At 40.2% G+C, this 72,089-nt stretch overlaps 2 long non-coding RNA genes across 2 annotated transcripts; both read left to right on the forward strand.

Moving 5' to 3' along the window:
- The first annotated feature begins 7,172 nt into the window (after positions 1-7,172).
- LOC134357556 (uncharacterized) lies at positions 7,173-10,847 on the forward strand. The gene is made up of 3 exons (XR_010020648.1): positions 7,173-7,255; positions 9,236-9,314; positions 10,376-10,847. It is a non-coding gene; the product is annotated as an uncharacterized LOC134357556 (long non-coding RNA).
- A 5,579-nt stretch (positions 10,848-16,426) lies between these two features.
- LOC134357557 (uncharacterized) lies at positions 16,427-34,576 on the forward strand. The gene is made up of 4 exons (XR_010020649.1): positions 16,427-16,566; positions 28,553-28,640; positions 32,117-32,292; positions 34,494-34,576. It is a non-coding gene; the product is annotated as an uncharacterized LOC134357557 (long non-coding RNA).
- Positions 34,577-72,089: the final 37,513 nt, after the last annotated feature.

The following is a 72,089-nucleotide window of genomic DNA, read 5'->3' on the forward strand; positions in this document are numbered from 1 at the left end:
CTGGTGGCAGAGGGTATATGTAGTCCAGAATTTTGTCTTCATCCCTAGTCAGGGTGAGTTAACGTTTGGAGAGTGCACTGAAAGCAGATATACTATCCCACAGAACAATAGACTTGGGCTCTGTGGAAAGGTGAGACTTTGTGGGAAATGCATCATTTGAAGCCCAAACAGTTCAGGAAAGTTTGGAATTCTAAACATTTTTTTTTGTCATTGAGGTTCCAATTCCATTATTACTGCCTCAGATTCTGGCATCTCTCCCATGGCAAAAATCCGCTGAAATGTTTTGCTTAATAATGCACCTAAAACATTCTTTTAAAAAAATTGTTGCTTGGGGGAATAAACATGAACTTCGCAGATTCCAGATGGTATAAATGTGAATGGTTTTCTCCATTCAATTGTATCAATGTTTATTAATGATTTGTCAATGCCAGTGAAAAATAGTATCTACTTATTCATTCAACATACATTAAAGTTGCTGGTGAACGCAGCAGGCCAAGCAGCATCTATAGGAAGAGGCGCAGTCGACGTTTCAGGCCGAGACCCTTCGTCAGGACTAACTGAAGGAAGAGTGAGTAAGGGATTTGAAAGCTGGAGGGGGAGGGGGAGATGCAAAATGATAGGAGAAGACAGGAGGGGGAGGGATGGAGCCGAGAGCTGGGCAGGTGATAGGCAAAAGGGGATACGAGAGGATCATGGGACAGGAGGCCTAGGGAGAAAGATGGGGGGGGGTGACCCAGAGGATGGGCAAGAGGTATATTCAGAGGGACAGAGGGAGAAAAAGGAGAGTGAGAGAAAGAATGTGTGCATAAAAAGGAGTAACAGCTGGGGTACGAGGGGAAGGTGGGGCCTAGCGGAAGTTAGAGAAGTCAATGTTCATGCCATCAGGTTGGAGGCTACCCAGACGGAATATAAGGTGTTGTTCCTCCAACCTGAGTGTGGCTTCATCTTTACAGTAGAGGAGGCCGTGGATAGACATGTCAGAATGGGAATGGGATGTGGAATTAAAATGTGTGGCCACTGGGAGATCCTGCTTTCTCTGGCGGACAGAGCGTAGATGTTCAGCAAAGTGGTCTCCCAGTCTGCGTCGAGTCTCACCAATATATAAAAGGCCACATCGGGAGCACCGGACGCAGTATATCACCCCAGTCGACTCACAGGTGAAGTGATGCCTCACCTGGAAGGACTGTTTGGGGCCCTGAATGGTGGTAAGGGAGGAAGTGTAAGGGCATGTGTAGCACTTGTTCCGCTTACACGGATAAGTGCCAGGAGGGAGATCAGTGGGGAGGGATGGGGGGGACGAATGGACAAGGGAGTTGTGCAGGGAGCGATCCCTGCGGACTTATTCATTCATTTATTTGTTAATAATCAGCCAACAGGAGTCCTTTATCAATATTGCTTAATGACCATCAATAAATAATACCAGACTAATGTTAATCCTGGCCCTCAACTTTATAAAAAGAAACTAGACTGTCTTCATGTGACCACAGCTTATTGATCAGAGAGTGCTGGCACGCCACAAGTCTCTATGGCAGTTACATTAAAGGCGTCAGAAATATTGGTGGTTTAAAGTTTATTGGTTGGATAAATATTTAAAACCTATGCACAAATTAGTACACAATACGAGTTTACCATAAAGAGCAAGGACATCCAGTAAGTTTGAAGCTGAGGAGTCAGATTTAAAATACGCATGTGATTATTCACAGTATCTCCTTGTGTTGTTTTTACAAAGCACTGCAATTCCTATGTCCTCCACTTTCTTGCTTATCATCCATTTTCTCTCCTTTCAGATCCTTTAAAGGAATAATGGCAATGTACACAGCATGTGTGTTAACTGACCTACTGTCTAATTATTATGATGATAGATGATCACAAGAGAAAATAAGCATTTCAGGCCATGCTGATTTATGGGGTCTTGCCATTCTCTTTCATATTTTCATTCTTTATAATCATGCTCATATCACTACTGCATGGAATTCTTTTCCTTTGAAATAACCTATTGTGCGTGAGAATGTCATTATAGTGAAGAAAATAAAAGTGCGAATGTAAGGATTGTGTAGTTTAGTGGAACTGAGCACAATCCTTTCTACGTGCGACCAAATAGTAAATTTACTGGATTGAAAACCGTACACGGAGTGAAGTGTCTGGTGATCTCTATTCATGCATCAAAGGGTTGGGCCACTGAACTAACTGCAAGCCAGAACGGCCTAACTAATTTATAGGCGTGTCTATTTTTGAACAAATGGGGCCTCATTGTCTAATTACGGTCGGCCGCATTACACGCTCCTGTAATAAAAGCAGCAAATGCTGGAGGTACATCACATGTAAGATTGCATTCATGCAGAGAGAAATAGAGTTAACATTACCTTTATTCTTTTTTTCCTTTTCTATCATTATGTATTGTGTTCTACTGCAGCTGCAAAGTTATCATGTTTCACATCGTATGCTGGTGATATTAAACCTGATTCCCTACCCACAGCAACCGCCTGACCTGCTGAATATCTCCAGCATTTTCTGTTTCTACTTTCAAATTACCAGCATTTAAATTTATTTGATTTTTAAAGACTACAAACTGTTGTCCTGAATCTGTGTATAATAAAGATTGGACGATCCACTGAGACAGCTTTCATCAACTGGCTGTCAAGCTTCAACATAGTGACGCAGTCATAGAGTGGCACATTGGCACAGCTTGTAGGTCAGGACTGGACCCAGGTCATTGGCTCACTGCTCCAGTGACCTGCGTTCAGTCCCGACCTTGTCTGCTGTCTGTATAGAATTTGCACTTTCTCCCTGTGAGCACCTGGGCTGTCCACTGGTGCTCCTGTTTCCTCACACATCACAAAGATATGCAGGATGCTAGATACATACACTGTATTGCTCCGAAAGCGTAAGAAACCAGCATGAATTAATGGGAGTGAAATTTGTAAAAGTCTTTGGTGACCTACTACACCTTCTAAAACCTCTAATGAAGTAGAGGCACTGGCATGCCTTCTTCATAATTGCATCGATGTGTTGGGCCCTGGATAGATCTGCTGACGTGTTGATGCCTAGGAACCGCTGACTCTTTCCACTGCTGACTATTGATGAGAACTGCTGTGTGCTCTCCTGACTTCCCCATCCTGAAGTCCACAATTAATTCCATGGACTTGCTAATGCTGAGAGTGAGGTTGTTGGTGTGACATCGCTCATCAAGTCGATCTACCTCTCTCCTGTTGTCCTCCTCATTGCCAACTGAGATTCTACCAACACCGATGGTCTCATCATTGAGTATTAGTTTTATTTTGTTTTAGTGGTACAGCGCAGAGTAGACCCAGCTGCCCCTTCGAGCAACATTGCCCCAGAAACCACCAACAAACTTGATTAACCCTAAGATTAATCACAGGACAATTTACATTGACCACTTGAATTACCCGGTACGTCTTTGGACTGTGGGGGGAAACTGGAGCACTGGGGAAAAGCCATACACTGCACGGGGAGAACATACAGAGACTCCTTACAGGGCAGAGCCGCGACTGAAATCCGAACTTCGGAACACCCCGAGATTTAATAACATCTAACACTGCACTCTCGTGTTGCCCAATTTAATGTGTATTCACTCAGTATGAACAATGCACAGTAAAGCCAACCTGACACCAGAGAGGGACCCTGTCTCTGCAGCATAATTACTTTGTAGATTAAGTGTAGAGTCAAGTGGATCAGAACTAAACTGTGTTGAAGTGGGTTGAAGTCTCATGGTCAATGCCATGCATGCAGGAAGCTTGTATGATGTGTTTATTCTGAGGCAGCATGATTCAAATTCCATTTTGAGGACCAAGGTTGTTTCCAATTCCTTGGTTCTTCACGCTGGTGTTGGATCCAGGTCTACTAAGTCTACTACTTTGGCGCAATGTACCTCCATTGACTACAACCGTGCTGGTGGATGGCTGTTCAATACTTCCTGGCTGTAATGCCCAGCATTGCTGAAACCTCTCTGATCTGCACCACTGCCTCAAACTGTTTGCCGTTTCCAGAACTACTCGGGAGAGCCCTTTGGTTCTTCGCCTTTCCCTTAAGCTCTGTGCTTCCTTGTCCTGTAAACAGAAAAAGAGAAATACTTTCATTGGGACAAATGAGATGACCTAATAGTTACAATGAGAGTAAGTATGAGAGAATGCAAGAGGATTTATAGAGATGAGTGAATTGAAGTGATGGATGAATATGGGAAACTCTACAGACAGAGAAAGAAGGGTATTAGATTGGTTGGTACCACTTTGTCAATTGCAGCATGTGACTAGTTGCTCTCTGTACATTGCTGCAATATTTTAGTGTAAGACTTTATGACTGGAGGAGCAGATATCCTTTTATATCATCATATTTTAACATGTTTCTATCCACTTGCCTGTAATTGTCCAATCAGGAATAACACACTGACCCCTTTTTGTCAGCTGAATGTGTGGCTCACACATCTCAGTCAGGCAGAGCAGGAACTTGCTCAGCTAGGGAATTTAAATTACCAGCTATCTCCATTATTCTGGAGACTGAATGAGAGAAGGTATGGTGATAACGTGAGGAATGATGTGCTGGAGGAGGCTTGGCAAAGCACAATGTGATAATTGAACAATGTGTGCAGCCCAGTGTAGTGAATGGACTTGCCTTCCCTAATCTATTTGGGGGGATAATGTCCTTTCTCATACTACAGACCTCCTGGAATACCTTCAATCAAATGGCCTCGATCTCCAGTGCAGACTTCTTCATCATATTGCTACTGAACAGTTTCTCTGTGAGTACCCTCACAGTTCCCCAACCACATCTGGGAGCCACTGCCAAAACAAAACACACCTGTTTCTTGCCTTTAGTATTTTCTTCTCTTTTCATCTCAGTTCCCAACCCAATTTCAGACTAAGAGAAGTTGTTTAAAAATTGGAGTCAAGATTGAGTCTACAGCAGGCTCTTGTTGCTAACTGGAAGAGAAAAACAAAATAAAATATAATCGGGAGGCCAAGCTAAAAATAATGCTGGCAGAGTTGCAGTACATTTCCATGTCCGCCATGCAGTATTAGATCACCATCCCACATCCCCTGCATCCAGAACATCACAGAATTAGAGCTATAGATACAGGGTAATTGAGCGATAGCATTCTCTTTAAGTCAGTAAACTAAGAGTAGCAACCATATATTTGGAATAAAAGCCGAGGCATGAACAGCTGAGGAAATTTATTCAAAATGATCTTTTGACATTTTGCAGATTATCTGACTTGCGTTACATATGTGGTTATACTTCATCTGTTATACAAATACAGTTTATTCCTATTCCTTGACCAAAACCTGCACATGTGGATGATTAGGCAGAAGACGCCCAGCTATGCTTCAGTCACAGACTGGAGCCTGGTTACAGTAGTGCTTTGTTTTCTGTGTAGTCAAGGAAGAAGTTCCTTCTGTCCCTCCTCTGATGGTTAATCATCAGAAGGTTACTGGTCATGGTAGGTGGTACTATGATCATTTTTATTTGGAAAGCTCTCATCTTATTGGTGAGTAATATACAGTTAGTATGTCAACCAGAGGTGATAGTGGTGAAGAAAAGTTTCAAATGTTGTAATGAAGCACCAGCCATAATACAATATACATATTTTGAAATGTAGTTAACAACTGAATATAATGCTTTCTTCAACTCAGTGCTCAAGTCGTACGGATGCCAGATAGCTTCATTGCATTGCAAATATTCTTTACATTTTGCAGGGCATCACAAAACAGTTCATAAAGCAGCTAGACTTCTTTAAACTAGATAGGCTTGCATAAACTGAATTGGATTTCACATATTGGTTCCACCAGAGAATGCCACGTGCAAAATTAGCTGTCTCAAATTATGTCTGTATGCTTGTGAGGAATAACAGTTTCAGGCTGTGTAAACCTACCAGGTTTGATTTCACTTAGTTACAATTTACTAAAGGATCAAATGTACAATGAAAGTTCCACAAATTGTTTGGCTTGTAAATGTCTACAGTTAATGTTTATTGTTTTGTTTGGGTTGCTTTGCCCTTCTGGGATGAATTCCAACAAGCCTGTGTCATCTTTCACTAAGGAATGATAATTTGCATATTTATATTGTCAGAGGGTTTTAATAGTGAAATCAAAATATATATAGCTGTTGTAATATGAGAGGCACTGCATGCAATGATGATATCCTGTGCTAAATTTCCACTTCACATGAATAAAAAATATTCTCTTACAATGATCCCATTTTATATTACAGCTTCAAAGTTATTAAGTGTTGAAGTGTTAATAGTGTGTGGAGTTGCCTGCTCCAATGAATCACAGTTCAGAGTATAAACTCTCACCTCTCATTGTTAGATCTGCGCTGCATGAGAAAGCAGGACTTCTCATTAGGCTTGTATAAACACCTCATACTGCGACTCGGCTTTTGCTGAGAGCTGATAATTTCATGCCACCTTCCTGCTCTGGCTGATTGTGAAATTAAACTGGAGTAGGTAGAAACTGCATTTAATGTTCAGAAGAAAGAGAAAAAAATTTGAAAGGAACTTCTTTGAACATTAAAACTGCATTGCAGAATGTGGTTAAACTGTATATCAGATGTATTTAATTATGATCATGTCCAGTTATTTCAAATAACATCTAGCTTAATTCTGAGATGACGATATTCTGACTTGTGGACTGACTGCCACAATTAAATAGCATCCATCAAAAACAGAATGGGACTTCTGTATGAGAATAATCTTTAATTAATATAATATTGTGAATCTGAGCAGAATAGTTTGTGTTTTATTCTGATGATCAGGACTTTACAGTATGTCACTTTGAGAGAAATTTTGTCTCAGATAAAGTCAATGTTCTGCCAAACCTGATGGATTTTCTGCATGATCTCTTATTGGCAGTAACACCGGAAAAAAGAAGTCTGTGGTTCTCAATTGCTTTCTGCTGCTGGAATCTGAAATGAAATTGCTAGGCAGGTAGTTTACTTTATCTCCAATGTCTAATGGGCACTTGAATTGCTTGGTGATCTGATTCCATTGTGTCCAGCTTCCATGGTTTTCTACAGCATCATTTCTCTGGTGGTCTTGTAGAATGGAGATCAATCTGGTCTCCATTTTCTTCGTCTTCAGGAATTGCCTTCTTCTGAAAAAATGAAGTCACCTGACTTTTCTATTGTGCTTCTCTTGATTTGGTGTTTTCTTCTTTTAGGATTTACAAAAGTTAAAAAGACATATGGTGTGTGCCTCTTCTACTCTACTTCAAAGGAAAATTGAAATCAGCTGGGCTAAAAGGTAAACCTTAAATAGTTGGAATATGCATGCCACAAAGGAGATTGTGGTAGATGCATGCAATTAACTACAGGTCTGCCATATCTGTTAAAACACATCCCCATCCGCACCAGCTCCTGAGGTTTAGACACTCTAACTCCCTGGAGTATAGACAGCTAGTGCGTCTCCTTTAAAGATTATGTGAATTATATTCTTCAATTATGTGAAGAAAAAAAGGATGACAGGAGTGAAGGTAGGACCGATTAGAGATAAAGGTGGGAAGATGTGCCTGGAGGCTGTGGAAGTGAGCGAGGTCCTCAATGAATACTTCTCTTTGGTATTCACCAATGAGAGGGAACTTGATGATGGTGAGGACAAAATGAGTGAGGTTGATGTTCTGGAGCATGTTGATATTAAGGGAGAGGAGGTGTTGGAGTTGTTAAAATACGTTAGTCCCCGGGGCCTGACGGAATATTCCCCAGGCTGCTCCACGAGGCGAGGGAAGAGATTGCTGAGCCTCTGGCTAGGATCTTTATGTCCTCATTGTCCACGGGAATGGTACCGGAGGATTGGAGGGAGGCTAATGTTGTTCCCTTGTTCAAAAAAGGTAGTAGGGATAGTCCGTGTAATTATAGACCAGTGAGCCTTACATCTGTGGTGGGAAAGCAGTTGGAAAAGATTCTTAGAGATAGGATCATTAGGCATTTAGAGAATCATGGTCTGATCAGGGACAATCAGCATGGCTTTGTGAAGGGCAGATCGTGTCTCACAAGCCTGATAGAGTTCTTTGAGGAGGTGACCAGGCATATAGATGAGGGTAGTGCAGTGGATGTGATCTATATGGATTTTAGTAAGGCATTTGACAAGGTTCCACACAGTAGGCTTACTCAGAAAGTTAGAAGGCATGGGATCCAGGGAAGTTTGGCCAGGTGGATTCAGAATTGGCTTGCCTGCAGAAGGCAGAGGGTGGTGGTGGAGGGAGTACATTCAGATTGGAGGATTCTGACTAGTGGTGTCCCACAAGGATCTGTTCTGGGACCTCTACTTTTCGTGATTTTTATTAACGACCTGGATGTGGGGGTAGAAGGGTGGGTTGGCAAGTTTGCAGACAACACAAAGGTTGGTGGTGTTGTAGATAGTCTAGAGGATTGTCAAAGATTGCAGAGAGCCATTGATATGATACAGAAGTGGGCTGAGAAGTGGCAGATGGAGTTCAACCTGGAGAAGTGTGAGGTGGTACACTTTGGAAGGACAAACTCCAAGGCAGAGTACAAAGTAAATGGCAGGATACTTGGCAGTGTGGAGGAGCAGAGGGATCGCGGGGTACATGTCCACAGATTCCTGAAAGTTGCCTCACAGGTGGATAGGGTAGTTAAGAAAGCTTATGGGGTGTTAGCTTTCATAAGTTGAGGGATAGAGTTTAAGAATCGCGATGTAATGGTGCAGCTCTATAAAACTCTGGTTAGGCCACACTTGGAGTACTGTGTCCAGTTCTGGTCACCTCACTATAGGAAGGATGTGGAAGCATTGGAAAGGGTACAGAGGAGATTTACCAGGATGCTGCCTGGTTTAGAAAGTATGAATTATGATCAGAGATTAAGGGAGCTAGGGCTTTACTCTTTGGAGAGAAGGAGGATGAGAGGAGACATGATAGAGGTGTACAAGATAATAAGAGGAATAGATGGAGTGGATAGCCAGCACCTCTTCGCCAGGGCACCACTGCTCAATACAAGAGGACATGGCTTTAAGGTAAGGGGTGGGACGTTCAAAGGGGATATTAGAGGAAGGTTTTTTACTCAGAGAGTGGTTGGTGCGTGGAATGCACTGCCTGAGTCAGTGGTGGAGGCAGATACACTAGTGAAGTTTAAGAGACTACGAGACAGGTATATGGAGGAATCTAAGGTGGGGGCTTATATGGGAGGCAGGGTTTGAGGGTGGGCACAACATTGTGGGCCGAAGGGCCTGTACTGTGCTGTACTATTCTATGTTCTATGTTCTATTCAGGATAATCCTGTCAATTGCCAATGATGTTTTGGGTGCCAAGGGTTGAACATTTAAGGAGCACCTGAACTGAGGCTCAAAGGTAAGCCTACGCATGATTTTGTCTAGTGTTTGTTTTGTGCTCAGATTCTCGATCCACTGTGAAGCCGTGTCTCAATCCTTGCCGCTGATACTCCAGCATTTGAGTCCAGGATTCTCATCACAATATCACTGCAGAGGCTCCTGAAGTAATTATCCTTTGTTCAACTACTCCATTAGCTAACCCTAACCTGTATGACTTTGGAATGCATGAGGAAACAGGAACACCTGGAGGAAAGTCATGCAGTCACAAGGAGAATGTACAAACTCCTTACAAACAGAATGGGAATTGGATCCTGTTCACCTATTGCTGGCTCCCCACACAAACTGTTATGTTACTGTGCCACTATCACATCCAGGTTGACAGCTATGCCACCATTGGAGCAAAATTGTGGGAACATGGTCACCTCCAAATTTCCTTTCCGAGACAAACACCACCCAGAATTGAACATATATCACCATGCCTTCAACAGCTCTGGTTTGGAGCCCTGTAATTCTTTACCTGATGTTATGAAGCAGTTTGGTGTGATGGTGGGAGACATAAACAAAGAACTATGGCGCAGGAGGAAAAAAAAACTAATATTAATTTTTCATGGTAACTAAGATTGGACAATAAAAGTTTCTTTGTTACACTTAATTACATTAAGAAAAAATTACTTAAACCTCTTATAGAATAACCTAGGATGGAGACTATTACAGAAAAAGTTACACAGAACAGCATCATTCATTGATCAAACAGCAGAGACATGATATGGATTCCTGACAAGGAAACAGTTTTCAAGTCTCCAAGTAATTAGTGCCCAGTTATTGAGCAGTTTGTCTATCTATGTGTCTGATCAACTACAATGAATTATATTTCTGACAAAGTGAAATGTTTGGTCTATCTGCAGATGCTATGTTTTCCATTTGCCATATTTGTCTTCCATTGGTCTTTAAATGCATAATTTTGTCCAAATTAATGAGATAGCATTGTAATAATGGCTGGGAGGCTACATTACTCTTTGAATATATTTTTCTGTGTAAGAATAAGAGTGTGATGACTTACAGTAATTTGAAATTTATTAGAACCTACAGATGATGGAAATCTGAAGTAAGAACAGATGCAGGGAACATTCCATTGTGCTGTATGGATGGTCTCAGAGTAGATACAATACTGGAAATCCATGAGGTGATGGTAACACTAGCAGAATTTCCTCTGGTAGGTTGAAGAATGTACTAGACCATTACAATCTGTGAGCTCTGAGGCTACGTCTACACTACGCCGGAAAATTTTGAAAACGCCGGTTTCGAGTAAAAATGACAGGGATCCACGCTAAGCGTTTTTCAAAATATCTCCATCCACATTAGACGGATATTTGGGCGAATCTCCTCCTACTGAGCATGCGCAGGACACAGAAAACAAGCGAAGAGGAATTGGTATACTTGGTGCGCGTTTGTCCAGTTACAGAGTAGAAAACTTAAAAGGACTTGCTCTTGGCTCTCGCGCAGGAGGACTTAAAACTAAAAGAAAAACAAATACTGGAGCGTATGGAGGCAACCGACAGGGAGTTCACGGAGAGTATGACCCAGTTGACGACGAACATTGAAAAACTGACTAACTCTGTTGCATTAATAAAGCACCTTGTTAAATGTATAAAACGTTTGCATCAGTGTTATCTTGTATTTCCATACAATGTTACATTAGGCTGTTACACATCTATTGTCAGAGAAGTACTTGCATAAATAGGTGAACCTCCTGCTGCGTTCGTCTGCTCTATCATTATTGTTAAATTAGCCTTTCTGCTTTTGATCACTGAGGAATGCAGAAGAACATGGTTGGGGGGTTGGAGTTGGTGTTGGTGCTAGAGGGTTGCTGCTGGGAGCAGCATCAAGCATACTTGAAAATAAGGCATCAACTTGGTGAAGCTTCACTGCATGACAAAGGCATCTTGCAATACAGTGAAGTACGCACTCAACCTATGGACCAGTGCAGAGCTCCACAATGCTGCCTCATCTAATCATGGGCAGTGGCAGACAAGCAGCTAATGGGAAGATATAAGGCCTCTCTGCATGTGCTTGCTAAGGACGAGAGGGAAGCAGTTCCAACTGTGTTCAGCCAGAAATGCTTAGGGGATGATCATTTTCTGATCCACATTGACTTTAAGAGTCATTCTTTAGCAAATTCAGTTTAATCTACAGATCAAGAAATAATAAGATGAAGCAAATGCCTTAGCAGTCCAACATATTGAAGACTTTTTCTCCTGAATTAGCTGGGTCTCCAGTGTGGCATAATACTGGAATTCGCATGTAGGTTCTGTTTCCAAAAAAGCAGGACAATTCCAATGTAGTTTATTTCTAACGAAACTAACTGATTTAAAAAAATCAGAAAATGGATGAAAGATCTCATTTGCAGTTCTGTGCTGATCACCTGTGCTATCAGGTGAAAGTGACTGCCCTTCATGTCAATGCAGTTTCTGGGAATCCTGGTAAAACTGAAGACAATAGGCATCTAGAATATTTAATGCTGGGGTCATACCTCAAACAAAGGAAGATAGTTGTGGTTGTTGAAGATCAGTCATCCAATCCCTTGGGGTTAGGACATCATCACAGGAGCTATTCAAGGCAGTGCCCTTGGACTAACCAACTTCAATGACCTTTCTTCCATTAGAAAGTTTAAAGTGAGGATTTTTGCTAGTGATCATACAATATTCAATTCATTAGTGAATGATCAGCAAAGCCTCAATGATAATTGGGCATGGACAGATAAGAGATAAGTAAAATTAGATACCGTACTGTGCATGAGTCTTAGGTACATATAACACACAAAATGCTGGAGGAATTCAGCAGGCCAGGCAGCATATATGGAAATAAATAAACAGTTAACATTTCGGGCTGAACCCCTTCATCTAACGTCTGATGCTGCCTGACCAGCTGAATTCCTCCAGCATTTTGTGTGTTTTGCCTTGGATTTCCGGCATCTGCAGACTTTCTCATGTTAAATGCATGTATATAGCTAGGGTGCCTAAGACTTGCACAGTACTGAATTTATCTATGTGGAGCAGGGAGTGAGTATTTAAATCTGGCAAGAGCAAAGAATGTTGAGAGTGCTCAGCCTGTCGTGGTGTGGGAGGGATGTGGGTTAGATGCCAGAGAAGGAGTGCCAGGAATGGAGGGTGACGTGGGTGAAGATGCGCCCAGTCCTGATACACCAGTCAAGGTTATTTGATTCCGAACAATTGGTTTAATGATCATTACAGAATGTTTCTTTGGTGCTTCCTGCTCCCTCCTCTCTCCCCTCTCCTTTTCCCAACTATAATTCCCCTTTCTCTGCCCCCTTCTCACTCTCAGTCCACAATAGAGACACGTATCAGAATCAGGTTGATCAACACTCACATATATCATGAACTTTGCTGTTTTTTTGTGACATAGTACAATGCAATGCATAAGATGACTACAGTACTGTGCAAAAGTCTTAGGCACCCTCGCTATACTGTATGTATGTGCCTAGGTCTTTGCACAGTACTGTAGCATGTGATTAAGCTAGAGAGAGTGCAGAAAAAAAATTCGCATGGATATTGCTGGGAATGGAGGGCTTGAGTTATGACAAGAGGCTTTTGGGCTGCGGTTGTTTTCCCTGGAATGGAAGATGACTTTATCGATGTTGAGGGGCATTGATAAGATGGATGGTCACAGTCTTTTGCCCAGACTGGGGATGTAGTTTGAAGATGAAAGGGGAAAGATTAAAAAGGAATCTGAGGGGTATTTTTTTCACATGGCGTTGATGAGTATGTGGAATGATGTGGAATGGTGTGGTAAGCAGAAGCAGGTACAATTTCAGTGATTAAAAGACATTTGGATAGGTATATAGAAAGGAAACATTTAGAGGGATATGGACCAAACATAAGGATCACGAGCGATTCAGTCATATAAGCAGCTCAGCGGCTGCGGATTAATTGGGTTGAAAGGCCTGTTTCTGTAATGTTTAACTCCCTGACTCAGCACATCAGGCAGAACCTGAAGAAAGAGAAATAGAGTTAATATTTCAGGTTAATACCTTGCATCAAATCACTAAAGCATCGGATCAAAAAGCTTTTGTTAGAACAGTTCAGCTGACCTGAATCATTAATTCTACTTCTCTCTCTCTCCAAATGCTGCCTGACTTGCTGAATGTTTGCAGCATTTGTCTTGATGAAGAGTCTTGACCTGAAACACTGCCTGCTTATTCTCTTCTACAGAAGCAGCCTGACTTGCTGAGCTCCTCCAGCATTTTGTGTTTTGTTTGCAGCCTTTTCTGTTTTAACGTGCAGGAAGATTACGAGTTCTGCAGTACTGGGGAAGTGCTGTGTGGAAGGAAGCACTATCTTTTAAAGGAGACTTTAAACCAAGGGTCTATATAAATGTACAAGACCCCGTGGCACAATTTGAAGAGTAGGATAATTACTGGTAGTCCAACAGGTAATTATCATTAGAGGAGATGATAATTCTGTAGACTGTTTACAGGACCACAAATTTTCACTGCAGTTTTGATATTATAATAGAAGTTACCCTTAAAAATTAGTTTTAATTTAAAATCTTACTTTCTCATTCATAATTCATTCTTATGATATATAGAAGTATATTATTGTAATGGAGGTGTTTCTATGAAGTTAAAGTTAAGATGGAGGTAAATGTGGGTAAATGACAGCTTATTTGGAAATGCTTGATTACATTAGGATTTAGAAATTCTCAAGTCTAGGGAGAAGGACATTAAAAGAGCAGTGCACAGAAGAGCCATAGAATTTATTTTCAAAAGCATGGCATTAAAAAAAATTGTATAGCACACAAAGCTCAAGCTATGCTGTGCTATAGAATTAGCTTTTGCGTGTTCAAAGTGCACAAAGAACTTTTGCAAAGGAAATTAAGTCATTCAATTCATGGCTGAGAAACTATGGGGAAGAGTGGAAGCCAGCAAAGGTAGTTAAGTGAAGTTGGGGCACTGTGGATTAGATTGGGATATTGGTCGAGGGGAGAAGAAATCTTCATTGGCTCTGCAGAATGAGGCCTATGTATTTAAGTGGGGGAAGTGTTTTAGCTGAGAGGCCTGAGAGAATGCCATTACCAGATATTATTGTTTAATAATACTTTATGCTTCAATGTCCTTCAATATTTTAGTCAGGAAACAAAATTGTATTACGGTTCCCTTTAATGATGGGTGCTGGGGCTTGTCCTGGTTTTGCAGCATAAACCAGTAATTATTGTATTCACTAACTTCATAAGAATAAGAAATTTGCCTGCAAATGTTATTGTTGGGACAAATATACAGCAGTACTCTATTATGTAAACCTCAAATATTGCTTGTGAGAAAATACTATGGTAGGAAGAAAATCTGAAGACTCTGAAACACTTTGATCTTATGACTGTAATTCAGTGCGTTGTGAGTGTTGACTGTAATTAACATATTTTCTAATCTTAAGTATTCTGAATTAAATTTTACACAGTATGGCAGATGCTGATTTTGATGCTACTCATTTTGTCTTGCCACTGCCTTAAATATACTTTGCATCATTGAAATTGTTCTCTTTGGTTCATTCCTTTTAAGTAGAGCTGCACTGAAGAAGTAGAAGGCTTTTTTTTTGCAGTGTTTGTAATTAATTGCCGGAGAGTTGAATTTCCTGGAGGCTATTTTATTTGCCAATGTAGCTCCAGCAGAAATAGGATTTCACTCATCTCCCATTGAGGTTACAGCAGCAAAACCTTGAAGAAATTCATCTCCTGAAAACCTTGTCAAATGTTGAATTCAGCCAAAGGTGCATTGTATTCCCAATGATAGATTCACTCTATTGAGTTTTCTCTTTTAGTGTATTCTTTCTCAGGGTCAGTTTAAATAAGGTAATTTCTAAATGAAAGGGATAAACCAGATAGGCTATTGTGCTGTAACACAAACTCTTAAAGAATTCAAGGGCCATAAGGTAGTTGGATCTTTAGAGACTTAAATTAAATGTTTCAAGACTGACTTTATATAGATTGTGCAAGAAAAAAGCATCTTTCATCCATCAAACTATATCAGATCTTGATAATGAGGTTCAGTACTAAGCCCTTACAGAGAGAACAGTAGAATCATTTCATTAAGATGGTGGCTTTGAAATGGAAGAGCAAGATGGGTGCCAAGACTGTTCGGTTTATTGTGATTACAGTCCAAGTGTGCTTTTTTTTGTGAATTGACAACAAGAGTGCTACACTCAGTAGCCTGAAGATCCAGGCTAAAGAAAACTACATTTTCTATTTCAGCACAAGATGCTCATTCAAAGAAATTATTGAGCCAATTCAGTTAAAGAGACTTTGCAGGACAAACGAAGATCTTTGTATTGGCTGAACAATATCAAACTGAGAGACATCATGCCCCTACTCTAAAGGAGGAAGATGCAGGTGTCCTGGGAGACTCATGAGTACAATAAACCTCTTCTTCATTTGCACAAACCTTGCTTTCCATTTGCGCATTTTTAAAGAAACAATTAGTGGATATTTTGGTGGATCTGTCCTAGCTGAGCGGCCCTACTGCCTCCATTTGTGGTATCTGTTCGAAGTTCAAGTTCAATTTATTATCAAAGTATGGTACAGCCATGACAATATACAACCATGGGATACATCTCCCTGCAGGCAGTCACAGAACAAAGAGAACAGGAGCTGCAGTGCACTGAAAAGTGAATCCACAGCTGAACAGTGCTGAGGCAGGGCAGTTCGGAACTGCCATCTAGGAATTATGTACTGGCTTTAACTTAAGGACTGGTATGTAAGAGAATATGACGATTACATTAAATAAATATTTAGTTAGCTCATGCTCATGAGATCAGCTTGTAAACGTTGACGTACCTTTCATATCAAATCGCAAAATACATTCAACTACTTTTTCTAATGAGTGATTCCCTTAGTGCAATGTTTAAGCTTGGCTGGGATGGGATAAGCCAGGATACTTGAGCTTGGACCCAAAAGGTAAAGTCTGAAATCCTGCATTCCCAGCAACAAGACATGCATAAAATATTAACTTTCCTACTAAAACTACAGAATCTAAGCATCCGAACTTAACCCAAGACAAATTGTTGAAGTCACGTCTTAAATTACAATAATGTCCAGACAGGATAAGGAAGCTTGGGAACTACTGAAGTGCCGTCCTGTAACTTAATAATGCAGATAGTTAGAAATTCAGGCCTCTGTCATTTCACTGCGGTGGGCTAAAAGAGAAAGGCTAATGCTAAATTCTGCGAGTCCTGGCTCACTCAACTGTGCTTTATTCCAAACCGGTAAGTTTTAAATTTTTATTCCAGTTCTTCTGTCTCTTGATTCAATTTCCACTATTTTCACTATGGTCTCAGTGCTCCCAAAAGAGCCTTTTTACAAGTCCATTTTAATATCACTTCTAAATTACTCAAACACTAACATTGGAATGAATGCAAAAACAATACAAGGCTTACTGGTGTTCCCCTGCACTATTTACCTTAATTCTACATTTCCCCTGACTTTGCCTTCTCATGGCTGGGACCAGAAGTGACTGGTAGTAATCAATGGAGTGCTTGCAAGGAAGTCCTGAGGTACCATTCACCTCTCGCTTACTTGTGTGGCTTAAGCTCACTCTAGTCTAAAGGTTCAATCTCAGCAGAGGATTTTACATATTGGAAGGGACCTTCAATGCTTTGCCATTTCTTTAAATGGAATACATCCTTCTGATCCTACTGTGTTAGGCCAACTGTAGCCTCAGTACAATATCGTGTCCTTTTATGTGCAAGGATGTGACACGTTGTCAGACACTGTTGGGAGATTCATCCTAAATGGTACTCAACCCAGGAAGAGGAATGAAGATTAGACAATGAACAAAAATGTTACCCTCCCGTACCTGAGGCAAGCGTGTTACCTTTGAAATAGGTAACTGACACTCTCCCCCTTAATTTAAGGATATTCAAGAAGTTTATAATCCACATAAAATTTATTAGGGAAATTAATGTATCAAAGCAACATTAGAGCCTTACCTTTTGGTTCTCTGGTTACAGTAATTTGCTTATCTCAATTCTTCAGATCGATAAAGATTGTCTGAAATTATTGCAGAATTATTTGTTATGATCTCAATTTAGATGTTATCATTTTGTATTATTCAATCATGCTGTGAAGAGCAGATCTTTTATTTTCAAAAAAAAAATACTGTATGTAGCCATTAATCCATTAACAGCAATCCAATTTGTTTCATGCCCAGTCAAAACTAAATAGCATAAAGATAAGGTAAGAAAGTTTGCTGTTAAAGTGAGAAAGTCAGCAATATGGACAGCATCCAATGCCACCACAGCTCAAATACCACTTGTAAGCAGAAATATAGGAACTTGAAAGGTCTTTAGCTCCTCAACTTCATTCAAACATTAATTAGATCCTAACAGATTTGTAGCTCAAATCCATTTACCAAACTTTGATTTATATCCTTTAATACACTAATTTGATGAACATCTATTGACTTTGGTCTTAAAGTTTTTAACTGACTAATTAATTGGGAAACTGTAAGAAAGATCATCCTGAATTTAGTTCCCTGATTATGAATTTTACCACTGGATGAAATGACTTGATGTTGTTATTGTCAATTTGCATATCATCCTAAAATAACTTTACTAGATCCCTCTCAAGGTTCTAAACTTTATTTTATACAAGTGAAAATAAAAAAAAGTGTGCAGATGCAAGAAATGTCGAATAAAAACAGAGTATGCTGGAAATACTCAATAGTCAGGCAGCATGTGGAGAGAACAAAACACAGTCAATGGCTCAAGTTGATGACTCCTCCTCAGAATGGGAGGAGTGAGGAAACAAGTCTGTTTTAAATCACAGACAGAGAAGGGTGCTGAGATGGAGGGAGTGTCTGTGATGGCATGTCCAGGTGTACAATGCACTCAGAACCATCAGTTAATGGGCGAATGCGTGTTGATAAAGAATACAGAACAAAAGAAGATGTTAGAACTGTGAAAGGCAGATCACAGCAGGTGACAGAAATCTAAAACAGAAGAGGATGTTGGAAACACTCGGCATACCAGATAGCGTCAGTGAAGAGACGATGGCTGAGTTAAGTTGGATGGCCTTACATCAGAACTGTCTGGTTCTGACACAAAGTGTTATCCAAAATCATTGACTCAAACTCTATACAACTTGTTCACATTTAATTTTTAACTCCCTTGTAAACAAGTACTTATTCTCTATTCAAGATAGATGCCCCTGTTCCTGTGGTGGAGTACACTGCAATGGTCACCGAATGCTACCCTCCTAGTAATCTGACCCAAGGCTTTGGAAAACTGATGCATAATTTTACTCCTGGGTCTATTGCAATAGAGGCCAATGTTTTATCAACCTCTTTTAAATTCTGTCACCATGCACTAGCTTTTAATAGCTTGCACACACAAATTAAAAATTCCATTCTTTATCTATGCTTCAAGCTCTTTGTCACTGAAAACATTCTGATGTAACTCTTGCAGTCTGAAATATAGATTACCTCACATTTCTCTCCATTGAACACAACCTGCCACCACCTAATAGGTTTTCTTGTGTTTGTGACTTGTTGCTTCCACTTAAAGAGGATAAATCTTCATTCTGCTTTGGTGTCAATCTTAAATGAATTTAAAAGCACAGAGAATTATATAGCTAGCAATAAGTTTCAGGCTAAATAGTTTCTTTACTGCAAGTACTAGTTGGAAAAAATACAGCCGTAATACCATACTTTTCTTTGGGAGAATATTTTCTTCTGGGGAGAATATGTCAGACTTTTTAATCCTTGCAAGGGATTTGAAAGATTTTCTGGAGACCGTGTTAGTGGTATCTTCAAAAGCATAAAGAAGAGCAAGGATCATTGTTGCCTGGTGGGCTCTGAGGTCTTGTTTAAAAAAAAGCTTTTTTCTCAATTAGCCAAAAGCTGTACTGAGGCACTGAAGGTGGGGGTGCATTTCATCAGTAATACCTGTATTTACTGTGAGGGGATTCTGAAATATGGCAATGGTTTATGTTTTCTAGAGTTGTGTCAATGAAGACTCACTGTTTGAGGGCAGTTTTATACAGTACAATGGGAGTAGTTTGGCAGTGGACCTTTGTCTTGTGGATGCAGAGTGTAAGACCCATCTGATTTAGTCTGCGAGTCAATGATAACTTGAAGTTCGGCCTCTGAATGTCTGCAAATTCAAGAGTTGTTGCATACTACAGCTCTGTAACTGGTTATGGAGAGAATTACCAAAGATCCAGAGGCTTCCTGAAGATTAGCTCTTTCAAGTGAGATGGCTATTGATTCTGAGGTGCAGCAGTGGAGTGGGAAAGATTGAGAAAATGGTTTGGGTAATGACATAGCCTTGATTTGCAGCTATCTGCTACGATATCCTTGGTATGAGATTATTGTAAGAGTAACAGCATGAAGTAACTCCAAAATGGACTTCTGGAGACAGCCAACTTTGAGGTGTGTGCTTCATACTGTCTCTCAGTTGACCAATTCAACAGCTTTAGCGAGGTCAGAGAAGGCCATGTGAGTGAGGTAAGGACCTCTTGCCTCTTGCTCGGAGGTGTGGCTTGGTAGAATATCATATCCATTGGACCATTAAGAGACAAAACACTGCTATTCATGCAACAGTTTTTGGCCGCATCGAGGTGGTACTTGGAATGGACCCTGCCACTGAATTTGGCTGCAACAGAGAGCAGGAAGAATCCTTTGAGTTATGACAGTTGGGTTTGTCTCCCTTTTTGAAGAGGTTATGATGACAGTATCTTTGATGTTCCCTGCCATATCTGTGATGAGAGTCCTCGATGAAGATGCTGGATTATCCGAGGCTAGGATCAAGACATGGAATAAAACCGAATCAAGAACCGGGAACTAAAGAAAATGGTAGATGAGATCTCTGGTGAGCTTATGATTGAGCACTGAAGCTCCACGCAGGTGCTCTTTAAATACTCAATTCTTGGCAGCCAAAACACAATTGTCAATTAGCAGGACGGTCCTGAACCCTTAAAAGGGTCGTGCCAGCTATCCATACTCCAGAGAGCTAGAGCATCTAAACTTCAGAAGCTGGCACATTTGGGTGCGTCTCGAAACAATATCTTCCCCTTCCCAGACAAAACCAATAAGATTGTTAATTTGTGACTGAGGTCCCTCACCGTCGAGTTTTGGAATGTAAACAGGGATACTGGCTTCCAAGTCCTTGTTCTTTCAGAGTTGGCCTTTGACCTTTTCAGCTTCCGGTTGTTCAAGAGTTGTGGCATGGTTGTGCTGAACAGGTTGTTGTGTGATAGTGACTCGAGGGCTCCTGATAGGGACAGGATCATAGTTAAGGAAGACCTCAAAGTATTCCTTCAAGTGGGTGCTGAGCCCCTCTGTCCTTGACAGGTTTATCTCTGTTCTCAGCACTGAAGAACTAAGTACCGACTTTTCACTAGCCACTCTTGGACTGTGTTTCTTTCAGTACTAGGCATCAGCCTTATTCTGATCAGTACATGTTTTATAATGTATGCTGGAAAACATGAGATCTCCACCGATCGCCAGGTAAAGATTCATATCTTTGATAGGGAGAGAATGCAATATAGCTTTCCAGCTGGTCACCAATCTTGCTTACGCGAGCTCATATTCTCTTTGTTGGTTTTGGTTATTAACCTTGAATCATATCATGTGAGTAAACTTGAGAAAGGAATTATCTGAAATGCTGCATTGTTGCTTCTATAAAGTTTCCCTCAGCCATCTGTCTTATCTCAAACTGGAGATGAAAATAGTGTGCCAAAATAGATCCTGCATGTGAACAATATTAAAAATGAATCTGCTGTACTCTGAAACTGCAGTTTACATGCCTGTGAAACTCATAACAACAATGATTCTATCTTCCTAACTTCATCTATAGGGTCATTTAGAAAGATCAAAGCTGAAGCTCAGGGCTTACAGCTACTATTGCAGTAAGGATTGAATGGATATCTGTTTCATTTACCAGTAGGAAGTACGGATGTAGTTTCCTCATGTGATTACAAAGATTTGGCAAGGATTATGATATGTTAGACAGGGAGAGGTGGGGTGGGGGGAGAAAGAGCTAGTTTTATATCAGGCAGTTAAAATTTAATGCTTCCCATTGTTTTCCATTCCCAGTATTGGTTCATCACTTGTAAATAAATCGGATGAAAAACTGCAAGAAATCTTACATACTAAGTTGCCCCACTCAAAACTGTAATTCAGCTAAGACTATAAGACATAGGAGCAGAATTAGGCCTTTCAGCCCATTGAGTCTGCTCCACCTTTGCATCATGGCTGATTTATTTCACCTCTCAACTCCTTTCTCTTACCTTCTCCCCATAACCTTTAATTCCCTTACTAATCAATAACCTATCAACCTCTGCTTTAAATATTCCAAAAATTGTGGTCTCCAAACCCCATTTGTAGCTATGAATTCCACAGAGTCATCACCCTCTGGATAAAGAAATTCCTCCTCATCTCATTGCAGTCCTGTGAAGAACCAGGCAAGGGCAGACAGAAGGCAGGACTGAAAGGGTGCGCATAGGCAGTCACTGTCTGTAACTTTGTGAGGCTTGTTTCATGAATTTAATTTGGAATGTTTATTTTCTGCTTACTTTCTGCACCACTGTCAAATGGATACAGTGATGCTCAGCACAAAGGGAAGGTGTGGAATTAGTGTTGAAAGGAAACTGAGGTTGCATTTACTGCATCACAAATGAACCAATTGTTTGTAGGCAATCCAGCCAGAAAGGGACTGTCTAGCCTGCCTCTTCCCTACTTCCTTCTCCTTCCCTTTACAATTACTTGCTGTGCAGCTGGTGGCAATGGCTGAGCTGTTACTATGATGATGCACAGTGGCCCAGCCCATGGAGCTACTGACTCACAACTCCGGCATCCTAGCCTTAACCCTTCCCTTGGGTACTGTCTGTGAGGAGTTCTTCCTATTTCATGTTACGTTTTGTAACATCAAAACATTGAACTAATTCAAAGTCCAATATGTCGGTTTAACTTCATCTTTTACTTTAAGAAAGGGGCGCACACATCAAGTGGTAGGGTGATGATCTATACAATTCACGTATTTATACATATAACCCATAATGAATTATTTAAACAAACAGGAATGCTTAATCAACTATAAATATATACATACAATATTACTCAAACATTAATTAAATATTAAATACACAATGCAGGTGCTCCAGTTTCCTCCCACATTCCAACTATGCGTAGATTGGCAAGTTAATTGGCCACTGTAAATCACTCCTAGGTTAGTGGTGGAGCCTTGGGAAAGTTGATGGGAAAGTGGGAGGATAAAATGGGTGAGTGTAAAGGGTGCTTGAAGGCCAGTGTGGACTCCATAGATGGAAGGGTCTGCCTCTGTAGGTTATTCCTCCTTAAAGTAATGCAGCATACAATACAACACTGCAGATCTTGAGACCTGTTGTGCTGAATACAGCCTGGCTCCTCTAGGGCTATGCAATACTAAATCTCTAACACAGATCACGTAGCAACCTGGCATTCGATACTGGTATGTTGCCCACATGTGGGAGTGTTGCATTGCTGATCAGAGTCAAAACATCTTAGGTATGGTGCTGGTATTGGGTATTTAGAAGTAGGACTCATGGTCCAAGAGAACAGTTGAGGCATAGACGTTATTAGCACAAGCACTCTGGCTATCCTTCTTCATCTTCTTTGGTAGGTTAACATTGCCTTTTGCTTTTTTCTTGTGGCTGTGCTGGAGGCCCAGTGCAGCCACAGTTAAAATGTACACAAAAAGCAGAGGTAAAAGGCTTCCATGTCTTCAACACTCATTCAGAGGCAAAAGACAAAATCAACTGTTGTTGTTAGCCCCACCAAGCAATGAGCTCACTTCATAGTAAATCTACAACAAGTAATTAATGTCCTCTCCTCTCCTGCCACAATAAGGTCATTCTCATGTTGAAGGAACAACAACTCCTATTCTGTCTGGGTAGCCTCTAACCTAACAGCATGAACATTGATTTCTCTAATTTATGGTAATTTCCCCTCCCCCATCCCTTTTTCCATTCCCCATTCTAACTCTCCTCGTACCCTTTATCTTCCCCTCACCTGCCTATCACCTCCCCTGGCCCCTCCTCCTTCCCTTTTCCACTTGATTCACTTTCCTTTCCGATCATATTCCTCCTTCTTCAGCCCGTTACCTTTTCTACCTATCACCTCCCAGCTTCTTACTTCGCTCCCCCTCACCTGGCTTCATCTGTCACGTTCCAGCTTGTCCTCTTTTCCCTCCCCCCACATTCTGGTTCCTTTCCCCTTCCTTTCCAGTCCTGATGAAGGCTCTCGACCTAAAACATTCACTGTTTATTCCTTTCCAGAGATGCTGCCTGACCTGCTGAGTTCCACCAGCATTTCCTGTCTTGCTCTGAAGTTGTTACATCTGCAGAATCCCTTGTGTTTATGTAATTAATGATCTCTTTAAATGGCATTCAGCTCTGTGATGAAGATAGGCTTCCATCTGCGTGGTCTACACTCTCTGTTAATTACATAATAGTGATTCATTTTCACATGGGAGCTGGGACATGGCTTTACACATCCATCAATGCATGCTCGATGTGCTTCACACACAAGTGCATCAGGTGCACTAAAGTTCCCAATTGGAAATAGAATTAGTTGCCTTGATCACTATAAGATGGCAATTGCACTTAGTGATTGACATTATAGTGTAAATTATTTGTATATACTTAAAATTCATAATCCATGTGACCGAATTTTTCAGCCACTGCAGTTAAACATTTGGCACACTACTCCCAGTTGATTCTAGCAAGGTTAAAGATCTCTGGACACCATAAAGTACTTGTAGAATTGCAGCACCAGCCAGTTGAAATCCATCAGCAACTAATCTGCAAGTAATTGATGAAATCTTTTAAACAGTGTTGGTGGGAGGTCCTTCCTGCTGTTGAATGTGCACTCAGCTGTACCAGGTTATGAGAAGGCATTAGCTGGAGCCCTGAGATCCATTTTTGACAGTATTTGTGTCAAACCAGTGTGCACACCAATTAATGTCAGACCTGGCTGGTATGCATGCTGCCTTGGGGACCGTAGCTGCCCGCACTGTCATCCCCTCAGCGAAATGGGAGCTGGTGTAGCACGTGCCATTGCGGGTGAATTGGGTGGCTATGGAACTCAATGAATGTTCTCTTATGAGCATCATTACCAAATCAAACTCTGAGCAAGGAAAAGCTATCACTTTATAACGGGCTGCATCGTGCTGCCTTCCTGCCAGCCAGTTGAAGTGTTTTTCTGATTTTCTGATTTCTGATTTCCGTGCCTGTGTATTGCAACATATAAGTCAGGAATGCGCTGGAGCCCAGCTATGCATCTGTCCTCTTATTCCAGCCTAGACTAATAAGTAACTGTGGGGGAGATTTTGGCTCATCTAAAGCTGAGGGGAGGATATGTTTTGTATTTTGCTTTGCAGCTAAGTGCAGCCCATAGATCTGACATGGATGGAAAAGTCAAATAATGGTAACCAGTTCGATTTTTAAAATTTTAGTTAATAATGAGAAAACTATTTTTGCAAATTGAATTGTGTTTATTTGTTACTTAAAATAAATTATAATATCTTTGTAGATTTGTTTCAATAGCTTTGGGTGTCTCTGATCATCTGAAACATTTGGAATTCTTTGCAAAGTCTTCCAGCAACACAGCTGTTGAAAGACCATCAGGAGTTCCAGTGGTGGGTTCCCAGGATCTGTTGTCCAAAGCTAAATGACTGCTGTGGACCATTCCCATTTCGGTAATGGTCATGGCTGCAAGACCTTTGCTCATTTGCACCTCCATGGTCACAAAAGGTTAGTGAGAGTAATGCTGGGGGTAAACTGACTACACGGCCTTGAGAAGTATAATCTCAATATTATGCTGTGATTCACAAGCAGGCCATGAAGACATCTGACCACTTATGCATATGAATCCCATGCTCCTAATATTTGTAAGTAATCAAATATTCTGTGTTTAAGCAGTTGTCCAGTTTCATTTGTAAACAATTCATTGGTTGAACATCAATAATTTTTTTTACCAATAATGTTCTAGCCACATGCACAGTCAAAAAAAATCTTATTTCCCATCTATTTAATTTTCTTATAAGTCTTTAAATGTATTATATATTAACTTCTTGCCCAATAATGGAAACATTGTTATCATGACAATGCCTCTGAACACATCATATAAACATAATTGCAAAGAAAGCACGACAGCGCCTCCAGTTCTTTAGGAGTCTGTGGAGATTTGGCATGACGTCCAAAACATTGGCAAACTTCTATAGATGAGTGGTGGAAAGTGTATTGACTGGTTGTATTAGTCCTGGTATGGGAACACCATTGCCTTAGAGCAGAATATCCTACAAAAGGTAGTGGATTCGGCCCAGTATATCACAGGTTAAGTCCTCCTAAACACTGAGCACGTCTACATGAAACACCATAGAAAAGCAGCATCCATTATCAAAGATCCTCACCACCAAGGCCATGCTCTTTTCTCGCTGCTGCCATCAGGTAGAAGATACAAGAGGCTCGGGATTCACATCACCAGGTTCAAGAACATTTACTACCCCTCAACCATCAACATCTTGAACAAAAGAGGATAACTACACTCATTCTATTTCTGGGGTTCCCACAACCGATGGTTTCACTTTGAGGACTCTTTGTCTTGTTATTTCATGCTCTCATTATTTATTGCTATTTACTTAAATATGCATTTGCACAGTTTCTTGTTCATTGATCCTGTTTACAGTTACTGTTCTATAGATTTGCCAAGTATGCCCGTAGGAAGAGGAATCTCGGTTGTATGTGGTGACATGTATGTACTCTGATAATAAATTTTACTTAGAACTTTGAACTTTGTAATCCTTTGAGATCCAATAAGTACTGACTTTCTCAATACTCCAACCACTTTCTTAGTTCTGCATGACTGACAACATCCCAGAGCTCCATATTGAACCTTTCTAATTAATTTTAGATTCCTCCAATGATAGGAATGATCAATGGAAACAAGAGCTTGTTTGGACCAAATGGTGTTTCCATTTCCTACAGGTTTATACTATGATCTATTTAATATAATTGTTCTTCCTAAATCAATTGCTCACTTCTCCTCAACATGTTCCCTGTCTCTGCTAACAGGCTTGTAAGTGTCATTCCTATTCTCCCCCTCCTCATTCTTCATGTCAGTACTCACACAAATATTTCATGTGTTTTAACATATCTACTCAACTCTGTGTGCAAAATGGCACCCTTGTCTTGCCTTTTGACATTAAAATCTACTAGAGGACACCTGCTACCCTGTTTTTGCCTTGCCTGTGAATCACTCTACTCATTGGAAGAGAATAATGTCAAAATGCAGCGATTACAACAAAACATTTTCTATGCTGGATTGTCTAATGATGTAGTTCAGTCTTTGGAAAAAGCTGCTTTTTAAACAGAGTGGAGCAGGCTAATGGCTTCCAGTTTTTTACACTGACTGGACTTATTGTGGTGCCTCCCTTCCTCCCCTTGCCATTATCTTATTACTACAACTTCGCTAAATCGCCATTTTATCTAATTAGCTCTTTATTTGTTACATTCTCATTTATATAATTATGCATCCATTTGGCAAATGAGATCTTCACTTTTAAGGAACCATGACAAGGCAAACAAAAAGCACTTTTGATGAGCACAGAATCTTTTATCCAGCTGAAAGCTCTTGTATAAAGAGAGGAGAGGACAATTAGTTTACTGCAGAGAAATAAGCTCATTTGCAAATCCTGCTTCACAACAGAAGAAGAATGGCAGGCATTGAAGTGCTTATGAAGGCACTGTGGTTAGAATAATTTTATGCTGAAGAGGCCCATAGTCACTTTGTGCTTTAAAAGCTGTTAATGCAACTCGCAAGAATTGTGGGCATGGGTATAGATTTATTGTGTGATGTCATTGCGGTATTAAATAATTGCAATAAAATTACAATGATTCACACTAGCATTCAGTCATAATTAGAAATGATCTGAAGCTTGGGCAAGCTAATCCTTCGTTATGCACTGTAATGCCAAACACCTGTTAAACACATGAGGAATCAAGACACATATTTCTCTGGAGCTAAATGTGTCCTTTAGGTATTCTTAAAACAATCTTTCAGTGGTTACTTAATGACCTGTAGTCTGAATAGTCTGGCAATGGTGCACTGTGGGAAAAGAGAGAGAATTACGAACAACCAGGAGCAGCAATCACCTTTAGAGACATGGATAATTAAGCATCCCGTCATTACAAAATGGCATTGGTCCTAATGGCAGCATTTCTCACGTATGTTAATAAATTTGAGGTCTGGCATGCCATTAAATACTTAAGCATTAATAAATGAAAAAGGTGCATCATAGCCATGAATAATACATTTTAAATTATTTTGGAAACCAAAATGTAATTTTTTTAAGGGTACGCAACCATGTCCATATTTTAATTAACTTCTTGAAAAGCAAATGACATTTTACGGGGACAACCGACAACCCGCAGGATGAACTCCATGGGTCAAGCAGCACCTGTGGGGAAAAAATGAATTGTCAGTGTTTTGGGTTGAAGCCCTATAGGAGAAAGAGTGATTTTTTTTTAATTGGATGCTTCTTTACTTTATAAATGCTTCTGTACACTTTCTACAAGTTCTAAGTTGGTAAGATGGTAAGATGGTGGCGTGCTCAGATGCCGGAGTAATTGTCTGTCCTTTACGTGTTTTTTACGATCACAAGATACCACTGGATATTAAGAAGATCAAATAGTGCAGGTCTACCCCATCAGCAAGTTTCTCAATAGCGATGGAACTGTGTACTGTTGATGCGTTGTCACCTGGACTTGTTGCATATTGTTGATGTGCTGAGATGGTGCGTGGCCCAAGAATGATTGTCTTAGATGTTGTGTGACTGTATGTGCTTCTGCTACCACAACTATACGTGCTGTGTGCTGTTGGTAATTTGTTTTGCAACTTGGTCCCGGAGGAATGTTGTTTCGTTTGGTTATATAAATGATAACTAAATGATAATTAAACTTGAACTTGAACTTCAGACTTTCACTTCTCAAAGGAGTTAATTTAACCACTGTTATTTTGATTAGGACTTCAGGGCCAAGATACTGCCCTGTAATGTGCATTTATACTACTGATGGTGTCCTCTTGAAAAATGGCATGTGAGATACTTCAAGTGTCAAGAGTACAAAGGTTCATGTTTACTTCACTGCTCTATTAATCTTACTTTATTGTTGTTGAATTTACTTGCTTTTTTTGTATGCTTATTTTGGAATCTACAGCCAATCTAAACAGCCTGGTGAGCTGAAAACCTAATTGTCGTCTTTCAACTGATGGAATGAAATAATGACCGAAGCACTGAATGAAAAGGTAATAGTGGAGCACATTGAGATCAAGTTTTACAGGCTCTAACTAAAAATTGCAAAATTTCATGCTGTACGCATACTGTGCAAAGGCTGAAAATCCAGTCATGATAATATTGAGACACTGTTGAGATAAAGAAAGGGATAATACATGGTCACCTTAGGCTGTGTGGACTTGTTGAGTTTTCATGGATCGTTTGAAACTGGAAGATACCTGGAATGAATGTTATGTTCAAAAACAAAATCCCATGGGAATCTTTCAACTGTTTGAAAATGATATTTTGCTGCTGTTTGAATGCTTGAGAGAGTTATGGATGACTTTTACTTTACCAGTACCCACTATTAGCTCAGCTGGTAGTACATTCAAATGTAAATTCAAGTGAGAGGAAAAAGTGGACAATTGAAGATAAATTGGGGACCTTTTTAGGTAGGCTTTTATGGGGTCAACAAACACATGCTTACAAAAACTAAGAACGTTTAAATATCTCTTTTGGGGAGAAATGATTGTAACATCCATGCCAGTCATATTATAACCATACTTTATCATGGGAGTTCTAATGGTAAGGTATCTTGTTAAAATGTGTGAGGTCAGCAGGAGTAAAATTACTACTCCATTGCCAACTAAATTCTTCCCACTTACTGGTGGACAAACATTCTCCACCTTCTCTCAGATCTTTCCTGTGCTTCAGTAGACTTCAATAGTGGGCGGTCTTTCAACCAGCCACATGCAGTGCTGGCTCTGCACTTCAATAGGTCACCTACTTGGCTTGGTAAAAAATGACATGGATCACCAAACTAGAAACTGATTCATTGTAAATTCTTTGTAAAGCTGTCTAGAAAGAACAAAAAATGCACAGCGTATTGCTCCATATTATTCAAGGTTCAAACCTGGCAAAGATAAGGTAATTTTAATGCATGGAGACAGTGGGCTCTTTCAGAGAAACCGGAGGCTAAGGCTGGTATCAGCAAGCTGGTAGATGAGTCGAATTTGGATGAAGAGACTTGAGAGGATTTTGAATTGCTTCGGGCTTAAATAAGAAAGGAAGTGAATTACATTATTAGACTGATATATTCAATGGTGAGGAGGTTCACGAAAGATTGTGCTCTTTTTAACTGTTCAAACTGACAAGAATATTTATGAAACTATAAGACATTGATTTGAAAAACATTCCATTATCCACAGGAATCAGACTAATTTGAAGGAAGCAAAATGAAGCTGAATCAATGACTAGCTTTGTAATCTAAAAGTACTTCCCTGAGCATTATGCTTATAATATCATGCTTTCTGTTTACATTATGGAAATTTACAATTATAGATTATAATTGAGGTCCAATTATATTCTGTGATAAGGTCAAAATGGAATTCTGACTTGATTTTAACTTAAGGAATACCCACACAACACCCGTGATGCAGGCAAATCCTGTGCATTAATTTTTTTTCTCTCAGTATCAGGATCAGCATTGAGGCCAGCATTTACTGCCTATCCCATATTGCCTTTGAACTGAATGGCTTGTTAAATCACTTTAGAGATATCCACGTGGTTTGCTGTCATATGCTTGTTAGACCAGATAAAAATGGAGTATTTCCTCTTTTGAAGGATATTAGTGAAACAGATTAATTTTACAATCATCCGGAAGCTTTTACAATGATCTATTTGTAGATTTAGGATTAAACTCCACAGTTGCCCCAATGGTATTTGAACTAATATTAGCCCAGGCCCTTAGTTACTAGTTCAACAAATTAACTGCTGCTCCACCATCATATCCTGTGCCAGTTGAGACCATTTTGAATGAATACTTTGTGTATTTAGAAGGGCTCATTGGCAGGTGGGAGGACCATGAATGCCCTTTTAGGCTCTTTGACAAGACTTAGCTCTGCAACTCCATCTACACCTCTTTCCTTATGTGAGTGATCAATGATTTTGATCACTTGTAGAAATCAGTTCCGAATCTAGATTCTGTCCCTGATCACCAGGCTTCCTGTTAGCCCTGTTAGCTTTGAGGGAATAGGCAAACTTTAATGTTGAAATAAGGCCGATAAGTTAAAATACTCTGGCACATCTGTGGAAGACCATCAACCCTTTCAATTTCCACCCTTGCCAATTCATCTAGCTTAAAGTTAATACATAATTTTCATCTAAAAGACCCAATAGGATTTAAAAAAAATTATCCTCCTTAACTTTTCTGAGGGGATCGAAACATACTTTTCTGGCCATAAATTTAATGGAAAAATGTCTATTGGAAAAACTACAAGTTAGTATAAAATCAACATTTACTACAGTAATATAAAGCTAAGGAAATTAATTAAGCAGAGAAATGAGGCTGATAGGGTTTCTGATAGAGCTCTCAGCTGACCCATAATGACACAGTTGTCATCAGTGAAAGACTGCATGCAAGGTGGTAACAACTTTGTCAGGAATGTCAGTCCTGACATGCAATCCCTACTCTCTGAATTCTGAGTGAAGGAAAATAAATAAGGAATCTATCAGGAGCACAATAAGACACCAGTTAAGTTACTAATATACAGAGATCTGGACTATTGACTTGAGATTTAATCCTGCTGCAGTGGCTAGTTTTTAAAATAAAAGCCTAGTGATTTAAATAAACCGTGGTGATCCTTTATACTGACTAGAAAACTGGTATTATCAGTATTATGGCCTATTGTGACCCCAGACCTTCTAGTGTCATTTACTGCCCATTAAGTTCAGGGATAAGGATATGCACATATACAGTGTCTCAATGTATTCACATCCGATGAATGAGTAAATAACAATAAAAGCTGAGAAATGATGACTTAGAGACAAAGTCAAATCAAAATAATCGACAACAAGCTAGAGCGAAATACTTCAAAAGGAGTGGATTAGGAAATATATGATTTAGTTGCTATCATTATTCAAACTATTTAGCAATCCCCTCTACTTCATATTCCTAAACAAATAAAAAACTGAGATGCCTAGAGTTGTCCAGCCATCAATAATAATTACATGGGCAAACAAGAACAAATTAAACTGTGATATTGGAGATGACTTCTCAACTATTAGGAAATCAAAGGAATGTACAAGGGCAAGGACTAAACCAAGTATGAGTGACACCCGGTTCGTAGTATTTCATCGGAAGTTAATAATAGAGCATCAGAAATGTGCAGCAATATTTGAAAGGGGAATATATTATTAGTTATGCATGAATGTAAATTTAAAAATAGTAAAAACTTGAGGATAATGAATGTATATTGACTTTCTTGGTATGATGAAGTATATGAATATGCCTAACACTTATGTGTTAATCTGTCACTTATGCGTGGAGGTATCACCATAAAAAACTTCTTAATTAACAAAATATAAACTTATGTTTCAACAGATCATTTCTGCTACCTCAAAATTGAGAGGAACCTTCATGAAATGCTTTAGAATGGAGTTGTGATAAACCCACAATTTCTCTTCTGTTTTTAAATGTGTTTCAAAATGTAATCCATCTTCTTTGCAGGTAAACAAAAGAGTTTGAGCTTTGGCTTCTCCATAGGTGCTGTTAATGCTGTTCTGCTTGACTAGCAAGAGATGGGCTTTCAGATTTCACATGTGGACATTTATCTGCCCTCTAACTCCAGAATTCAGTGGCCTCACTTTCCAGTTCACTCAGCTGCTGACAATGCCCATCTTCAGGTAAGGAAGGACGATTACCATAACATTGCCCTCATCTGTACACCAGGAGATCACCCTGACGTAAGGAATACGTGCTACTGAGAGCACGTAACAAGCTTGTAAGGGAAAGAATAACACGAGGAAATCTGCAGATGCTGGAAATTCAAGCAACACACACAAAATGCTGGTGGAACGCAGCAGGCCAGACAGCATCCATAGGAAGAAACACAGTCGACGTTTCAGGCCGAGGGGAAACAATGACTGCTTTAGAGCTACAGCTAAAAATACACTTGTGCTGTTTACTTGCTCAAATGCTGAAACTAGAATTCAGTTATCATTCAAAAGAGAACCACTCCCCTCTCAACTGGTAATATCTTAAATGCAAGGAAGGAGGTTGAGTGTGGTGACGTATGTTATAACTGTATACAAGACTACATAGGCCGTATATTGAGAACTGTGTCATTCTGATGGTGGGGGGGCTGTGGATATCACAACATTTTTGAAAATATGGTTGTACAAGAGAAAGAATGCGGATCAGGTTTATAGAGAAAGTGCTGGGATTGGACAATTTAGCTCTGATCACAATATGGATAAACTGTAGTTGCTTAATCTGGAGTTTAGTAGGCTGAGGAGAAACTTATTTGAAGCATATAATATAATGAAGGGCCAAGGTAGACCTCAGAGGAAAGACTTTACTGAGAGGCCAGGGAGGTATATATTTAAAGTAATTGGCAAAAGGGTTAGAGGGGAAATGAGTAAAAGATTTTTCACCCTGAAACTTATGAATGAAAGAGTGGTAGAAACAGAAATTCTTTTCACATTTCAAGGAAGCCCGAATGTGTACTTGCAAATAAATTATCTGCAGAGCAATGAATTGAGCGCAAGAAGCTGAGGTTAGCTTGGGAAACTTGTTTTTGACTGACACAGACATAATTCAGCAAAAAGACACTTTTGTGTCTTGAAAATTTCCCAGAATTCTGTATTTTCTTGTTAAAACACTTGAAATTTACCTGTATATAGTTATATAAGTTATTCTGTCTGAGGCATAGTGATGTTGTCATGTGTGTATATACATGAGTGATCTTTGCTGTTAGGGTTACAATATACACCCTTCATTTTACACAGGTACTTTTTACATAAGGTGGTAGGTGCGTGAAACGTGCTGCCAGGGGTGGTGGTAGAAGCAGATACGTTAGGGACATCCAAGAGCTTCTTGGGTAGGCTCACGGATGAAAGAAAACTGGAGGACTACATGAGAAGGAAGGGTTAGATTAGTAGGTTAAAGGGTTGGCACAACATCGCAGGCCGAAGGACCTGTATAATGCTCTAATGGTCTACATTCTATGTTCTTATTTGTTCCTATGACTACCAATTATATCCTTCAGAGTTTGTTTGTTCCCGGCCTATCTCAGACATTCCTTCTGTTCTGTCCACCTCTCCCCCACCTGCAACCTAAAACATGACTGATTTCTATTTTTGTTACTAAACTTTCACTTATCTAAAACTCTCCACGACACTGCCCAACCTGAATATTTCCAGTTTTTTCTTTCTTACCTCATGAACTTTGAGAAAACTTCAAGGTCGCAAGTAAAAATCAGAAGAACAATCCTGCAGAAAGTAGTCCTGTAGGTTCAATTTCCTAACCCCAAGCTCAGTAAGTAAATCAGATGAAAGGCAGACAGCTACTGCAGGCAGCAGCATCTCGGCCTGAAACGTCGACTGCACCTCTTCCTAGAGATGCTGCCTGACCTGCTGCGTTCACCAGCAACTTTTATGTGTGTTACCCATTTTTAAAGCTGACCAAGTGATTTTCAAATTGTGGAACGGACTGGAAATAGAAGCACAGGCGTTTAGGTGATTTGAGTACTGCGGCACTGCTTCTGTGAGAAAAGAAGGAAAATGTCAGCTGAGGCTGGAGTGGGCTATGTATACTGCCTGGGGATGTATTAAAAAGGGCTGTGAATTGTTTACATCCTACATCAAGAGGATGGAGATATTTATAATGGCTAATAATATACCAGAGCTGGAAAACAGTGCTGAAAAAGTGCAGGATTGAATGTTACAGTCTGGGAATATAAGAAAGCAATATTACTTACCATGTCGGCTCTGAAGCACATTACACACTCACAAAGTTAGAATCTCTGCCGAAAAGCTACAGATATCTCATTTGTGCGGGTGGTTCATAGATTGAAAGTATTCTTTTTTTTCCCACTGCCATGGAGATAATGAAGAGCTGTAAATTCAGGACACAGAATCAAAAGCCAGGAGAAGCCATAAACGATCACTCATTCAAATACCTATCAAGGTAGTGTAACTTCAGAGATTTTTTTAGTTCATGTATTTGAAATGGGCTCCTGCGTGGTCCAAAAGAAAATAAATGAAGCTAATGTGCATAAAGTCAGAGAGTTGATAAGTAAAAATATTCTTTAGCAACTTTCTAAGGCCTATGGGCACAATTGGTTGTATCTAGTCTGATAAGAAAAAATGTGATTTGTTGCATCCTTAAGCCAAGCTTGATTTAGATGGATGTAGTCAGAAATGCCTCCATACCAGTGCACATGAATGATCAGAGATTCAATCACCATTTACCCAAATAGACTTACAGTAGTTCCTCACTAAAGATCTCCTAGTGTGGAGAATTTTTCCCATGACATTAATAATCGTTTGTTTGTTCAAAATTATCACCGCAATTTTCAGTAAATCTATATATTGCTGTGGATGCACTGAAGTGTCCTAACTGCAATACCAAGAGTTAGCAACAAAGTTCTTGTACAGGGTGAATTCAAATTCCCTGATGTAGACTGGGATTCCAGAAATCGCTTAGTGCCATAGATTTAAATGGAACAGAATTTATTAGATGCAGCCAGGAAGGTTTCTTTAAACAATATGTAGATAGTCCAACTAAGATTGGGATTGCATTAGATCGGGATTGGGATTTTCCTAGGATTGGGGAATTAGCTTGGCTAACTGACCAACATTTCAGTGGTGGTGCATTTTAGGTATATAGACCATAACTGAAATATCAAAGCGAACGTAAAGGAGAGCGAGTTCTTGAGTGGTCATTCTCCTCAGAAGGCCACTGTGTTTGAGTGGTCACTCTCCACTGTGCTGTTGGAGGGTGTTAGTGAAATTCAGAGATTTATGGATTGGACTGTGGGCCTTATTTCAAACTAACTGTTGTTCATATTGGTTCAAAGGATCAAAGGTTTATTTTATTATCAAAGTATACAACTCTGAAATTCTTCAGTTCTCCAGGTAGTCATGAAACCAAGGAAGAAAAGAACAGCACGATTATCAACACCAAACACTGCCTCTCTTCAAAAAACAGAACAAAAACGGAACAGACACACTGACCCATAAATCCCTCCTCCTACACAAAAAACGAACAAAATGGATCAGGCACATCGACCTCCAAATCCCTCTCCCCACACAGAAAAACTCAAGAAGATCGGCTGAAAAAAGACAGAATATAAAAACTAGAAGACTGAAAAGAAGAGCCTATAGTCCAAAGTCCACATCCAAAATGCAATTAAACGCTCTCCGGGCCCAGCGGCAGACCTTTCCCTCTCCGGTACAGAGTGATCAAAAGACAGGCCTCTCCACACTCACTTCGATGCTTTATTCTCCCTTGTCGCTTTAGTCAGCGAATAATGGAGCCAAATAATGTCTTGAGCCCTGTCCTGCAACCAACACGCTACGAAGTTCATGCATGCTGCCTCCTGGAACCCTCATAGAGACTGCAGAATTCTAAAACACCCAAAAGATCTTCAAACTTCTGCTCTCTCCTTGATGTTTCAATTGCTCTCATGCTTTTAATCAATGTAAAAGACATAAAAGGAGTGAAAAAGATGGTTCCATGATCTATCCAGAGGATGTTGACCAAAGGAGTGTTGTATGCAGGCACCATCTTGACCGGAAGTCCCCTTCAGTTTTTTTGTGTTTTGGCCCATTTTTTCTTGTTGCCAAGTGGCATGTTGGAGGTTGGGGGTTTGGGATTTGATGTTCTGGATGTCGTCTTCTGTGCGGGTGATATATTAGTTCTTTGTGGTAAGAGAGGGGGATTGGGGTTTGTGAGCTTTTATTTAATTTTCTTGTGTGGGGGGGTGGTTAATGTCTTTCTTTCAATGGCTTTCATGGCCTTCTTTGGTTTGTGGCTATCTGGAGAAGATGAATCTCAGAGTTGCATATTGCATGCATGCTTGGATAATAAATGAATCATTGAACCTTTGGAATTATCAATAAAGTTAAGATTGGTGAAAGTGCTAAACTGAGGGAAGATTAATTAATACAGTATTAGATAGGATAAGGAGAAAGTAACTGGGTGGAGGTGTTTGAGGGTATATCTACATCTGCCATGCAAGAGTCTTTTAAAGGCCAGTTGAGTCCAGAACCAACATGTCATTGTGAGGATGAAAGACAAAGACAGCAAGGTTTGGAAACCTTGTATGGGAAGAGATATGGGCGCCTTGGTAGTGTGATGGTTGGCCCAATGCTATTACATCTCGGGCGTTCTGGAGTTCGGAGTTCAATTCTGGCACTGTTCTGTAAGGAGTCTCTTCCCGTGGAATGTGCAGATTTTTCCCAGGTGCTCCAGTTTCCTCCTACAGTCCAAAGATGTACCGGATAGGTTAATTGGTCATTGTAAATTGCCCTGTGATGATTAGGTTAGAGTTGATCAAGTTTGTGGGGTTGCTGGAATAGCGTGGCAAGGAAGGGCTTACTTCACCGTGTATCACTAAATAAATACTGTAAATTTAGTCAAAATAAGAAGGTTTAGGATGATGAAATCAGGCAAGGAACTAGAGGAATAGGAATGGAGGCTAGAAAGAACTGAAACAATAAATTAGAACAGTGAAAAAGGGCCATGAAATATCCTTGGTGAATAGGACTAAGGAAAAACCCACAACATTTTATACATTTATTAAAAGCAAGGATATAACTTGAGGAAGGTTAGGTCCACTCAAAAACAAAGGAGTGAATTTGTGTGCAGAGCCTGGGGAAGTGAATGAGGAAGTATTCCTTCAAGAGTACTTTCGACCAATACTCACCTAAAAGAAGTACATGGATGATAGTGAGAATAGGAAGGGGCATGTTAGGGGCATGCACATATGCCAACGAATGATGAAGGGAGAGGAATCTTAATAAACACCTGGTACAGCCAAAGTTCACTAGGGTGTGGCAGTGATTAGAGAGTATTAGCTATAAGGAGAGGTTATACAAAAATAAAGAGAGATTGTTTTCTCTGGAGTATTGAAGCTTAAGAAGTTGATCTGATAAAAGTACATAAAATTATGAGAGACATAGATAGTGTAGATAATCTGAGTCTTTTCCCAGGGTGGAAATATCAAACACTAGGGAGTATATGTTTCAGGTGAGAGGATAAAAGCTTACAAGGCAAGAAGGGTGGGGAGGGAAAAATGACTAATAAGGTCTGGAGAGGGGTTTGGGGAAATAGGAGAAAACTTAGGAGGATTAGAGGTGGATCTGGAGGAGGAGGAGTGATGTGAAAGAAAAACTCACTGCAGCTGAGGAGCTGAAAATGAAAAAAAAAATCAGTGTTCATATTGCTGGGTTATAGATATTTTCCTTGACTTTTCATTGGGCCTCACTCTGCCAGTGTGGGAACTAGAGGAAGAACACCTTTCATTTTTGCACTATCTATTTATTTTGTAATCTATAGTAATTTTATGTCTTTACTTTGTACTGCTGCCTCAAAACATGACCCTCTGTTGTCATTATGGATAGCAAACTGCTATTAGGGATCCTGGATTCTAAAACAATAATAGCTTTCAGGATGTAAAGTTGAGCAATTTTCAGGTGCGATTATGCCATGCATATTTTCAAGAAAGGAAGTGTAATAGCTGATATTTTGTCCACATTAACTCATGAAATGTCTGAGATTGGTATTGAAAGGTTAATTTTCACAGTACAACTTGTAAATAAAGATTTCTTAATGCCATTATGTTCTACGTCAGTGTCTCAGCAAGTTGTCACACTAAAATAGGACATCCAGAGACTAACAACAGGAATTCTGCAGATGCTGGAAATTCAAGCAACATACATCAAAGTTGCTGGTGAACGCAGCAGGCCAAGCAGCATCTATAGGAAGAGGCGCAGTCGACGTTTCAGGCCGAGACCCTTCGTCAGGACTCCATCCAGAGACTATGCTGGGATGGACAAGTGCCCAGATGAAGTTTTACAGCCACTATCTGATCACACCATGATGAGGACGTTGGAGTAGTTGTTCTAAGTTTCTAAGGAAAGAGAGTGTAGATGTTGATACAATGTCAAACAAAACCAGAGCGGTCAATATGAAAGCCATTGTTGGGAGTTGACCAAATATTGATAAATATCGGAAGTTCTGTCTAAGTTTTGGAGTTTGCCAGCAATGCAGATTAATATTATCTAAGATGCTAATGCACCCTTAAACGTTTGAGCCAACCACCATCAAAAAGAAAACAATAATCTTTTTCTGCTTGACAATGTGGACTCAAAAAGGAATGAAGTTACACATTCAGGTACTCGTACAACAACAAAATGTATCTTTGAAGAGTTGAGGTGGGCCTTCACTCCATTGAATGCTGTATTAGCAACTGACAATAGACATGGCATTAGTTTGAGAATTTTATGTCATGTACCATCAGTAAGCATTTTTGCTTCCTTTGGGGTTATGGAATGATATGTGGGAGTGTCATAAGATGCCTTAAAAGGCGTTAAGTATTCCAGGATTATTAACACTTCATGTTGAGTTCTCAATTGGCCAACTTCTGGTGAAAATATGATGTGACTCCATACTCTGCTGCTGGTTTTACCCAAGAAGATCTATTAATGCAGCTTCTATTTTGCAAAGAATTGAACTTGGTAAAATCTAAATGAGAGGGGAAACTGAGAGGCAATGATTGAAGCAAAACGTAATGTCTACAATGAAGTGATACACAAATTCAACAGGGTTAAAAGGTTGAAGGCATTGCACTCCAGAGCAAATACAAAACTCGACAATAGGATCTTACCTCACTATAAAGTCCAAAACTATGCATAGTGTGTATTGGAAATCATGTTAGAAATGCCTTTGTTGATGAAATGATCACAGCAAGAAACACAGCTGGAGTCCCAGAATTAATGTACAATGATGAATTCATTTCCGACGTTGATGTAGGCTCAATTACTGTTCAAGAGCCATTAAAGAGCAGTGAGTCATCAAGTGTTTGTGAGTTCCTCAGTTCCAGAATGAATACAATGTCAGAGAAAAGTACACAATTGAAGAGGTCAAACTAGCTAAGAAGATCAGTCAATAGAGTGAAATGTAATGGCTGTACAGAACTATGAAAAGTGTTTATACATACAGTATTTTCTTCAAAAAGATAATTGAGTGTGGAGTATTGGAGAGGGAGACAGAAAGAAGCACCACATGCAGAGAATTAAAATAAGCACATTTGCAAATCCCTTTTTGTTATTCAAAATAAAACTTTACCAAAACTCCAAGGGCATCTAAGATGCACCTTAGGGCATGTAAGAATAACTAAGAGGTATTTCTGAAAGACAATATAATGGATTAGTAATTTGATAATTTCTTTAATCGCAATCACCTAGAAAGATTAATATTCCAATAATTTAATAATCTTTTCAGATCTAATAGTGCTATAAAATCCATTTATGACTTTCTGAGCTCCCATTTGCTTTGTCTAATTGTTAGTTTTAATGTATCATACTTGAGAATGGGATTAGGGTTAATAGATGTGTTGTCACGCATAACATGTGGAGAAGGAATCTGAGACACAAAATTGCTTTTAATGAGCTTAGCAAATGTTTGCCATTTCTTTAAAATGAACCTCAGTGCTGTCATCTCGAGGTGCTTAGCAACAGATTTTTTATCCCCGAGCAAGAAAAAAAATGGAAGGACAAAATATTAACACTTTATGCACCAGTTGCGTATTTTCAATGCAGCACAAGCACTTGCTGGATTAAGTGAGGTCAAGTTACCAGTATGAAGCTTCCTGATGTGCTGGGATCAGGGGACAGGTTCACAGATTGTGAGACCCAGTTTATATTTACTGTATATTTAATGAAGCACATTGATACTTGTTAATGCATATAAAATATTGGAAATGTTTAAAGGTTCAGGCAGCATCAATGGAGAGAGAAAAAGAGTCACCATTTCAGGTCAACAATCATTCATCCGAACTCAGTAAGCAAGTTAGCTCTAGGTTCTCAAGTAATCAGGAAGAGACAGCATGATGATAATGGTCATGCATTAACGTGAGGATATATATTAAAAAGGATGTTGGAAACAAGATATTTTATATCTACTACAGTCTCCTGCAGTTCAATGGGAAGAGAGAAATGGACAATAGACAACCTCCAGGTACCTTGCTGCCCTGTGCATGGGCAATTATAGGATAAAGGCATGAATATTTGCTCTGATAGTGATGGGAGGAGGTAACGTGGAGGTGACATCTACAATGTAGGTGCCTGCAGCAAACGTGCCACCTCTTCTCCTGGATTCAGTGTCACATGTGGTTTACAGTTATCAGATGAAGAATGGGGAGAGGAGTGGCACATTCACCCAGATCCTAATGTGCACATAGTTCCAGTCCTCTGCAATCCCTTTAGTCCGTGTATCGCTCCTCACTCCCTCTTAAACTGAAGGCAGACAACCCTTTCAACTTAAAAGTGCAGAAAGAGTGGATCTCATCACCATCTGTCAACCACTAGTAATACCCCAATTCATCTTCCTGCCATGCCATGTGTTTATCATTGTGTTGTAGAGAGGTAGAGCTACAACAGGCTGTAACCTGGAAACAAGCCCTTCAAACTACCAAGTCCACACTGAGCATCAATCACCATTTTATAGAAAAGCTATTTTTATTCTCCTTATCTTCCCATTAACCTCTCCAAGGTTCTACCGCATACCCGCACACTAGGGGCAATACATAGTGGCAGACAATCTACCATCCTGCACGTCTCTGGGCGGTGTGGGGTAACTGGAACACTTGGAGGAAACCATTCAATCACAGGGAGACCATGAAAACCCCTCACAAAGAAAACCTGAGGTCAGAATTGCATACCTATCTATGGTGATCTAAGGGATTGTCTCTACAAGCTGCGCCATTATGTTGCTGTTCTGTCAGAACCACACAAAATAATTGCTATAATTCCCCCAATTCCTCATGGTAATGGTTATTCCCTGGCTGCACTCTCACTCATAGATCTCCTTCTTTCTTCCTTACAAGAACAGGGAGTGCAAAAATCATCCGGCATTGTAGCCTGTCAACGAGGTGAGCTTGGACGTATCAGAGATGTTGGAATACATAACCCCTGGAGTCAGGGAGTTGGCCTTGTCACAGCTACCTGCTGGGAGATTTCGTCCTCATTGTTACATAATGCGCACTGCTTCCACTCCTCTGCACCAGAGAACACTAGGGAATGAAAAGTTATTTAATCAAGCCATCAAACATTTTTCCTTTGAAGTTTCTAATTCATGTCTTCTATTTTCTATAGGATCCTCACCTGTCCTGCGAAACCTGCAGCAGAAGGACTTCAACAATTTTCTCAGAGCACATCAGTGGTAGGGAAGCTGTTGAGTAAGTTTAAAAAAGACGGAAATTAAGTTCACTTGGAGAGGTGGGGACTGAGGTGGGTGAGTCAGTCTGGTTTTATGCAGGAGAAATCCTGTTTTTCAAATCTAATAGAGATTTTGAGGAGGTGGCTAAGAAACCTGATGGAAGTAGGGTAGTAGGTGTCGCTCACATAGCCCTTTGACAAGGCCCTGCATGATAGATGAACACATAAGGTTAAAGCGTTTGGGATACAAAGTGCATTAGTAAACTGGATCCAAAAATTTGCGTGATGATAGGAGGCAGAGGGTTGCTGGATAGGCTGAATTTGTTTTCAGTGGACCATAGGAAGCTGAGGGGTGACCCAATAGAGGTTTATAAGATTATGAGGGGCTTTGATAGTGTAGTCTTTTTCCAAGGGTAGGGGAATCTAAGACTAGAGATCATAGGTTTAAGGTGAGAAGGGAAAAATTTCAAGGAGATATAAGTAGTAATATTTTTACATTTATGGATCAAGCTACTAGAGGAATTGGTAAAGACAAAAACAATTAGAACATTTGAAGGATATTTGGACAGGTAACTGGCTTAGGAAGGGTGTGAAAGAATACATAGCTAATGCAAGTAAAATGGGACTAGTGTAGAATCACATCATGATCAGCATGGACAAATTGGGTAGGAGAGCCAATTCCTGTGTCATTCAACTCTATGAGTATTACTATCTGACATCATCCACTCGAAGGCCGCACTGGATATATCTCATGCCTCCTACCCACCAACACAGGCACTCACACTGATGTGGGATCAAGGGGATTAGGTTTTCACAAGGATGTCACGTGTCAGAAGTAAATAGTAACAGATGCTGGACACAATGAGATCCTGCATATACCGGGAATGCAGAGCAACAAACACAAAATGCTGGAGGAACTGAGCAGGACAGCCCTTGGACAGCAGTGGAAAGTCCATCATAAGGCAAGTGGCCCTCCAGTGGATCCACATGCTTAACCATGAGCTGCTGACAAACAGGATACACCCAGACCGACTGCAAAAATGTATAAGGGACTGGCAGGTATTCCAGCTGCACTGTGCATTCTTGTAGTGTTCTGGGAATCCTCACTTTGTTGTTTTGGTGGGACAATAATCCCAGTCCTCTGAAGTTTATGTCATTGGTATGGCCAAAGGAGAGGTTCCAGTCAAAGGAAGGTCACTAAGACTGAAGCAGGTAGAGAAAGTCTGTGGCTCTAATGGCAGTGAAGGCAGGAAAATACCTAGGATGGAGTTGTAGCCCCAGTTGTTGTCCATCATGCTACCAAAGCAAGCTACCAAAGCAAACTACCAGCCAGCAGGACTGCATAGGTATGACTGTGCATCAGAGTCATTTTACTAAACATGACTTGCAAGCTTCTATCAGATCCATTTAGTACAGGGCTATGAGATCCAAAGCCCCAACCCTCCACTCCCCCAGACAAAAATTCACTTCACTAGTGTGGATGTGATGAAGTCATCAGGCCCCTATGTCCCACAAAAGGGATGACACAGGACTGAGCAGTCCTCTTTAGGATACCCCCTGCTCCAAATGTGTGCATACAGATTTAGGATCCTCCATCACTTGAAGACCTTGATGATCTTGACAGAATTCATCCTTGACTCCAAGGTGCTGTCAACACTACTCACATGGACAGGAGTATACAAGTTCATTGGTTGATGGAGTTATACAGCAAGGATACAGACCTTTTGCCCAATGTCCATACTGAAAAAAGTCCCTAATCTCATTTGCCTGCATTTGGCCCAAATTCCCCTAAATCTTTCCAATTCCTATCTAAATCTTTAGTAAGCATTGCAATTATACTCAGATCTACTATTTCCTCTGGCAGCTCGTTTCATATACCAACATCCTCAGTGTGAAAAATTTGCCCTTCAGATCCTCATTTACCTTAAACCTATGCCCTCTAAGTTTAGGCTTCCCTATCCTGGGGAAAAAAGATAGTAACTATTCATGCCCCTCGTAATTTTATAATCCTCTACAAGATCACTCTCTCCTCTTCTCATTGGGAAATCAGTCCCAGCCTGTCCAAATGCTCCTTGTATCTCAAACCCTCCCAGTCCAGTCAATATCCTTGCAAACCTTTTCTTCGCCTTCTCTACCTTAATCACAATATTTCTATTGCATGGTGACTAAGATCAGTCTAACCAATGGTTTGTGCAACTGTGCCATATTGATCATGAAAGGAATACATTCAAAAGCCTGAGGATATCATCAAGAACATCTCAGCAACCAGAACGGGAGGTCTAGAGCTCGCCTCTGACTCTGCTGAAACTGCAGACGTCAGCAGAACATTAGGAAGAAGACAAATAAGGAAATTTAAGAACATGAGTGCTGAATTTGTGTACAGTACTTGCGCTCAGAAAACAGGCATTGTCTGACACCAATTTATGATGAGCTTTCTGAATGGAAAGTGGTCTTAAGCTCATGTAGAATGGGGAGGTCCTTGGACTGACTGTGAGGAATGGGTTGGAGAAGGAGTTAATGGATGATTGTGAAATTGCTCTGTGTTGCTGGAACACAACACAAATGCACAGTCAACAAAACACTGACTATGCTTCTTACAGTACTCGATACTTGAGAGAGTAACAGCACGACAAGATACAGTAAACAGCTGGGAACTTTTTCCCAAGGTTGGTCTAATACCAGAGGGCATACAGTTAAAGTGGGTTACTGGTAGGGTGGGGGTCCGGGGGAGCATTCAAAAGAGACGTACAAGGCAAGTATTTTTACACGCACAGAGAATGGTGACTGCTGGGAGTGCACAACCAGTGGTGGTGGTGAAGGCAGGTACAATAGAGGCTCTTAAATAAGAACATGAATACCCAGAGAGTGCAGGGATATGGACCATGTGCAGGCAGAAGGGATAGGTGTAATTAGTCATCATTAGCTTAATTACTTCAGCACCATATCGTGGGCCAAAAGATCTGATCTTGTGCCGCACTGTTCTATGCTTCATATTCTATGCATGTACCCTGTGCAACCCTTATCCTTCCATTGTCGGCCACTGCCTGCTTGGCAGATTACTGTAAGTGGAGGAAATATGGTAGCTGTTTGGATATTTTATACACCAGTAGAAAAACATCCTGCTGATTGTTAAGAGCTGTGTCATCAGCAACAAGAACTTACATTTATATTGCACCTTTTGTGTGTGGTAAGCATCTCAAAGCCTTCAGGATAGAAAATGGCCACTGAGCCAGAGGAGATATCTGTTCATATGATTACATCTTGGTTGAAGACATCAATTGTAAGAAAGCTTTTAAAGGATAGGTGAACATTGAGTTAGGGGGCGCGTCAAGGCCGCCTCAGTTGGGGTATGAAGTACAAAGGCCAATGGCAGACTAGGAAACTGGGAGAGTTTGCAGGGCTGAAGGAGAATACAAGAATAGGAAGGCTTGAGATCAAAAGAAGATTGAAATATGAAGGTAAGAATTTAAAATTTGAACAGCCAGTGTAAGTCCACAAGGATCCACAACGTATGAACAGGAGCTGGGCAGAATATGATGAAGTGAAAACCTTAGGGGGACCTGAAGTTTCCTGAGAGTGAGGGATGAAAAGTTTCATCAACGGAAGACAGGAGTAATCCTGCCTGGAGTTATGCTGTGGACTTTAGTAACAGTTAGACTGAGGAGGGAGCAGAAACAAGCTCTGACTGTGTTCTGATGTTAACTGAGGACAGGTTGCTCATCACATAGCTAGAATTATTTTGAATAAAGCTAAAGCATTTAGCTTGAAAACTCAGTAGGTTTCTTAACATGCTGAGATAACAAACAAAGTGATTTAGTTGAAAAGGAGGCTGAGAAAGAGCACTGATTTATGCTAAAAGAAGGGTGTTTTTGTAAGAAGTAAAGGTAAGTTTTGGTCTTAGAAACATTCTTATTAGTCAGCTAATGCTAAGTCAGTGAGGCGGTACTGGAGGCTTTCTTCATTTCTCATATTAAAATTAAAACATCTTTAAACAATTCAAAATATTTAACTGTTTACGAAAATGAATAAATTACCTGATAATTGCTTACCTTTCCTCCTTGTAGCCGTTATTTCCCCTCAAGTAAATTCAGTGTTCCTGTGATGCATCAACCGTGACATGAGTTCAGTTGGCAGATTCCTGGAAAAGTTGCTGGACAGTAGTCAGGAGGTCACGGTCCAGTCGCCTAAAGATGGAAAGTCATCCAGAAGTGAGCAGAGAGCAAGTTTGGGGTTTTAGCTTTTGCATAGGACTTCTGATTTTAGTGACACTAATGCAGAAAGTGTCAGGATCTCCACCTACAATTGCTGGTATTTCCTTGCAAAATATGTTTAGGTATTTTCAACAGGAAAAGAAGGTTGGTTGGATAATGGTAGTTTACAAAGATAATGGAATTGGGATCTTGTCTTTTGTTGAAGGATGATAATATAATTCATGTTCTGAAAATCTGTTCTTAGTAGTAGAAAATATACCAGTGCCTGGTGGTTCATTAATCTAAATGTTGAGTATAGTTTTATCAAATAATATAATATCCATACAAGGAACACACACTTGAGGGAAGGATTTACAATTTATAACGCTACCCTGAAGTTATGAATAAGCTGACAATTGCTGAGACATTTTATGTGTGAATCCAGTAGAGTCTAAATACTAATGAGTTCACTTTTGTTCTTAGAAATATAATGTATATTTAAATCATGAGCTCAAGATTTATAGAGGCCATTTAGTTTTGTTAAATTGCAGTTTAATTGTGACATATTTCTGCCGAAGTCAGATGTTTCTTTGACCTTAGAGGATTCATTTTTGCCTTTTTTATACTTCTGCCATGCCTGCCGTAAGTACAGCCTTTCAGCTTTATAACAATTATGAACAACACACACAGATGGGTCAGATTGATGGGGGAAGTGTTGGTGTGAGAAGACCATTAACAGTAAATAGGCTCCTACATGAAGCCTTGCTGTAAATCATTTACTGGTGTCAGTGCAGTGGGTCAGTGCATGGAGAAACATGCCACAAATGCAGAATGTGATGTGTAGAGTATTGTTTTGACCTGGAATTCATAAGGCGTTAACACCCATTGCTATAGCAACCACGTATTCCAGACATGCAAGAGATTGCTGAGACTTCTGTCAGGTCTTTCATCTGAGGAATTAAACTGATAAGCCCTGGTTCGAACAGATCTATGTAAAGGCTACCACCTTCTTTACAGGATTCTCCCAAAGGTCATTCTATGAAATGTGTTCCTCTTTCAGAATTTACTGCCTTTATCAAAGCACATCAGTGAGGAAGTGCAAAGCAGTTAGTTCTTTATCTAAGACAGTATTATCTGATCATTTTTATCAACAACATGCCCTGCTGAAATGTACTGTGAAAGAAAAACACATGGTATACTTATGAGGTGAAGTAACAGGATGGTGCAAAATTTGTTGATATTTACTGACTATTTTCCTCAATTTTGCTGTATTTTCCTGTATTCGTTCCATAATGCACACCACAAAGAGCAAGCCAATAAATGACTCCTGGCTTTACCTCAAGGTTACTGATGAATATATAATGTTAAACCCCATTGGCTATGAAAATGGCCCATGGCATACACGCATTGAAGGGAACTCTATGAGGGTCAGGATCACAAGTGAGCCAGGCGCAAACATTCACTATTTGATACAATAATCATTAGATCATGGAACAATACAACATAACAATGCTGCCCTTCAGTCCATCCTTTCCATGCTGGCCACCATGCATTTACACGCTAACCTTCATGCAGTAGTTCATTTGCCAGCATTGAGCCCCATACTTCTCTACACCTTTCCGATCAATGTAGCTGTGCAAACATTTTTAAACATTGTGATTATATCTGCATCTGTCACTTCCACTGGCAGAATATTCCAGATGTTCACCAGTCTCTGTGAGGTAAAACTTACTCCATAAATCTTTAAATTTCTCTCTCTCCCAGTAAACATGTACCCTCTAGTCTCAGACCTTTTTACCCTGGTAAAAAAAAAGATTCTGTCTATCTTTTCTATCAATGCCTACATTATTTTAGGAATCTCTCTGAGGTTATTCCTCAGACTCCTACACTTCTAGTGGAATAAACCCAGCTTATCCAATCTCTCCCTTAACTTATGCCCTTTATTTCGGACGTCAAACCAGTGAATCATTTCTGCACTCTCTCTGCAGCCACCACATCCTTCCTGTAGTGTGCTGACTCAAAAGTCTGATATTTTTTTCTCCAAGTTTCCTGTTTTTCAGCTTTTAGTAATTGTTCTTTCCTATCAGCTTTATTAATCGAACAAGGACTAGTCTCCAAAAAAAATTACATATTACTCTCCCACTGTAACCAGACCCCATTGTTTCTTAAGAACACACTTTGCCAGTTTCACCAATGAATGCCACTTAAGTGATATACTTTGAAAACTGACACATAAGCACTTCTATTGACTTTTGTGAATTAATTACATCAATCAAGATTCAAGACTGCTTAATGTCATTTCCAGTACAAAGGTGTAAAGCAGAACAAAATAATTGTTAATTTGGATCCCATGCTGCCCAAAAAAAACCACGATAAGACAAAGAAGACAATAATAACAAAAAAACACAATAAATATTAATAGACAAGATAGCTTATATACATAGATTGATTGTATGTTCATGAAGTGTCTATACATAAGGTGATTGACAAGAAATGATAAATTAGTAGGGTGGTTGGGGATGTGGAGGGATGGTTCGTGGGTGGAGGTTTGGTTAGCCTTAATGCTTGGGGAATGTAATGATTTTTGAACCTGGTGGCCCTGCCATGGATGCTATGTAGCCTCGTCCCTGAAGGGAGAGAGACAAACAGGCCATGAGCAGGGTGGATGAGACCCTTCACTGTTTTACTGGCCCTTTTCTGACACCTTTCTGGTGCTGGTGATGCGTTGGGCAGTTTTGACTACCTGCAGTAAAGCCTTTCTGTCTGCTGCAGTGCAGTTTCCGCACCATACAGTGATACACCTTGTTAGGCTGCTCTCTACTGCATACCTGCAGAATGACGTGAGTGTAGCTATGCGAAGTCCAGCCCTTTTCAGCCTCCTCAGAAGTACCTGTGTTGGTGAGCTTTTCTGATTGTGTAGAAATGTGTTCTGGGACCATGAGAATTCGTGTGAGATGTGGACTCCCAGGAGTTCGAATTTGCTTGCAGTTTCCACTACTGTGCCGCGGATGTAAAGAGGGGTGTGAGTGGTGTGAGTTCTCCTGCATTAGATGCTACCTGACCATCTCCTTTGACTTGTGAGACCCAGTCTCACTGGCTCTCCACTCTGCTTTGGAGCACCTATAAAACCACAAGATGTACAGTATGTTGCGTTTCTGCTTATTGCTTACAGCTCAGCATTCACCAGCTTCATTCACTGAGAAATAAAAAACAAGCTTCAAATCCTGGGCCTCTGAACCTCCCCCTACAACTGGATCTGTACCTTCTGTACTGGGAGCCTACAGTCAGTGTGGATATTCGCAATGTGAATGCTTGGATTTTTGGCCTGGCAATCATGTGTGGAGTCATGTATTAAACCATAGTCCACAGATAACTCAAGTCATCTAAACCAAACATTGCGTTTTGAATTTCCTGATTCTTTGGCATTGTAAATAGGCAAGGGAAGAGAATTTTAAAAAATTCTTCTAAATTGTCACTGATCAACACTATTAATTTCATATTGTGGAGGTATGGTTAATCTATTATGCATTTTCTAACTTATGAACAAATTGATTTATAGACATCTGTAAAAATGGAGCCAATTCATAACACAGCGAGGTCCTGAACTACAACTCTATCAGTTAAGCACCTTCTATAATCTGTTTACATATCTGTTCTAATTCCTACTGACTGTCAGGAGGTCTATGATATAATCCCTTCAATTTGACTGCCCTTGTATATTTCTAATTTTTACCATTATTGGCTGACCTCTCCAGGATGTCCTCTCTGAGTACTGCCATAATGTTCTCCCTAATCAGCAGCGCAACTCTTACCATCTTCCCTCTCCCTCCTCCACTTTTGTACTCCCCTTTGTCTTAACTGCAAGTTCTATGCCCTGGGACACAGGGCTGCCAGTCCTCCTTTCCCTTCACACACACAAATTTCACAACATACAGCAATGATATCAAAACTGATTCTAATTCCTGCTGTTGGTTGTGCTGTCTTCATTATAGAAATTAGTGTTGGACATGAGTCCTAATGAAAAATCTGGGCTCAAAACATTGGCTCTTGATTCCTTAATATAGATGCTGCCTGACCAACTGAGTTCCTCCAGCATTTTTTATGTGTTAATCTGGATTTCCAGCATCTGCAGAATCTCTTGTGTTTGTGATTGCCCGTCCTTCCCTCAGTCATCTTTCCATAATTGTGATAATATGATAACCCCGTGCACTGATCAGTACTCAACTCATTTGTTTTAGCTATAAGGCTTTACAGTACGTGTAGTTACGTCTTTCAGTGCTCTCAGCCGTCCTTTTTTTTTGTCTCAGCCTATATTTCCCACTGAATTTACCTGTTCTATTTTCCACAAACAAGTCACTATCCCCCACCTCCTTCAGTGTAATTCCAGGTCCACAATATCCAGCACCAAATTCTGAAACAAAGGTGGCACAACTAATGTCAGGAATCAGAGTCAGAATCAGCTTTATTATCATTGACATCTGTGTTGAAATACAAAAATAATGAAACAGTACAAAAATAATAACAAGGTAGTGAAAAAGGATCCAGTGCTTTCAAGGTACATGAATAAGGTAGTATTCATGGTTTCATGAACCATTGAGCAATCTGTTGTTGGAGGAGAAGAAGTTATTCTTAAACCAGTGGGTTTGGGTCTTCAGAGTCTTGTACCTCCTCCCTGATAGTAGTAACAAGAAGAAAGCATGATCTGGATGGTGAGGGCCCTTAATAATACCATGTTCTCGATGGACTGCCTCTTTAAGGCATCCTTAATGGTGGGTAGGTTGTTGATGGAGTCTAAAGCCCTCGGTAGCCTCTTGTGATCCTGTGCATTGGAGCCTCCATTCCAGGCTATGATGCAACCAGTCAAAACACTTTCCACCATGCCCCTCTAGAAATTTGTAAGAGTCTTTGGTGACATACAAAATCTCCACAAACTCAACAAAGTTGAGGAGCTAGCATGGTTTATTTATGATTACATCATTTGTTGGGCTTAGATCCTCTGAGATGTTACCACCCAGTAACTTGAAATTGATCAACTTTTCCAGTGTTATCTCCTCAATGAATACGGTGTATGCTTTCTTGACTTTTCCATCTTGAAGTCCCCAATCAGTTCCATTGTTTTGGTGACAATGATTGCAAGGTTGTTGTTTTGACATCACACAACCAGCTGGTCTACCTCACTCCTGTATGCCCCCTGATCTCCATTTGAGATTCTACCAACAATAGTGATGTCATTGGTGAATTTATAGATGAATTTTGATCTGTGCTTAGCCACACAGTCAGGAGTGTAGAGAGAGTAAACAGTGGGATAAGCACACATCCGTGAGATGTGCCTGTGTTGATAGTCAGTGAAAAGGAGATGTTATTACTGATCCACACTGATTGTAGAGTCCCAGTATAGAAGCTAAGGATCCAGTTGTAGAGGGAGGTACAGAGGCCCAGGATTTGAAGCCTGGTTTTTATTACTCAGTGAATGATGCTGGTGAACGTTGAGCTGTACTCAATAAACAGTAACATAACATACTATACAGTACATCATGTGGTTGTATAGGTGCTCCAAAGCAGAGTGGAGAGCTAGTGAGATTGGGTCTGCTGTGAACCTGTAGTGGCAGTAGGCAAATAGTGGCTAAAGCAATGAGCACACTTAATTTCTGTGAATTTTTTTCCATTCGAGGTAGAAATTGAGGAACTGACAGGAGGTTTTGAAGGAGGGGAGTTCTCTAAACATAAATCACCTCATAGATTTGTTACTTCCCAGGTTTTCACACAGATGAGGGACCCAACTGTCTACATAATCAGGTCACAATATTTAATAAGTTAGATCTTTAAATATGTGTTTTAAATTGGGAATAATTTCCATTGTGTTTTTGCTGTAGCGTTGCTCCTTTTGATGTTCTTTTCAGCTCTGAAGTATTTCAAGCGTGTGTGTGTCTATCCTAATAGGGCTTCAATGCAAATATGTAAATAAACCGAATCCCTAATGCTACCTTAGCATGAATGAAGAAATAACTTTTGCCAGCTCATTATAACTCGAGATTCAGTCTGGTGCCTACAGAAATTTTGATTTACGAGCAAACTTGATTTACAAGTTACAGCTGAAGGGACTGACATTACCTCTAATAGATTGTGTATCTTTATTTACAAACTCACATTTGTATAACAGGGAGGAGGGTTTATTTTTTATAATTAGTGCTGGATTATTTAAGAATGAAATCAAGAAACAATTTTTATGCAAAGGGTATTGAATATACTGGACTGTCTCCCAAAAGTCTTTGAATACTGAGACAATTGGAATAATTAAAGCAGATATTATTAGATTTTGTTAAGTAACTGTGTCAATGGAGCAAAGAAGATTAACTAGTACTTAACTGAGCAGGAGAAACATGCTTGTAGGCTTGAACAATCTATGTTCTTGCATCGTATGGAAATTTCTTGATCCCTTCTTTAATGAGGGAGGACCATACACATAGAAAGATATTAATTTCTATTCCTCAAAGCTGGAATCAAGTGGGATTCCATGGCACCTGAGGTGATGTTCTTGGCTTATTATGTGGAACCTGCAGAGAGCTGAAATCAGGAAGGATTTGGGTTGATGACTGAACTACAGTGTGATATCCCTGTCCGTTATACTCTCTCCATGCAAATATGTCTTCCTGCTGGGATTACCCAGAGGTAATATCCAGCAATGTTTACTTCAGCAGCCTCCAGCCCTTCAGCACAGGCTGGGTCAACTGCCAGTTCTGCTGCTCTAGATATTTAGGATGCTTGTTATCAGAATATATCTGTTTCATTAATTGACTTGTACATAATGGCACCTGGTTTTGCATTGCAGAAGGATGTTTATCGTGTTTATGCAGAGAAACTTTATGATTTCCACAAATCATTTTAAAAGATCTGTATTTAATATTCTACCTACAGTTAGGGTATATGGGGTGTCAGGGAGGGGTAGCACCTCTGGTGGGGGAACATGTCGCGTCCTTTTCAGGGCGGTTAGTCCACCCTTGGTCCCCACCTGGCACTCAGCTCTCACCTGTGGCTCCCCGTAGCTGTTTGCATGTGACAGCGGCCACACCCCGGGCAACAGCTTCGACAAGCCGGCTAAACCAGGTGAGGGTAGCGGACGGGTCTCAAACCCTCGGTGAGATAGGGAGTTGTCTATCCCAGCATGTGAAGACAGACTCCGGCGGATTGAGCGGATGAGACCAATGGAAGGTCCAATGGTCAAGAAGGCGGTCTCTGCAAGCGTCGTGGAACGTGTAGAGCAGGACAAGATACAGAAGATGTCCTGGTCATCCACTGCGCCTAGTCCCATCTCCAGCCGTCTAGACTCTGTCTTGTCACTGGATCCAGATGGGGATTGGGAAGAGAGAGTGAGGCTGACGCTGCGCAAATCTCCCTCACTTAAATCCAAATCACGCGCTAGTCTCGACACCATCATTATGGTGTCGAGGTCCTCATCGACGTCAATGATGGACGAACAACATAGTTAACCAATAGTTCCACATCTGGGGAAGATACCGGCAGTTCATTGGTTGAATGAAGAGGAGCTGTAAAATGAACATCAAAAATTGATCAAATTCATTGAGTTAATTAAATACCTTTTTAACATTGTTTTAATGTGTTCCTGCATGTTTTAGCTTTTCTTTATTTTTAATAATAATTTAAACCTGATTTTAATTGCTTAGTTTTAAAAAAAATATTGTCTGAGGCATCTGAGAGTCCCAATGATTTGGAAGTGTGTTTATTGACAGCCTCCTGCTCCCGATTAATTTTTCTGGCTATTGAGTGGAACAGTAAAGGAGCAGGTCCCACGACGTTGCTCTTTCCCGTTTTCTCCCATGTTTGCTCAAGGCCATTGGGAATTTATCACAGAATATGGTTACTTTAAGAGTGCTTGCACCAGGTATTCCCAAGTGACTTGGATATTTATGAATCCTAGAACCGCATTATTTCTGGCATCTATACATTTCTCCTACCCATTCTTCTTACAGTAAGTAGCAGTGAGTTGAATGGTGGACAGATTTGTTGTTCAGTTGCAAGATGTGGGCCTCTTTAGTAAAGCCTACATTTATTGCCCTTGTGAAGCTGGTTGCGAGCCTACTTTCTGAAATGCTACAGTAAGAACGATAGTATTTGGGCACAGCTGGTCTAAATGAATTCCAATCTTCTCACTGATGGCTGTTCACTTTACACAGTCTGATTATGGTTTGACAGGTTTTATGTTATTTTGATTTAGCATGTCAACAGCCTCTTCCACCCCGACAAGCCCATTTCACCCAATTACACTCAGGTGACCAATGAACCTGCTAATGTGCACATCTTTGGAAAGTGAGAGGAAACCGGAGAAAGCGGGGGAAACCCATACTCTCACAGAAGAAATATGTACTCCTTGCAGACAATGGTGGTATTCAGCCTGGATTATGGATGCTGCAATAACATTATAATAACCGCTAAACTATTGTGCTGCCCCCTGTAACACAAAGCTGAGATGATGAGGGCTGGTCTTGTTAAAAAGAAGAGAGTAGGTGTATTAAAGAACCATTTTGTTTTTTTAGTCACCATCATAATCACTGGTGTACAATAGTACAGCTAATTGACTTTATTTGTTTAGAAAATGCTGAAAAAAATCTCAGCCACTCGAGCAGCATCTGAGGGCAGAGGAACAGTTAATGTTTCAGCTCAGGGTTCCTTTGTCAGATTTCTGATGAAGAGTATCTGACTGCAGCTATGGGAAAAATCCATGCAGTGCCAAAGTTCATATAAAACTACTGGAAAGAGGTGAGGCTGAGACGGCGTGCAAATTGGCTGCAGCTCCCTAGCATACTCCGGACTAAAGTTCAGTCCCCGGATGACAAGCTGTGCGAACTGAGAGCCAGAATCTCCCACCAGCGAGAAGCAAAGGAAGGTTACATTTTGTGCTTCGTGGAGACCTGGCTGACGGAGGAAATACTGGACCACGTTATCTGGTTCAAAGGTTAAACTTAATATCAGAGAAATGCATACAATATACATCGTAAAAAGCTTTTTCTTCGCAAACATCCACAAAAACAGAGAGGTGCCCGAAAGAACGAACGACAGTTAAATGTGAGAACCCCAAAGTCCTCCCCCAGATCTCCCCGCCCACGTGTAAGCGGCAGCAAGCAACGATCCCACCATCCCCCCACCAGAAAAAAAAGCGCATTGGTACCGTCACTGAGCCCAAGCGTGTGCTAAGCAGTAGGAAAGGCATCGACCAAACGTACCCCAAAGGCTTTGCATTTCATCAGACATTCAACAACCCACAGGTTCTTTCTCTTCCTGGCAAGGGAGAGGGATGTGTCCCCCATTTTCACAGCGAGCAGGAGACATAACAACAACCCGCTGGTTTATGATGTTAAAAGTCCGTTTTGTTGCTTTCTCCGAGCTTTGTGTCTGAAGATTGCAAAGACTTGGGGTCTTCAGACCCACAGCGAATGATTTTCCGGCCTCCCCGACGATACAGGAGTCTCCTGCCGTGACACTGACCCTCGATCCACCCAAATCCAGAGCTCCGAGATCTTAGGCTTCCGAAAACGATCGAGGCTCTCAGGCCAAACCCTTGGCATGTTGCATAATGGCTGGTCATGGAACCCCGAGAATGGGTCCCATTCCCGCAAAGAACCGGAGCCTATGTGTAACTCCAGGTCAGGGTCTTCAAAAGAACCCTGAAAGGGAAAAATAAAGATATTAAAGGTTAAAGGTGGAAATAGAGCTGTTTCCAAAGATACAAGCAAAGGAGTCGCGGTTAGACACCATTATCTTTCCTAAGCTCCACCTTCCTCTGCCTTCCTCCAGGCGGACAGGTCGATAAACCGCTCTGGGAAGAGTAAAGGAAGAGGGGTATGCTTCATGGTCAACAATGCATGGTGTGACGCCCAGAGTGTGCATGCCCTCAAATCGTTTTGTTCTCCAGACCTAGAGCACATGGTGCTGCTGTGCAGGCCCTACTGGCTGCCTAGGGAGTTCACGGCTGTTATCATCACAGCGGTGTACATTCCACCGCAGGCTGATACTGACCTGGCTCTCAAGGGACTGTACGAGATAATCAACACGCTGGAGACTGCACACCCAGAGGCTGCCTTCATCGTCACCGGTGACTTTAATTGAGCGTCGCTGAGGAAAGTCTCTCCGAAGTTTTGTCAGCACGTCCAGGTGAGCACCCGTGGAGATAACACACTTGACCACTGTTACACTCCTTTCCGCAACGCTTATAAAGCTCTCCTTCGTCCAGCTTTCGGAAAATCAGATCACTCTTCAATCCTGCTTCTGCCAATGTACAAGCAGAAGTTGAAACAAGAGGTGGTCATATTTAAAACTGTCCACTATTGGTCCGACCAATCGGCCTCCACGCTGCAGGACTGCTTCGATGACGACGACTGGAATGTCATCCATGATCAGGATGTCTCCAAGTTCACTGATAGAGTCACGTGCTTCATCCGGAAGTGCATTGACAATGTTGTCCCCCAGAAGTCGGTCAGAGTCTTCCCAAACCAGAAACCCTGAATCAATAGTTCTGTGCAAGCAGCACTTACAGCGCGATATCGAGCTTACATCGCTGGAGATCAATTAGAGCTCAAGGAAAGCAACTATGATCTGTGCAAAGCTATCAATGCTGTGGATCAACAATACAGGGACAAAATTGAGTCAAGATTCACAATGAATAGCACACGTGACTTGTGGCAAGGGCTGCATACCATTGCAGACTTCGAAGCCAAACGTAGTGGTGGCCTCCAATATCACAGCCTCTCTCCCAGATGAACTCAAATGCTTTTACACTTGTTTTGATGTCGCTAACTCTGAGCCTCCGAGGAAAGCCACCACTACCACCTGCAGCCTGGTCATCTCTGAGGCTGAGGTACGCAGATGTTTCCAATGATTGGACAGTCAGAAGGCTGCGGGACCAGACGGCATCCCAGGGCGAGTACTCAGGATGAGCGCAGCACAACTGGCAGGTGTGTTTACTGACATTTTTAATCTCTCCCTCTCCAAGTGTAGAGTGCCCTCCTGCTTCAAATTATCCACCATTGTCCCTGTACCAAAAATAGACTAAGGTAACATGTCTGAACAATTGGCGTCCTGTTGCGTTCACCTTAATAATAAGCAAATGTTTTGAGAGGCTGGTCAAGGATTACATCTGCAGCTTGCTACCACCCAAACTGGACCCCCTACAATTCACTTAACGACATAACTGACTGACAGAATGCAATAACCACTGCTCTACATACTGTCGTCACACATTCAGAGAAGAAGGATGCTTATGTGTGAATGCTGTTCTTGGACTACAGTTCAGCATTCAACAAAATTATTCCATCGACAGGAAGCTGAGAGACCTCGGCCTTGACCCTGCCTTGTCCATCTGGATCCTGGACTTCCTGTCAGATCGCCAGCAGGTGGTAACAGTGGGCTCCCTCACCTCCACCTCTCTGATTCTCAACACAGGAGCCCCTCAGGGCTGTGTACTAAGTCCCCTCCTTTACTCCCTGTATACTTATGACTGTGTTGCCACCCACAGCTCTAGTCTGCTATTTAAATTTGCCAACAACACTACATTGATTGGCCTTATCTGAAACAATAATGAGGTGGCCTACAGGGAAGAAATCATCTCTCTGACACAGTGGTGTCAAGAAAACAAACTCTCCCTCAATATCGCAAAAACAAAGGAGATGGTTGTGGATTACAGGAGGAATGGAGATGGGCTAACCCCTATTGACATCAATGGATCTGGGGCTGCGAAGGTAAACAGCTTTAAGTTCCTCAGCATCCACATCACAGAGGACCTCACATGGTCTGTACACACCAGCTATGTGGTGAAAAAGGCACAACAACTCCTCTTTCACCTCAGATGGTTGAGCAAGTTTGATATGCGTCCCCAAATCCTAAGAACTTTCTACAGGGGCACAATTGAGAGCATCCTGACTGGCTGCATCACTGCCTAGTACGGGAGCTGTACCTCAGGATTCTGCAGAGAGTGGTGCGGACAGCCCAGCACATCTGTAGTTGTGAACTTCCCATGATTCAGGACATTTACAAAGACAGGTGTGAAAAAGGGCCTGAAGGATCACTGGGGACCCAAGTCACCCCAACCACAATCTATTCCAGCTGCTAACATCCGGGAAATGGTACCACAGCATAAAAGCCAGGACCAACAGGCTCTGGGACAACTTCTTCCACCAGGCTATCAGACTGATTAACTCACGCTGATTTGCATGTATTTCTATGTTACATTGACTGTTCTATTTATTATAAGTTACTATGATTGCACATTGCACATTTAGACGAGACGTAATATAAAGATTTTTACTCCTCATATATGTGAAGGATGTAAGAAATAAAGTCAATTCAATTCAAGAGAACAGATACTTTTTTGCTTAATTGGAATATGCCAAGTGAATAATGTGGAGTAAACACATCAAAAATTACCTGTAAAACTAATGGAGTTGTCTCCCATGGACATTTTTAGGAGAATTTATAACAGATATTCCTCCTGTTCCCAGTATATTGTCTAGAAATTCACTCCCAGTCAGCAGCAGTGAATGTATGATACAGGGGCATCAATACATCAAGCTCCACCTCAAAAATTCATTTCACTGACTACAGGAGGGGGAAATTTGGAGGCACAGTACAATGATGAATTTTTAGGCATGAGCAGATAATCTATACAAGTCACTCCTTGACAGCCGAGTGTGGAAATGCATCTGTGTACTCTATTAAGGCATATGGGTTGGAGCGTTCCAAGTCTGAGTCAGCTAATCTTAGCATAGAGCAGCAAGACAGCCTGGAGCCCAGTTCTGCATCACAATTCCTGTCATATTTATAATGCCATGTGGCTAAAGAAAAGAGCAAACTGTGAAAAGCCTAAATAGCTAAAATTCAAAGCACGGCAAACAACTGTCGGCCAGACTTTCAGAGGAATCATTGCATTGTGCTTCTGTTACCACACTGAAGGGGTTTCATTTTGTTTCCAACCAAGAATCCATCTTTGTTGAAAAGCCTGAACAGGAACTTCATAGCGAACATTATTCTTTAGATGAAGATAATTATAAAGGGAGTAAAACTACCTAAAATGAGAAAATCAAGGGGAAAATAGATTTATAAAAGCAGAATGTAGATTTATAGTTTGAAAAATGTGAGTTATAACAAATGGATCATGAAACTAACATGGCCTTTGGTGTCAGAATCACGGCACGGTGTTTGTTTCACATCGTAATCTAAAATATCCTGCCGTTGATGTATTTTTTTATTATATAAAAGGGAATGGAAATCACAATAGCTCCAGGAGATATGTGACCTAGGTCATTATTTTCTTTTTGAAGTTCATCTGTTTAGATTTGACAGATTCATGAGTCTGTTTCAAACCACTTGGCAAACTAGATTTAGAAGAGAAACTACTTTTTTTTAATAGAATGTATGCAGTGCTACCTCGGTCAATATTATTTAATGTTGTGGTTGACTGATTTGATATTTTTGGCCCAAAACTAACATTTTTAAAAAAACCTATTTACACCTCACCTGCATTGTATATTCTATCTTGGAAAACATGGGAGAAATCCATCCTTTGATTGGTTTCAGTATCATCTGTGCAATACGTTCAGGTTCTGAAATTTGGTTCCATTGACTTCAACACACTACTATACAGGCACCACTGAATCACACACAGTGTAACTAATCAAAGGACGAGTGGATAGTTAGATATATTTCATGCGATTATGATAGCACATCCTGAATGAAAAATTTTTTGAAAAAGAGGATAGCACACAATAAAATAGTTATTAAGAAATTTACATAATTATATCTTTTAATTAACGAAATAGTTTTAATTGCAAAGCTATATATTTGTGTCAGTTGGGAGGTAAAAGAACTTATCCCAGTCTGACCACTCTGCTTCCAGCTTTAGTGGAGCTGGATGACCTTAAGGCACATGGGGATAACTGACTACTTTCACTTCAATGAGAATGCTGGAAACACCAACAGGTCAGACAGCATCTATGGAAAGGGAAACAGAGTTTCAAGTCCCAGCCCATTAATCCTGATGGAGAATCTCTGACCTGAAACCTTGTCTTAGTTTCTGCTTTTTTTTACATCTGCTGACTGAGCTGCTGAGTGTTTCTATCAATTATACCATCAGGCCTTACAGCACCTCCAATGGACCAGTCTTTCTGCCAAACCCAACATTATATTATGTAAGCTGCAATACTCTTTTCCACTGCCACCACCTCATGATCCCACTGATCCCCTGGATCACCCTCATGATTACACACAACCCACCATTCGTCAGTCACACGTACAATCCAACCGTGACAGATTCCAGTCACACTGTCCACCTCTAACACCATAATATGCCATTTTCCCAAACCCACTTAATCCATTATTGCCTTCAGCCAAGCTGCAATGACCCACCCATTAGTGATCTCTCCCTTTGGAGCCTTGTTTTCAGGATATTCACCACTTCCCCAAACAGGCAGGCAGTCCAGTTGTCAAGGCAACAGTCAGCACGGGAATGAGCCACACAGGCAGTGGAGCTACAACTGCACATCTTTCCACTTTACCTTCTTATCTCAGCACCAATCCTCCATCTTTAATAAGTAGCCAGACTAGCTTCAATACCAAACGAATTTTCTTGGCGTGAGTCTCTAACTTGGTTATATCCTGTTCAGTAAAGCAAAGTTTCTTCCTCACTGACCCTTTTCCAGGAGCCCTCCACAAAGGCATGCACCAGTTTCAGGCATGAATTCCATTTCAGTATGGGAATAATGAATGAGGGTAAATGATGATTTCTTGGTGTGTGCAGGTGAAATGACAAGCTGTACTATCAGCTTACTATCAGCTTACTATCAGCTTTGCGGTGGGTAGCGGAAGTGAGACAAATGAGGGTTGTAATATTGTCTGATCCAAGCGCAACAATCAGGAGTCTAAAAGATTTACATTCAGAGGCAAGAGCAGACATTATGTGTGAGATTATACCAACCTTCTTTAGATTTAAAATGATGGGACTCTGTATCCGCTTTATGTGGATTCCAGCACATTAGAGAGAACAAGCAAGCGAATAAATTAGCAAAGGAGGCAACTAGACAAGCAGGAGTGAACATTCAAAAAAATACAGTAAAGGAGAAATGAAAAAAAATTAGTAAAAGTGAAATAAAAAAAATGTGAAGAAAACAAGGGGATGAAGAGGGAACAGGAAGACATCTTTATAATATCTAGAAAGAAGCAAGATGGTTGAGGAACGCAGGAAAAAGCAGGAGGGAGGAGGTGATAATATGGAAAGAGAGGTTTGGGCACACAACGTTAAATAGTACATTGTTTTTAATGAAGAAACATAATGATGGGAGGTGTGAATATTGTAATCAACAAGTAACGGTTAAGCATATACTGGTGAGGTGTTCAAGGTATAACCTCGAGAGGAATGGTTGATTTTAAAATCATCATGGATTAAAAATTGATATAACATTAACAATACTTTGCAGAAAGGATCACAGGATTATTGCTTTAAATATTAAGTACAGTTCCTTAGGAATACAGATCATTTGTATAGAATTTGAGAAAAATATAAATATATATAGGATTTAGATATCCTGACCTACATTCCAGTTCAGAAATGCCCCTTAAAACTGCTTGTCAACCACCATTATACCTCAGAAGAATGAATGAATATCTCAATGCAGTATATAGGTATCATTGGGTTATGTGTATGCAGCACAAATTTCGTCCCAGGCATCTTGTGATCTAAACCTCTGTCCATCAGTGAAATTGACCCTGCGTATTTGGAAGAACGAATGAAAAGCATCACTCTCAAGTTTAATCAAAAGATACCATGTCCTTTACAACATAACTTAATAAAATTCTAAAATATTGGGTAATGAACTTGCCAGAACGTTTAACACCATGCCATACACCAAATTATCCAGAGGACGCAATAATAGTGGTTAATTTTTTGTTGCTAGATGCCATCAGCATTAAAAAGCAGACTGGTGGAGGAACTCAGAAGGCCAGGCGACATTCGTGGAGGCAGAAGGATGTTTCATTTATCAGATCAAGACCCTGCATGGTTGTTGTTGATACTATGCTTGAGTAAATACTTATTTATGATTGGATGACATGGTTTTATGTGCCAGAGGATAAATATCTCTAACTTGATTCAAGTGCCTGTATCTATATTTTCCTGCATCTGCACCCAGATTAAATGCAACAATACACATTTCTCCACATGCGATCCTACTAATCACATTATATCATTCTACTTTCATATTATGTAACTTTTAGAATTACAGTGAGAGAAGAATAAAGAGACATTAGAAATTACAATCTTTCACCTGAACAAATGGTGCTTTGACAACATTCATCATACCTGAATGAGGAACAGAAATCATTCACTGCAGATTTTGTAACATTATGTTGGGTTGACAGCAGATTGTGCTCAACTGAGTGACAATTATAAATAAACTACCTGAAATCATTATTAGAATTCAGTAATTAGTGCCACAGACATGACAAATAATTGATCAATCATTAATCATCATAATTTGGATTCCAAGAGCAATTTAACACAAATTAAGCAGCAGGCAAGGAAAGTTTAAATTCCACCTAGCTTTAGCTGTGATTTGTGAACTTCTGAATGCTTTCATGAACAGAAGAATCCCAAAGCTCTTTACCATCAATGAAGTACTTCTGAAGTGTTTTACCGTTGTATAATAGGAAATGCATTAATATGCCATTTATCATTAAAATTGACAGGATAGACATGAAATTTTAATGTTTAAGTCATAAACTGGTGAATTTCTGAGATGGAAGTCAACAATGTATATAATTAATCTGATTTAATAGGCAAGATTACAATTGGGTAAGTGATCAGAATACTGCAGCTTTAGGATATAGTGCAACACTACTTGTAAGACCTGTTGTCATATTATTGTTTTGCACTAACTTCCATTCTTCAAATAGTACACTGTTATGGAACATTTTGACAGCCAGTGTTACAGCAGTGAAGTCTTAACTTAATATCTCATCCAAAACCTGGCAGTGTCCACCAACACTTTTGTACCCAAGCTATTCAAGGTGAGAAATTGAGAAGTGGGAAACAAACAAGTCACAGGTAATATTCTGGTGAAGTTGTAGACAACATGAGATGACATAACTCCTATTTTCGTAAATAAACAAGCAAAAACAATCACTCGCAATGTTGTATCCCTCTCATACTTTAACTTTGATTGTAAAACGGTTGTAGCAGGATCTCACAGGGGTGCATATACAGTGGCATCCAAAAGTTTGGACACAACTGGTCAAAATTTCTGTTACTGTGAAGAGTTAAGTGAGTAGAAGATGAACTGATCTCCAAAAGTCATAAAGTTAAAGATGAAGCATTATTTTCAACAGTTTCTAACTAGCATCATACGTTTGTACATCTGCATTTGTGTGGCCGTTAGACATTGCACCATGCTTAGAGCAAACAGTTTTTAAACAGTGTTAGTTGCACATGCTTGTTTTCCAAAAGCAATGATTTACGTCACTGATAGTTGGTGAGAAATAAGCAGTAGGAAAATTCAGAGCAGTTTTTCTCATTGCCATTTCAATCATTCAGGCTTAGAAATGCCGGAAATGGTCGGAAGTGAAAATGGAACAATTTCACTACTTCAACGAGTTGGAAACTATGAAGAATTTGAAGGTATTGGCAAACATTTTGAACGTTACAATGAAAATGAAGATATGGCGGATGCAATTGTAAAAAAGCATTGTATTTATCCATTATCTTCACTTTGTGTCTGCACTGATTTTGTTCATTTACAGTGAATCTAAAGAAAATGATAGCATACACTGGATGAATTCCTCTTTTGTTAACTATTGGGAACGAATACACAGCTTTATAGAACTGTACTAGTATTGATAGTGTTCTAATTTGTTCTGTATTTCATTTAAATGCACAAATTATTACTTAGTAAACCTGTAGTTTGACTGTTTCTTTTACCTTTTTAACTATTTCATGAAACATCAGATAATTGGGGCAGCTGTTTAATTGGGTGAAAATATACTGGTCCTGATGTGTTCCAATTAACCAAAATCAACGGTGTGTGCGTGTAGATATACATATCATATAGAACTATGTGTAAAACTTATTATAACTATTGATATTTTGTGGTTTCAGCTACTACTATGAGTTGAATGTTGTGCTTGGTTAATGAAGAATGAATTTGTTATAAGTGTATTCCTGTGTGTAAACTACCTCCCATGCACTTCCAGCTCACTGACATATCTTTTTCCTCACACCTGTATCCGGACTGGTTACATCATAGTCTGGTACAGCAATTCCAATGCGCAGGGAAGTTAAGGAGCAAGCTGCAGAGGGCAGTGGACTCTTCCCAACACGACACAGGCATATCCCTCCCTGCCATTGGTAGTAGCTACAGAAGACACTACCTCAAGAGGCAACACCCATCATCAAAGATGACCACCATGTGGACCATGCCATCTTTTCACAGCTACTATAGGGAGGGAGGTACAAAAGCCTGAAGTCCCACACCCCCGGTTCAAAAGAAGCTACTTCATGCAGGAGGGTAGCATAATGAGGCAGAATTTAATATTTCTGCCTCAAGCCTCAGTGACCTGGATTTAATCTTGAATTCAGTTGTTTCTGTAACAGTAGAGGCTTGTTCCAGATGGTGTCTGTTCCAAAGATGGGCACGTTGGTAGGTTATTTTAAATTACTCCTAGCCTGGATAGATGGGGAGAAGGGCACATGAGATTGAATAGGCTGTAGAAAAATAAGTTGCAGAATGGGATAGGAAGCATTGCTCTGTGAGCAGGTATAGATCCAATAGGCTGAATGGTTCACTTCTGTCACCGTGTGCACTCACAGGACTGGATCTAAGTGCAAGGGAACAGCAGGATTTCTCTGTTGCTGGCACTGCCTCAACCCAGGTATGGCGAGGGCAGCCTCAGTCATGGGAGGCGCTGACAATTTGAGTCCAGGAACAGAGGGCCGCAGATTCGCCATGAACAGACAGAAACAAGAGGTTAGACATGTATACTAACAGAGCCTCGGAGGAACAACTGAGCAACACTGCAGGACAAATCATTCTGTCCAACACAATGACTCCACTAAGGCACAAAATGAGAGTCCTCTTTGAATAATTATACAGAGGGTTCATGACAGCTTCCATGAAAGGAAATTAGAAATGTATGAAACTCGAGTACCTGCCACACTAATTCTGCTCCCCTATTCTTTCCAAGTTCATTAGCCCCACGAAAAATCCATTCCAAGAATCTAGTTCTAAAATCCCAATCCGCATCTACAACTGACAATCTTGCTTCTTCCTTCCTTTCCTTACCAAATGTGCCATTTCTAAATATTGAAATATTGTATCATTTCTTAATGCATGCATTACTAAATGACAATAAAGGACTATGTGAGTTCATAATCAAAAAAAAGTGTCTTCCAGATATTACAACTACTCATAAACAAGAGAAAATTTGCAGATTCTGGAAATCAAAGTATTACACACAAAATGCCAAAGGAACTCAGCAGGCCAGGCAGCATCTGTGGAAAAGAGTAAACAGTCAACGTTTTGGGCCGAGACCCTTCATCAGGATTATATCTACTCATCTGATGGCTCAAGTGTATCCACCATCTGTTTCTTCTATAATTGAAGACTCTTCTTCTTTACTGTCCCAAATTCTGCTCTCCCTAAATTCCCAGAATACTAGAGTTCATTAGTGCTAAAGAGAGCATATTAAACTGGGGCTGTGAGAGTGAACAGTGCCACTCAAGTCTAGATTTCCAAGGACCAATATTCGATTACGCACGAGACCCAAGACACCCAATGCAATAGTTTGTGCAAACATTCTTCTGCTAAATGTCTCATTGCGTTGCTAATGGAAACTCTAGATGTATCACCAATCACAAATGTAGGGAAATATTTGAGGGAATACCAGGGTGAAGTGGGAATTGTTGGACTTGGAGTCAGACTGGGCGACAGCAAGGTTTATTGTAGGGTAATGTAACTGGTGGAATCGTACAGAATTCACAACCATCGACACTGAGTTGGGGTTCACTTTAAGAGACAGGCCTGATGTGATGACATAATTACATAAAGGACTTTTACCTTACTTTGTGTTCAGTTTTTTGGAGTTCAATAAATGAGTTGTTACGATTTTTTTTCTTAAACGTAAACATCTTACGTTGTTTAATTTGTGAAAACCTACGTTATGACGTTGAAAGTCAGGGTACCAAAGGTTAGGAATACAATTTGGTGGTGGAGAGAGTTTTGAAGAACTGATTGGACTCATGATAGTGTGGTGATGTATCCAAAGAATGTGGAAATTCTGCTGTTGGAAAAGACTGCGGGGTGGAGCGGGGTGTGAGGCAGCTTGAGAAACATCAGCCACAAAGGAAAACGGAGGCAGGCTTGAGGAAAAAACTAAAAAAAAGTCTTAAACCAAAAACTACCAGTGAGATTACCAGTGCTTCAGATTCGCTTTGAGCAACATAGAACCATCCCTCAACTCTCCAATTAAGGGCTGCCTTTGTGTAAGTTGTTCATGCCATTCCTTGATCTTTGATGCTCCAATGAACTTTGTTTTTGTAATGTGCATTTCACATTTCCCATCACTGCGCAAATACAGTTGTCTCTGCATATGCCAGAACTCCCCAGGTTACCAATAATCTGACATGGAAATCCTACTTCAAGCAAATTCTCCCATTTTAAAGCATTTTAAAGTAATAATAACAAAATGGTTCATTGTATTCTTTAATGACTGGATATAATATACAGTGGTATGCAAAGGTTTGGGCACCCCTGGTCAAAATTTCTTTTACTGCAAATAGTTAAGTGAGTAGAAGATGAACTGATCTCCAAAAGTCATTAAGTTAAAGATGAAATATTATTTTCAACATTTTAAGTAAGATTAGTGTTATTATTTTTGTTTTGTACAATTTTAGAGTGAGAAAAAGGAAAGGAGCACCATGCAAAAGTTTGGGCACTCCAAGAGATTTGAGCTCTCAGATAACTTTTACCAAGGTCTTAGACCTTAAATAGCTTGTTAGGGCTATAGCTTGTTCACAGTCATCGTTAGGAAAGGCCAGGTGATGCAAATTTCAAAACTTTATAAATACCCTGACTCCTCAAACCTTGTCCCAACAATCAACATGGGCTCCTCTAAGCAGCTGCCTAACACTCTGAAAATTAAAATAAATGATGCCCACAATGCAAGAGAAGGCTCTAAGTAGATAGCAAAGCATTTTCAGGTAGCTATTTCCTCCGTTCATAATGTAATTAAGAAATAGCAGTTAATAGGAACGGTGGAGGTTAAGTTGAGGTCTGGAAGACGAAGAAAACTTTCCAAGAGAACTGCTCGTAGGATTGCTAGAAAGGCAAATCAAAACCCCCATTTGTCTGCAAAAGATCTTCAGAAAGATTTGGCAAATTCTGGAGTGGTGGTGCACTGTTCTACTGTGCAGCGACACCTGCACAAATATGACCTTCAGGGAAGAGTCATCAGAAGAAAACCTTTCCTGCATCCTCACCACAAAATTCAGCATCAGAAGTTTGTAAAAGAACATCTAAACAAGCCTGATGCATTTTGGAAACAAGTCCTGTGGACTAATGAGGTTAAAATAGAATTTTTTGGTGGTAATGAGCAAAGGTATGTTTGGAGAAAAAAGGGTGCATGAAAAGAACACCTCTCCAGCTAGCTACAGAAAATGTTTACAAGCTGTGATACTTGCCAAAAGGGGTGTTACTAAGTACTGACCATGCAGGGCTCCTAAACTTTTGCTTCGGGCCCTTTTCCATTTTTGTTATTTTGAAACTGTAAAAGATGGAAATAAAAAAGTAATCTTACTTAAAATATTAAAGAAATGTGTCATCTTTAACTTTATGCCTTTTGGAAATCAGATCATCTTTTACTCACTTAGTTATTCACAGTAACAGAAATTTTTGCCAGGGGTGCCCAAACTTTTGCATGCCACTGTAAATGCTATTAAACAAATTAAACAGAACGATTGTAATGGGATATTAAAATTTTTATATGTAAAGAATAAAGTACTTAGGCAGTTATACTGCACTAAATGCCTATACTCCTCTCAAATAGGAATGTTTAACTTTGAATTTCAATAACCCAACAACCAATGTTTAATCAAATACTTAAAAAGTGACGGATTCCATGGGACTGTAAAATTGCATTAAGTTTAATTATGAGGGAAAATAATAAGCAAGCTGTAAACATGCTAGATATTGCAGGAAAATTAACAGGATCCCTAGCTTAATGAGTATTACAATATTCTCTCTTAGCTCATTTTTCCATTCTGTCAAAATATAATGTTTATTCCAAACAGAATACACCTAACAATTCATAAAACCTGTACGCATGCAGAAACACCTTCTCTAATTACCTCGCATTTGTACTTGATGTGAGATATCAATATCTATCGAGATTATAATGCAGCAGTTGGATTTCATGTATATTCACATGCAAAAACATATAAAGGAAATTTCTCTAATGAATAAAAGTCTCACTCTCTGCTCCTAATCAAAAGGTAAAATGTCTACACTCAGTTACCCTGGTAATAATGGTACTGCTGACAGCCAATTATGCACAATTGCATTTCAAATGAAGAAAAGTTCCTTCAACTATTGACTTAGTTATATTGAATTTATTCCATTAGTAGTTAAGCAATTTATAAACATGACTTATAATTCCAGCTCATTTAACTACATACACAAAGTTGATTGAATCGAAAGCTGTGAATTGACTTACTTCTATTATAGGGTTAAAAATGTCACTGAGCTCTTCTACTAAAAGTAGAAAAAGGCTTATAGCTTGTTTTCTTATAAATCCAATAGTTTGTTTTGTAGTTTAAAAACTCCCAGTTCAGGGGCTGTCAGAAGTTAACAATGGATCACAGAAGATTTTTGAAGGATGAAGTTTTTGATTTACAATACTGTGCAAATTCTGAGATGCATGTAAAAAATCTGTAATGCAAAGATGCTTTCAAAAATAATGAAATGAAAAGTTATCAAAAAAATTATGATGAACAGTAAACAGTAAAAAACTAAATCAAATCAATATTTAGTACTCTTTCTTTTTAAAACTCCATCAATTATCTTAGGTCATTGTCATGCAGTGTGATAAGAATATCAGCTAGTAGGTTATTTTAAGCATCTTGGAGAACTTGCCACAGTTCTTCTGCAGACTTTGGTTGTCTCACTTGCTTCTGTCTCTCCAGGTAATCCCAGACAGCCTCGATGATATTGAGATCAGGGCTCTGTAGAGGCCATACCATCTGTTGCAGAACTCCTTGTAGTTTCTATCTTTGATAGTTAGTGTGGGCACGTTGCCAGGTGGCCAAGTAGTTAAGGCATTCGACTAGCGATCTGAAGGTTGTCAGTTCGAGCCCTAGCCGAGGCGGCGTATTGTGTCCTTGAGCAAGGCACTTAACCACACAGTGCTCTGTGATGACACTGGTGCCAAGCTGTATCAGCCCTTGCCCTTCCCTTGGACAACATCGGTATCGTGGAGAGGGGAGACTTGCAGCATGGGCAAATGCTGGTCTTCCATACAACCTTGTCCAGGCCTGCGCCCTGGAGAGTGAAGACTTTCCAGGCGCAGATCCATAGTCTCGCAAGACTAACGGATGCCTTATATTATAGTTAAGATAGTTCTTTATGATCTTGGCCATGTGTTTGGGGTCATTGTCCTGTTGCAGAATGAAGTTGGGACCGATCAGATGGTATTGTGTGATGGATGAGAATCTGTTTATACTTCCTAGCATTGAGGACTCCATTAATTCTGACCAGATCATAACTCTATTTGTAGAAATGCAGCCGCAAACCTGCAGACAACCTCCGTTGTGCTGTACTGTAGGCTGTAAACACTCATCCAAGTAGCATTCTCCAGATCTTCGATAGACAAACTGCCTCCTACTTGAACCAAAAGATTTCAAATTTAGACTCGTCAGTCCAGAGTGACTTGCTGCCATTGTTCAGCACCCCAGCTCTTTAGTTTCTGTGCATAGGCGAATCTCTGGGCTTTCGTTCCACTTGGGAGGAATGGCTTTTTGGCAGCAATTCTTCTATGAAGACCACTTCTGACCAGACTTCTTCAGACTGAAGGGTGTACTTTGGTTCTAGTAGTTTCTGAACTTAGAGCTGATAACAGTGCTGGAATTCTTTTGATTTAGAAGGGATGTCAGTTTGAGTTGTCTGCTGCACAGTTTCCATGGCTGACCACTGTGTTTCTGGTCCTCAACATTACCTGTTTCTTTGTGCTTCTGCAGAAGACCTTGGACAGCATATCTTCAAACTCTTGTCTGCTGCAACATTTCTGCTTGCGCGAGACCTTACTGACACAGGATGATCATTTGGTGTCTTGCTGCTATGTTCATTCATCCATGGTGTAGGAATTAATGACTTGAAGTTTAAACCGTTGCATCTGCCATACCCTCACCTTTTAGTTTGGTTGTCCTTCACCTAATTTGATTCTTTCTACACCCATTTCTGCTTCTGACTTTTAATGGCAGTTGGGAATCCAACTTAAAGGTACATTACTGCTGTGGTGATATCACGTGTCACGTGTAAGAACGTGATTGGACAGAGTTCGGAGCATACACAGAAATGACAGAATGATCGAGAAACTGTATGGTGAAAACGTGGTTGCTGTTTGCAGTTGTAAGTAAAAGTTCTAGTTTTAATTCTTCCAGAATATGGTTTGTTTTTAGTAACCCACGGTACATATAAAGAACACAACATGGTGTCAGAAGCCAGTCTGGAAGAATAATACGTTTCGCTAACATGGGAGAAGCAAAGATAATCGAAAAAAAAGAGCGCAAGCTTTTTCGTTGCTGGCTAACAGCTTTAAAAATAGAAGTTTTGCAAACCCCATTGAAGCTTAAGCTGACTGGAAACGTAACTGAAAATTGGAAAAGATTTAAACAGTTTTGAAATTTATTTATTCGCGATTGGAGCAGATAATAAAACGGAAAAAACAAAAGTTGCAAATCTACTCCACATAATAGGGGACAATGCGGTTGAGGTATATAACCATTTTACTTTTGAAAATGGTTATATACCTCAACTGTGTTGTCCCCTATTACGTGGAGTAAAACTGCATTTTACTTTTGAAAATGGAGATAATTTGAATCTAAAAGCGATAATCAACAAATTTGACACATTTTGAATACCGAAGCGTAATGTGATGTATGAGCACTATAAATTTTTCAAATGTCGGCAGAGACCTGGTCAAACGATTGATCAATTTGTTACGGAGTTGAGAAACCACAGTAAAAGATGCGAGTTTGCAGAGCTTACAGAATCTCTCATGAAAGACAGAATTGTTCGCGGCATTCTGGATAATGGTCTGAGAGAAAGACTGTTAGAACAAGATTTGAATTTGGAAAAAGCTGTGGCACTCTGCAAAGCTTCTGAGACTGTGATGTCGCAGGCTAAAGAGCTTTTTTATCAAGAACGGCTGCGTAGATGCTGTAAAGAGCGAACATATTAGAAAAAATAATGCAGCAACAATGAAACCGACAGGGAGCAAGACGTCATCTGAAAGAAAAAAAGTTTGTGATCGCTGTGGGCAGCAACATCATCTAAAAAAGTATCCAGCGTATTGGAAAATGTGCAACACCTGCGGTAAGAGTAATCATTTTTCACACTGTTGTAGAAGTAGAAAGGAAATAAAACACGTAAATGCAGTGCTTTCAAATGAACGCAGGGAGTTTTATATGGATGTGCTTTGTGAAAACAAATAAAGTAAGAATGACTGGACTATGCTATTGCAAGTGAACCAAAACATTATTCTCGCAAACATGAGGAAATCTGCAGATGCTGTAATTTCAAGCAACACACATAAAAATTGCTGGTGAACGCAGCAGGCCAGGCAGCATCTATAGGAGGAGGTACATTCGAAGTTTCGGGCCGAGACCCTTCGTCAGCACTAACTGAAAGAAGAGATAGTAAGAGATTTGAAAGTGGGAGAGAGAGGGGGAGATCCGAAATGATAGGAGAAGACAGGAGGGGGAGGGATGGAGCTAAGACCTGGAAAGTTGATTGGCAAAAAGGA

Source organism: Mobula hypostoma, chromosome 16 (assembly GCF_963921235.1).
Source record: "Mobula hypostoma chromosome 16, sMobHyp1.1, whole genome shotgun sequence".
In the NCBI taxonomy this organism is placed as follows: Eukaryota; Metazoa; Chordata; class Chondrichthyes; order Myliobatiformes; family Myliobatidae; genus Mobula; species Mobula hypostoma.